The sequence below is a fragment of the Malania oleifera genome, chromosome 8, assembly GCF_029873635.1.
Source record: "Malania oleifera isolate guangnan ecotype guangnan chromosome 8, ASM2987363v1, whole genome shotgun sequence".
Lineage (NCBI taxonomy): Eukaryota > Viridiplantae > Streptophyta > Magnoliopsida > Santalales > Ximeniaceae > Malania > Malania oleifera.
The window spans coordinates 56,445,509-56,517,597 of NC_080424.1; positions in this window are offsets into that span (position 1 = coordinate 56,445,509).

Sequence of the window (72,089 nt, forward strand, 5' to 3'; positions counted from 1 at the left end):
AGTGAACCAGCCAATTTTTCTTCTATTATTCCTTAGCCAACCAATCCTACTAAGACTCAAAAATCACCTTTTAGCTCAGCTGACAGGCTATTTGCTCAACCAACCGAACCTAAGCAAGTTTGGAAATAGCCTTTAGCTCTGCCGACCGACCCTTTGCCCAGCCGACCAAGCCTCATAGAAAATTTGAAAAATACAGTCAAGTCAGTCGACTGGTGGCTTGCTTGGTCGATTGACCCTCTCGGGAAAGCCAATTTTCACTGGAGGTCAGCCGATCGAAACCTTTTCCAATCGATAGGCCCTCTCAGGTTGCCCGATATTTCTAGTGCTAAACACAATTATTTTTGTAATTAAACTTTTCTAAAATTTCCACCGTGTCCCTAACGGTCATAATTTTTGGGAATTCTATATATAGCCCATTAAAAAGCTTGATTAGTACTTTTGATTTAATTGATATACCTTGAATAGTGCCTCATAAACTTAGAAGACAACGTACAGTTGTTTGGGAGAAACCTTCGACGGCTTTTGTGAAGTTGAATGTTGATGGAAGCTGTAGAGGTAATCCGGGTTTGTGTGAGGGTGGAGACACCATTTGAGATTCCTCTGGAACACTTAAAGGTGCCTTTTCTTCTTATTTTGGACAAGGTATGGATAATGAAGCTAAGCTTCGTGCTTTGCACATGGGAGTGTTGTTATGTAAGGATCTAGGTTTTTATAATATTATTATTGAATGTGACTCTAAACTGATTATTGATTGGATCAATAATGATAAATGCATGATGTGGTATTTATAGGGTTTTTGAGAGGAAATTGTGTCAGTGCTTCAAGGTATTTAGTTCTCTATTCGACACATTTATAGAGAGGTTAATCAAATGGGAGATTATCTTGCTTGTCAAGGTGAAGAAGGTATGATATCTAGTTTTAAGAAAGGAGATGATCTTCCAAGGAAGCTTAGAGGCATATTGAGACTTGATAGTCTCGACTTCCCTAGCATTAGGTGTTAGGTGGGGTAGTTTTCTTGGCTATTTGATTTAGGTAGGTTTAGTTTGGGTTATGTGGTTAGGCTTGTTTAGATTTTGTTTTTTCTGTTTCTTTTTTTTTTTTTTTTTTTTTGGTTTGTGGTTAGTTTTTGGGAGGGCTTTATTGATTATTTGGAATCTCCCAACGGCTTTGTTTGTAACCACGGTATTCCTCCGCCATAAGTGAGGGTATTAATAAATTTGGGACGGGGCCACTGTGTGGGTGGCTACCGGCTCTTTCTAAAAAAAAAAAAACATTCATTTCACTCTTTTCTTATATTTGTTTGCAAAATCCTTTTTGAAAGAGAGCATTAAACTCATCTTCTTCATTTGCATATTGATTGCAACTTGAAGAGAGGTTGAGTACTCATTCTTGAGAGCATTATACATTCACTTCAAAAGCTTACACTCTCATTTGTTTACTCATATTTAAATATTATTTTTAGAAAGTAAGATTGAGCTCTTCCCATATTTGATCCATAAATTTTGGTTGGGAGAACTCTTCACAACTTGTGAATCTTTGCATCTTCATTGCAAGATTCAAAAGCTTATTTGGTGATTATTGCAAAAATATTTTATAAGCTAATCTTCAACATCTCCTATACTTCATATATGAAAAATATCATTTGGAAATATTATTTGAGTTCTTAAGATCTTTGAAAGTACACTCAGTGAAAATACTATATTTGAATCAAAGATCATTTTGAGTATCATCTCTCACATTATTCCATACATATATACATTTTAGAGAGATATCTCATAAACTCTATTGAATTTAATCTCCCATTATACAAGAGTACATATACGCTTAAATTTGTGCATCATCTGCTTATTGTAGAAGCACTACATATGTACATAAAACGTTCATATTGTTGTATTCCTGGTATGTGGTATCGTCGGAAGAGGAGGTCACCATATTGTAAGGTGTACCAGTTTGGGTCAACTTGGGTAATTGAGCTAGGTAGGCACCAACCTATAAGGTGTCAAGGTTTGACTTCGCCTGTAAGTGAGCTGAGGAGACTCCGCCTTATAAAAAGTATTGTAAACGGCATCGCTCCGCCCGATTAAGTGAGCATTTAGTGAATCCTTAAGTGGGTTGGCTTAAGGCAGGGACATAGGTACAGTTGCCAAGCCTCAATAAAAACCAAGTGTCACTATTTCCCTATACTCTTTATTTTTCCGTATTTTCCTGCTTATCTTTATCTGTTGAGATTACTGCATTTGTTTTAAATATTGGTTTGTGAGTATTTGGGAATTACTGGAAATTCTATAACTGTTTAAATTATCAGGATGTTCATATATCTGTTGAATCTATATTGATTAGAAAGACCCTAGTTTGTGAAATACTGATTGCTAGTGTAATTTGGCCTAGGAATTTTAAAATATCCAATTCACCCTTCTCCCCCCCCCCCCCCTTCTTGGGATTACACCAAAAATCACACTATGGTTGAAAGGAGTGAACCAAACAACAACGCTTAATTTGAAGTTCAAATGAAGGAGATATAATGATTTGAGATTTTAGGTTTCGAGCATCTTCACAAGTGATTAGCCGAAGAAGACGACTGAAAAAATCTCCGACTCCCCCTCCTACATGCATGAAACATGTCGACTAACCCATGTGGACCAGTTAAAAAGTATATTTTATTTTAATTTTTTTTTTAATTATTTTATTTATTTTTTTTTTTCTTTCAATTGGGTTGTTCCTAATTTAAAAAATATTTTCTTTTTGATTTTTCTTCAAATTTTTTTGTTGGAATATTTAGGAAATCCTTTTTCAATCTTTAGGGATTTTGTATTAATTTTCAGACCCTAAGTATTTTATATTAATTTTTATGTTGTTCTTAACCTTTAAAAATTAATAAAAGATAATAAGAATTTCAAAACAATTCCTAAAAAATACCAAACAATTTTAGAGAGGTACTCACTCTATTTCTAACATTTTAATATAAACCCCTTTGTATCCTAATTTGAGTTTGGAGATTGAAGAATGTGTTGTGCGTACCTTCAAGGTTCTTAAGGTGAGGAGAATCATTTTCATGTGTAGGTTTATCCAATATGTTAAAGGCTAGCAAATGCCAAAATAGAAAAGCAAAGTCTTGATAGGTCAACTTCAAATGTAATCATAAGTTAATTAGGTACCATTCATAAAATGGGTGTGTAGGGGTGTGAGTACCTTCCTTTCACATATCACACTCCTAGACTTAGCTTTGGTGCATAGACCATTACCTAGGGTGCACTGTCACAAGTTTTGCTAATGTGGTGAGGATTAGAGAAATAATTGAGTCAGGCATAAAAAGTGGAAGGATTCAAGATATTGAAATGAGAAGGCTTAAAGGTCAAAAGAAAGAGGGTGATGATCAATGTCGCGACGCCCCGAAAGCGAGAGTGCCCCATGAAGGCAAATAAAAAATGATAACATTTGATTTTCAAGAAAAATTGGAAGTTTGGAGTTGCCACTAACCTTTTTCTTGGTGTGGTTAGAACATCTGATTACTACTCAATTAAGAATAGTATCGATTTGCGTAAACTGGGATTGGGATCGGGAGTTTGGTTATGCGAGAGGAAGGTACTAGCACCCCCTACAATTCCATTCTATGAACGATACCTAATTAACTATGAATTATCCCAAATTGACTTTTAATAACCTTTCATTTTAGCCCTTTTTAAATTAACGACTACGTACCAACAAACAAATATACACATTAATAAAACATAAATAAAACAAGGTGTGATCTAGGAATTGTATAATAAGACCCCCGGAAGTGGGGATCCCATTAGAAAAAAAAAACCCTCAGAGCTAACACATGTGAGGCTTGAAAGTCCCATTGCCCTTTTTAAAATCATAGGTAGAGACCCCTTTAAAAATCGAGAAAATATTTTTAAGAAAAATACTCCGAGGCTTTTTTTATAATTTTCAAAACATTGTTAACATTTTTAAAAAAACTTTTTGGGAGGTTTTCACATTTTTCATGAGTCAAAATAAATTTAAATATTTTTCCTAACCTAAAAAATATTTTTCTAGAAATTTTCTGATTTTTTTTTTATTTTTCATAATTTTTCTACTATTTTTTTTCTTAATTTAAAAAATAAATAAATAATATATTGATGAAAATAAGTATGAAAATAAATGGACCGGCTCAAACTGGTTAGAACCGGGTTAACCGATTCAAGGGGAGGGAGTCTAGGTCAACGAATCGGGCCACGTGCTAATTCCAAATGAAGATGCATGGCTTGGTATAAGTATTTAATGGGGGCATGACGTGACATCATGACAACGTCAGCTAGGACACGTGTCGACAACCGAGTGGATAGGTTTGAGGGATGAAAATCATTAACGTGGCAAGATCTGGGCCGTCCTGAAAAAGCACAAATCAATCAGTCCCAGAAAGGCCACGTTGCGTCAAAATACGCGGAGGAGGGCTTGCCAAATGTCACCCATCGGTGGTGACATGTGGCCTCGAAAGCACTTCATATAAAAGCCAAAATTTTCACTTTTAATTCTTTTTTTATTTTTTTATTTTCCTTCTTTCTCTTCTCCAGAACCCTCTTCCCTTTCACTCTCTTTCTTTCTCTTTCTTGTGAGCAATCTATGAAACCCTAACTCTCTTCTCTTCTCTCTCACTCTCCTTCTCTCTCTATACCTGCGAGCACTCTATGAAACCTTAACTCTATTGTCTTCTCTCTCTCACTCTCATTCTCTTTCTATACATTTGAGCACTCTCTGAAACCCTCTCTCTTACTCTCTTTCTCTTTATATACCTGCGAGTACTCTCTAAAACCCTAACTCTCTTCTCTTCTCTCTCTCACTCTCTGAAACCCTAACTATCCTTGTCCTGGTTCAAAACCCTAAACCCAAATCTCTCTCTCTCTATTTCTTTGTGAATACCTATGAGATCTCCTGTCTTATCTCCTCGAGACTCGATTTGGGGATCTTGGAGGGGTTTGCGATGGTGGGTGTCTATGAACCCAAAGATGAGTATCCCCCTTCCAATCGTGTTTGGCTTTTAAGGTCTTGCAAATATATGTGCTCTGCATGATATTGTGTAATTTTGATGTTGTTTTTCGAGTGCTGGCTTGATGTTTCAGGTGTAGGTAATTTGTTATGGATATTAGGATTAGTGTGCTGGCCTGACTGTGTGTTCAAACGTGTGTTTTGGTCTGTGTTTAGGTGTGTGTTTAGGTTCGTGTTTAACTTTGTGGCATGTACGTGTGTTCAGTGTGTGCTCAGATATATGTGTGTTTGAAAGGGTTTCAGGTGAGTCAACCCACCTGAAACCTAATGAGTTTGGTTTAAGGTTGACTCAGTTGAGTCAACCCGTTGGGGCAGTTTAGTGAATAGGCTTTAAAAAAAATGGATTTAAGCCTCATTTATCTTAGAAGGGTGGTTTGGGCTTGGGTTTTAAAATGGGTTCAATGCTTAGGTTGTTTTAAAAAGGTTGTGGGCTTAGTCTATTTTAAAAAGGTTTAGGCCTAGTCTATTTTAAGAACAAAGGTTTGGGCCAGGGTTTAAAATGGGTTCAAGCTCAAGTCATTTTAAAAAGGTTGTGGACTTGGTCTATTTTAAAAAGGTTTGGGCCTAGTTTGTTTTTTTTTTTAAGGCATGGGCTTGGTTTTAAAATGGGTTCAAGCCCTGTTCATTTAAATATAGGTTATGGGCTTGGTTTGTTTTAAAAAGGTTGTGGGCTTGGTCTATTTTAAAAAAAGTTGTGGTCTATTAAAAAAAAAAAAGGTTTAGGCCTAGGTTTAAAATGTTTGTGAGCTTTTGGATATGTATGGGATGATCTGTCCTGCGAGTTTTCAACATGGGCTTATAGAGGTTTCTTTCTAGTTCGGGTTATAGGTCCAGATACAGGTTTTGGGTTAGGTTTAGGTACGAGTTCAGGTCTAGGTTTAGGTCTATCTTGGTTCAAGGCTCAAGGGGGTTCGAGTCAATTATGACTTAAGGTTCAGGTTGAGGTTCAAGTTCAAGTTTCTGATTTCTTTAAAAGAAGTAATCTAGTAACATATGCACCCACCCTTCAATATTGCAAATTAGAATAGGGAAGGAAAAGCCAATCTTACCTAAAGTCTTCAACTCCTCTAGTCTTCTTTTCCTCTCTTCCGAGTCTGTCCTGGGATAACCTTTTGGGTCTATCTAAGGTAGCCTTCTGGGCTAGGGGATCTATCTCTATGTGTTGAATGGAGGTACTGATGTGTGTGCTTTCTGAATGTTGATGGCAGGCACCAGTGGGTGTGCCTTCTGAGGAGAAGACTGCAACTTTTGGGGTCCTTTATGGTTCTACTACCCTAACACTTCTTTTTCTTCATAATTTCCTCATTTCTCTCTCTTAAATTTCACTCTAAATTCTCTAGGTATTCCTCTCTTCTTCTATGTGTGTTTGCCTGTGTGAGACTCCTCTATTTATTAGGCTTGTCTTAGGTTAGTTTAGGCGTTTGATCTTTCCTTTCTTTATTATTTCCTTCTAAGCAGAAACCCTAATGTGTGCTTCCCTCCCTATAGCAAAGTAATCTTCCCTTCTTGTGATATTTCCAATTCTCCCTTTAATGGAGATCCCTGCCAAGAATATGGGAGGATACACAACAATTTTCAGAAATCCTGAGAATTTAGGTATACTCCAAAGAAGGGGGGTGAATTGGGATTAAAAAAATTTCTTTGTTTACTCTGTTCTACAAATTCCTTAATTTAATTTCAATTTTAGCAATTTTTTCTTTCAATAATTAATCAACCTTATGCAATTGATAATCAATTCAAATTTAATTCTTTAATATTGAAACTCAGTTGGTAAATTCAAGAAACAAGTTAGAATAGTTTAGAAACAAATATCAGGTTTTAAACGCAAACTTAGAATTTATTCCTTCACTTCAATCAATGAAATGTAATTTTCAGCTGTTGATATTTAAAAATCAGACTTATATTTAATATATCAAACCAATCAACAATTTATAGTATGTTGATTTTAAATATAGATCAAAAACCAAGATTCTAGCAATCCCCAAAATTTATCAAGATGTAAAGATCATACATGCATATAATATTCTTGCAGAAAAATAAAGAGAGTGGGGAGAAGAGCTGAGAACCAGATTTTTATAAGGTTCGGATAGCAGCCTATGTCCTTGCCCCAAGCAACCGTTGTGAGGATTTTCCTTTCCAGCCTTTTTTATTAGGAAAAGTTACAACCTCTCTCCTTCTCAGGTGGAGATCCCTCTCTAACAAGAGTACCCCTTCTTGCTAGGTAATGATCCAATACCCTTGAATCGTCAAAAACAATAACAAAGAAACAAACTTTGTGTCGTACAAGAAAAACTCTCTATTAGAGCAGATTTGTACAAATAAAGAGTAATATAATTTAGCAAAATAACAATATAATGATTGAAGCTCAAGTAAATATCACCGTGGTTCTATCTTAAGTTGAAAAATCTCATTGAAAGAGCAAGAACCGTGAGCTTTTATTCAGCAAGAACTTAGCAAAAACTTTTTAGCAAAAGTATTCAGCAAGATACCTTTGAATGTATAAGAATTTGATTGATTGCTGATTGTTGGTGCATTTTATTTTTGGGTTTAACATGTATTTATAGATAGATGTTGGAATTGGTGTGATCCTAAGAAGGGGGATGAATTAGGTTTTAAATTTTTTTTGGCTAATTTAAACATTTCGTCGATTTACCACAAATCATATCTCATTCAATGTACACGTGTGTTTGTAAAATAATTAAACTATAAGTTTAGGCATACACGTGTGCAGTATATCTCATTTAAATTAAATGTGTGCATGCAAATAATTTTAAGAGTGAACAAGCAAGCATACACACATGGAAAATAAAGTGCAATAATTAAATGAGAGAGAGAGAGAGAGAGAGAGAGAGAGAGAGAGAGAGAGAGAGACACAATATTTGTTATCAAGGTTCGACCAAACCAACCTACGTCTCTGCCTTGGGCATACCCCCCAAGGATTACATTATCCTTGCTAACTTAAACGAGTTGAGCAGAAGCCGTTACAACCTCTCCTTACAGGGTGAGATAAACCCTAACTCAATTACAAGGCTAAACCCAACTTGTCTCGCTTATGGGACTAAGACTCTCAAGTTCAATTCCTAGGCTGAACCCAACCGGTCTCACTTACGGGATTGAGACTCACTAGTTCAATTTCAGGCTGAACCCAACTGATATATTAAAACATTTTTGTACATGATAAAATGCTTCTAAATACAAGCAGAGATGTACAACATTTAAGCTCTAAATACATGCACTCTAATATGATATAAAATATGTGCTCAGTAGAGTAAAGGTGTGTTTCTCAAAATATTTTTGCAATCTTTGAACATAATATGTATGATGAAGACTTCAAAAATTTAAACCCTAAACCAAATATTTCTTCAAAAATATCTTCAGTAAGACATAGGAGAACCTAGGGTTTTTGTTTCAAAAAATTGTGCACAAAAAAAAAAAAATTATATATATATATATATATATATATATGTATATATGCATTTGAAGATTTATGTGCAAATCAAAGAAAGAATGTATTTCTCCAATATATTTACCAAGGAAATATGTGGGGAAATCTCAAATCTTACTCTCAAAGAGATTTTAAAAGTGAAAAGAGAATGAGAGTAAACATGCTTTGAATGTAAACAAAATGCCTAAATAATACTCTCTTGTAGAAATGATTTTCAAGAGTAAATGAAAGAGAGTTTGGAGAGTATGAAAAATTTGACCCCAAAATGATTTTTCAAGTAAAAAAGTGTGTGGGGGAACTTTGATTAGGAAAAATATTTAAGATAAAATGTAGAGACCCGAAGAATTATGGAAATTAAATAATAAGGGAAAGAGAGAAAAAAGAATTTTCTTAAGGATTTCAATAGGGTCTCATCGACGAGTGAAGAAGTTCTCATTGACAAGCAAGGTTCTTGGGCTCGTTGACAGTGACATGCATCTCATTGATGAGAAATTACTGAAAGGACTATTTCCAAACCTTGAAACTCAACGACGAGGAGAAGGTGTTCGTGGACGAGCTCCCTTCATTGGCTCGTCAACGAGGAGATGTGACTCATCGATGAGGCCACGTGGACAAGATTTCTATATAAAGCTCAAAACCTCATTCTCCTGTGTTAAATTTATAGGAATTCTCTCTCTTCCTCTCTCATACGACCTCTCTTCCCTTCTCTCTTTGATTCCGGACCCGCCGTTCGCCAATTAGACGATTGGAAGCCGCCACGTCACTCCTGGGAAGATTCTCTACAAATTTTGGTGGAGTGATTCGTCGGTTAGGCTAACTTGGGAACCATCCCAAAATTTGGGTAAGTTGATTATTTTAACATTTATTAAGGTATTTGGTATATATGGGTTGAAGAAGGTTTTAGATGAGTTTATACTAAGGTTTTGCTAGGGGAAATGTAATTTCAAGGTGTTGAGCCGGGGAATGCACGAGTGTGATTTTGGAGTCAGGTAAGGGGATAAACTAAGTCAGTTTTTTTTTCATTTATGAAAATATATTTATTATATTACAGCATTTAAATTCAAGCAAATATGTATATTGTAGAATTATGTTGAAAATAATGTTGTTGATTAGAAAACATGATTTCCATGTATAATATCATAAATATGATTTTAGAACAGATTTTATGTTTTGAATATTATTTTGTGTGGCATGATATGAAATTATGTGATTTTATGTAACATGAAAATGATATGTTATCAGAATCAGCATGTTATTACGGTTTTTAGAAAAATATTAAAAATGATTTGAGAACTATGTTTAAGGCACAGAGATTTCAAACTACGTTGAATATATACCAACGTAAGGGCTGTGTTTTCACATGATATGATATGTCGGCGTAAGGGCCGCATATTTATATGATATGTTGGCATAAGGGCCAAGGATTTCATGTTTTACTATAGCATCATATGGGTCATGATTTATGAGATTCAAATTGCCGGCGTAAGGGTCGTGCCTTATATGTTATGATATGCAAAACTCATAAAAATATTATCTTGGCTGATATTATTATGAAACAACTACGTATTATTATTTGAGATTTACTATATATTATTAGAACGTGGTTGGCTTGGTTTAGGCTTTCACGAAGCACGGTATCGTTGCTATATGATCACAATCATGTATATGTAAGTGCTACCACTTGCCATAAGGGGCAATGGGAGAACGACAGTCGATGTGGTTTTATGGTAGTATAGGCGTCCCTCTGGTGTTCGGAACAAGAGGGGCAGACCCATCGTACTTATAGACTTATATTGATCTAGTGTGGTCGGCCAGCCATTGCTAGGTCCTACCTTCAGGCCGCATAACCCAGTCATGTGGGGGCAAGACATGACACTAGCCCGCTATCCATCTAGGGTGTATTTCATGTACAGTTACATATGATGGTTTAATGTAAAGAAACTCAATATATGATATCAAGTTATGATAAATTATGTTTTAAACAGATATGAAATAGATGGTATGACTAGATATGTTTTATGTACTGTTATATATGTATAACATGAAAATACTCATGTTGCCACACACAGATGTTAGTTTATTTCCTTTACTGAGAGGTATCTCACCCCAACTATATAAACATTTCTGGAGCCCCAGATAAAAGAGCGGATAAAGCTCCGCGAGCTAGAGTTCAATTGTTTTACCCTGTCTTAAGGGTAAGTCATTTTGCTAGGGTCAGACAGATTTTTGGGTAGCAACCCTAGGACACTTTTTGGATATTTTAAGATGTGTGTATGCATATTATAGTTGTAGTAAACTCTAGTATTGTGTTGGATGGATGATTTGATGCGTATATGATTTTATGTTTCCTACTGCTTAGGTGTCAAAGTTGTATTTCAGGTTTATCCCTAGTACCCATGGGTCTAGGTTGATTATGTTTTATCAGTTTATTATGTTTTGTTACTATGGAAAAAAAAATTATGGTAAAATAGGTAGGTCATTACAGTTTGGTATCGAGCCTAGGTTGCTAGGTTCTGTAGGCTCTAAAGTACAGGGAAAACAATACCAGAGTATAGGAAAAGGATTTAAGGTTTTTTTTTTTTCAGTTTAGAGGTAGGACTTCCGTGGCGATTTCTGTGTCTTTCCTGGGGTGACGATTTCAGGAAAGCCATAGTAAACTATTGTCGGGTTGTGTTTCTAAAGTGTAGGACTGAATCTTGAAATAAGATAAGGATGCCAAGATAAGGGATTTTGGTTAGATGTGTAAGTTAAAAGGATAGGGTCCCTAACTCATGTTTATTGTCTTTTCAGGATGGACCTTGGAGGAGGTAGTGCCCATGCGAGCGGTAGAGACAGTGTAGGGCCTTCGAGTGTAGGCAGGGCTGATTCAGATGTAGTACTACGTTGTGTGGCTAAGTAGGTTATGGTTGAGATCGTTAGGAGCTCCAGAGAGCAAAGAGGCCCCTCTACATGCCATGGTTGCATGAAAGAGAAGTTTACCAAGATGAATCCTCTAGCATTTTAGGTAGGAGTTGATCCTGCAACTGCCGAGAATTGGATGTAGGAGATCGAGAAAGTTTTGGTAGTATTACAGTGTACGGAGGAACAGAGGGTCCTTTTCACCACCTATAAACTGACAGGGGAGGTTGAGAGATGGTGGACTATTGTTAGAATTTTGGAGCAGCAAAGGATGATGCTAATAGCTATGACATGAGACAGATTTAAAGAACTATTCTTTGACAGATTCACAGCCACTATCAAGGAAGATAAAGTGGAAAAGTTCTCGAATTTGAAGCAGGGACAGCAGTCGGTCCAACAATATGCGACACGGTTTATAGAGCTATCTCACTTCATCTCGTATATTGTTCCTGATGAAGTAAAGAAGGCAAGACAGTTTGAAAGGGGGTTGAGGTGAGGAATATATAAGCAGGTGGTAGTACTAAAGAAACAGGATTTTTCTGAGTTAGTTGACAGAGCAGCTTTGGCTGAGACTAGTGAGCACATGGATGCAGAGGAGTAGGGACATAAGAAGAGATCTGCACCCTTAGGCTTCCAATAGGGAGTTAGGCAGGGTCAGTGGAGGAGAGGAAACTATGGTAGAGGACAGAGGCAGGAAACTGGTGGTTGTGAGTTTCAAGCGATGCAGAATTTTCCTGTCTGTCAAACTTGTGGAAAGAGACACTTGGGAGAGTGTCAAGTGGGGAGTGTCATCTGCTATCGCTGCGGTAGACAGGGACATCTAGTGTGAGATTTCCCTACACCACCTGATAGTACCGGGGAGGCTACCAAGCGCCCCGTGGGAGCCAGTAGAGGAATGTACCTCCAACGAGGGTCTATGCTTTAACACCTAGAGATGCTGAGATAGCTGGCGATGTGATGACATGTATGATTAACATGCATTCATTTAAAGTTATTGTATCATTTGATTCATGATCCACACACTCGTTCATGTCTGTGGGGCGTACTCGATTATGTGGGGTAGAAACACAGTTGTTAGACACTGAATTGTTAGTAACTACACCAATAGGTCAGTAGTGAGGTGTAGTAGAGTGCTTCGAGGTTGTCTCGTTGATATCTAAGGGAAAGTCTTGCTATCTTATTTGATAGTATTGGATATACATGAGTTCAATGTAATTTTTGGTATGGACTAGTTGGCAGCTAATTATGCCAATATAGACTATCGTTCGAAAGAAGTGATATTCAAACCTCAAGGAATACTATAATTCAGGTTTATAAGGTCACATGTACAATCCCCGCCTCAGTTACTATTAGCCATACAGGCGAGGAGACTACTTCTAGACGATTTTCAGGGGTTTGTGACCTTCATATAGGAAATGTCAGAGAATGAACTGAAGCCTTCTAATACGCCAGTGGTGAAGGAGTTTTTAGATTTCTTCCCATACGAGCTACCCGAGTTGCCTCCCAATCATGGGGTAGATTTTTCTATTTATCCACTTTCGGGGATGGCACCGATTTCTAAAGCTCCTTACAGAATGGCTCTAGTAAAGTTGGGTGAGTTAAAGGGTCAGTTGCAAGACTTACTGGATAAATGTTTTATTCGACGCAGTGTATCACCGTGGGGAGCTCTAGTGTTATTTGCAAAGAAGAAGGATGGGTCTTTGAGGATGTGTATAGATTACAGGAAAATCAATAGGGTGGCAATCAAGAACAAGTATCCTCTGCCCCGTACAAATGATTTATTTGACCAGCTTCAAGGTACGCAAGTGTATTCGAAGATTGATCTACGCTCTGAGTACCATCAGGTGAAAGTAAAAGCCGAAGATGTCTCGAAGACAACCTTCAGGACTAGATATAGGCATTATGAATTCCTTATTATGCCTTTTGGTCTGACGAATGCTCCTTTTGTGTTCATGGACTTGATGAATAGAGTTTTTCACCAGTATTTGGACCAGTTCGTTGTAGTCTTCATTGATAATATACTGGTCTATTCGAGGAATTTTGGGCAGCATGAAACGCATTTACAGCTGGTACTTCAGATGCTCAGAGAAAAGAAATTATATGCTAAGTTTAATAAATGTGAATTTTGGCTAGAGAAAGAGTCGTTTTTGGGGCATGTTATTTCAGGGAATGGTATTTTAGTGGATCCCAGCTAGATTGAGACAGTGTTGAATTGGGAAAGGCCGAAGAAGAGGAAATTAGGGGTTTCTTGGGACTGGCTTGTTATTACCGTATGTTTGTAGAGGGGTTTTTAGCATTGTTAGGACCTCTCATGCGTTTGACCAGGTAAAATGTTAAGTTTGAATGGGATGAGGATTGTGAGCAAAGCTTCCAGGAACTAAAGAAGAGGCTTGTCACAACATCAGTGTTGATCATTCCGTCAAAGGGTGATGGTTATGTAATTTATAGTTATGCGTCTTTGAAAGGGCTTGACTGTGCATTGATGCAGCATGGTAGGGTAGTAGATTATGCCTCTCAACAGTTGAAAGAGTATGAAAAGAACTACCCTACCCACGATCTAAAATTGGCTACAGTGGTGCACGCGTTAAAGATATGGAGGCATTACTTGTATGGTGAAAGATGCGAGATATTCTCCGATCACAAAAGTTTGAAGTATTCTTCACTCAAAACAAGCTAAACATGAGACAGAGAAAGTGGTTGGAACTTATTAAATATTATGACTGCACTATTAGTTACCACCCAAGCAAAGCAAACGTGGTAGCTGATGCTCTTAGCAGGAAATCAGTAGGACCAGCATTGGCAGCTGTAGAGGTTCAGCATCTGATCCAGATGGATTTAGAGAGACTCAATGTAGATTTGGTAGAGAGTGATCCCCAAGCATTTATTGTCAGCCTGGTCGTGTAGCCTACTCTATAGGAAAGGATTAAGACAACTCAGAGTGATGACACAGAATTAGAAAAGCTGATAGTTAAGGTGCAGGACAGACAAGGAGATGAATTCAGTATTTCTAATGACAGAGCTTTAAGGTTCTATTCCAGGTTATGCATACCTGCAAATACTAATATAAGAATGATGATTCTAGAGGAGGCTCACAGGTCTTTGTACATGGTTCACCCAGGTAGTACTAAGATGTATAGGGATCTACGAGAGTTTTACTGGTGGAGCAGCATGAAGAGGGAAATTGTTGAGTTTGTACAGCAGTATCTGACATGCCAGTAGGTAAAGGCTGAGCACCAGAGGCCGGTGGGCCCATTGCAGCTACTTTACATCCTAAAGTAGAAGTAGGATCATGTATCTATGGACTTTGTGACGGGTTTGCCACCGGCACCACATGGTCAGAATGATATTTGGATGATCGTTGATAGATTAACGAAGACCGCTTACTTTATTCCTATTTAAGTCAACTACTCCATGGATAAACTAGTAGAGATTTATGTTCAAGAGATAGTTCATTTTCATAGTGTGCCAGTGTCTATAGTGTCAGACCGAGACCCATGTTTCACGTCACGGTTTGGACGAGCTTTCAGAAGGCTCTAGGGTCTCAGTTATCCTTCAGCACGACATTTCATCCTCAAAAGTATGGTCAAACTGAGAGGGTGATTCAGATATTAGAAGATATGTTGCGAGCATGCATGCTAGATTTTGGGAGTAGGTGGACCTAGTATATGCCGCTAGTAGAATTTGCATATAATAACAGTTATCAGGCTAGCATCAGCATGACACCTTATGAGGCTCTTAATAATTTGAAATGTCATTCTCCTTTATACTGGGATGAGATAGGTGAGCAACGAATTGTGGGTCCAGAGCTAGTGCAGCAAGCACATGATAAAGTTCGACTCATCAGAAACAAAATCAGTGCAGCTCAGAGTCATCAGAAGAGCTATGCTGACACTCGCCATCGAAAGTTGGAATTTAAAGTTGGGGACCATGTATTTTTGAAGATAGTGCCTTTGAAGGGAATTATGAGGTTTGGGACGAGGGGTAAGTTAAGTCATAGGTTCATTGACCCTTTTGAGATACTTGAAAGAGTGGGGTCAATTGCCTACAGACTAGCTTTACCACCCATTTTTTCTAGAATACACGATGTATTTCAGGTCTCCATGTTGAGGAAATACGTTCCAGACCTCTTCCGTGTATTCAATTATGGTGAGATAGAGCTTGGAGACACTCTAGCATATGAGGAGGTACTAGTGCAGATTTTGGACTAGAAAGAACAAGAATTGCGCAATAAGAGGATTCCATTAGTGAAAATCTTGTGGAAAAATCATGCGATAGAGGAAGTCTCATGGGAACTCAAGGAGTATATACAACAGAAATACCCGCACTTCTTCGGTGGAGATCAGCACTAGGTATATGGGTAAGTAAATGTAGTATGATTTAATTTTATAAAAAACAAAATGAGACATGTATGAGTGGTATTACAGGTTATAGAATAAGCAGTAGATAATACTTTTGGGTTGGGAGAATTTTATTTTATGTATATGTAATCTCCTAATACCCTGAATGTAACCACAGTATTCCTTACCACAAGTGAGGGTAAGTAATAAAATAAGTAGCCCATTTTCTTTTAAAGGATGGCGTCAATATAGATAGTAAATTTCAAGGATGAAACTTTTATAAGGAAGGGAGAATGTAGAGACCCGAAGAATTATAGAAATTAAATAATAAGAGAAAGAGAGAGAGGAATTTTCTTAAGGATTTCAACAAGGTCTTGTCGACGAGTGAAGAAGTTGTCGTTGATGAGCAGGGTTCTTGGGCTCATCGACGAGAAATTACTGAATGGACTATTTCCAAACCCTTAAACTTGTCAACGAGGAGAAGGTGTTCATCGACGAGCTCCCTTCAATGACTCGTTGATAGGCATCTCCTCGTTGACGAGGCCACATGGACAAGCTTTCTATATAAGCTTAAAACCTCATTTTCTTGCATAAAATTTATAGGAATTCTCTCTCTCTCTCTCTCTCTCTCTCTCTCTCTCTCTCTCTCTCTCCTAGACCTCTCCCCCCTTCTCTCTTCAATTCCAGCCTCGTTCTTCGCCGGTTCAACGATCAGAAGTCGCCACATCACTCTTGAGAAGATTCTCTACAAATCAGTTGGAGCAATTCGTCATTTAGGCTAACTTGGTAACCATCCCAAAATTTGAGTAAGTTGATTATTTTAACATTTGTTAAGGTATTTGGTATTTCTGGGTTGAGGAAGGTATTAGATGAGTTTATACTAAAGTTTTTCTGGGCGGAAATGCAATTTCAAGTTGTTGAGTTGGGGAACGCACGAGTGTGATTTTAGAGTAGTTTGTGGATTTTTTTCATAAGACAAGTAAAGGAATAAACTAAGTCAGTTTTTTTTTTTTTTATGAAAATATATTTATTATTTTACAGCATTTAAATTCAAGCAAATATGTTTATTGTAGAATTATGTTGATAATAATGTTGTTGATAAGAAAATATGATTTCCATGTATAATATCATAAATATGATTTTAGAACAAATTTTACATTCTGAAAATTCTTTTGTGTGGCATGAGTATGAAATTATGTGATTTTATGTAATATCATAATGATATGTTATCAGAATCATCATGTTATTATGGTTTTTAGGAAAATATTAAAAATGATATGAAAACTATGTTCAAAGTACAGAGATTTCAAACTATGTTGAATATACGCCAGCGTAAGGGTTGTGTTTTCACGAGATATGATATGTCAGCGTAAGAGCCACGAATTTATATGATATGCCTGTGTAAGGGCTAACGATTTCATGTTTTGCTATGGCGGCATATGGGCCCTGATTTATAAGATACAAATTGTCGGCATAAGGGTCGTGTCTTATATGTTATGATATGCAAAATTCATGAGAATATTATCTTAACTGATATTATTATGAAACAGTTATGTATTATTATTTGAGATTTACCATATGTTATCAAAACCTAGTTGGCTTGGTTTAGGCTTTCATGAAGCACAATACCATTACTATATGATCCCGATCGTGTATATGTTAGTGCTATCGCTTGTCGTAAAGGGCAGTGGGAGATTGACAGTTGATGTGGTTTTATGGTAGTGCAGGCGTCCCTCTAGTTTCTGGGCCACGAGGGGCAGACTCATCATACTTATAGACTTATATTGATCTAGCGTGGTCGGCCAGCCATTGCTAGGTCCCGCCTTCGGGCTACACAAACCAGTCATGTGGGGGTAAGACATAACAGCAATCAGCTATCCATTTAGGATGTATTCCATGTACAGTTACGTATGATGGTTTAATGTTTAGAAACTCAGTATATGATATCATGTTATGATAAATTATGTTTTAAATAGATATGAAGCAAATGGTTTGACTAGATATGTTTTGCGCATTGTTATATATGTATAACACAAAAATACTTATGTTACCACACACTGATGTTAGTTTATTTCTCTTACTGATAAGTGTCTTATCCTAACTATATAAACATTTTAGGAGCCCCATATAGAAGAGCGAATAAAAGTGGTCGACTAAACCTTGTCCTTGGTCAAACGAACCTCTCGAGTTGGTCAATTTTTTACCGCAAGTAAATGAGGTTATTTTTAACTATACATGATTAATCTTTTTCCAAAAGGTCCTCTATATCCCCAAAGGTTAATTTTTTATGGATGTCTATATATACCCCCTCATTTGTCTTAATTAGCAAGAGATTAGCAAAAATCACTAGCAAGAATCCTCTTAAATCTTTTATACTTATACTCCTCTTATTGCTCAAATTCTTTAAATCTTTCAAATCATACTACTCATTCTCCTTACATCTTTGATTTGAAAAACTATTTTTGAGGACAATCAGTTGTTATACTCCTTGCTTGCAAACTAGTTGCATCTTGAGAAGGAGTTTGATTTCTTATTGATTGCACACATTTTCATACATCTTCTTGAAGCTTACATCTCTCTCATACTTGCATTAATAGATATTTATTTTTTAGTGTAAGCTAAATTTTTCCCATTGTATTTTCATTTACAAATATTGTTTGGGAAAACTCTATATTTGCTTGAGAACTTGCATCCTTATTGCAAGTTTTAAAAACTTGCTTTGTGCTTTTGACAAAAATATTTTTGCAAGCTTGATCCTAATCTCTATTGTGCTTAATACTGAAGAAATATTTTGTTACGATATCTAATTAAGGTTTTAACATTCCTTTGATTGCTCATATATCATAATATTATATTGAATCAAAGAACTCACTCTCTCGCACATACATATATACACATAGTATTGAGAGTTGATATATAACTTGACCAATCTCACTTTGAGCATAAATACTTATCATCTATGAGTGCACTGGTTATGTTGTGCGAATTTGTACATATTTGCTTAATTGAGAAGCACATACATTGTACACAAAATTCATATTGATTATCTGTTGTATTCCCAACGAGTGGTCAGAAGAGGGAGACTAACCCTATGAATAGTGTCGAATTGCTCAGACTAAGTTAGGTAAGCACTAGATTGGTTTAGATCTAGTTAGGAGAACTAGGTGCACCATCCTGGTAAAGTTGTAATCGGTGTCGCTCCACCCACAAGTGAGCTTTAGTGGAATCCTCAGGCTTGCGAGCTAAAGTCGAGGATGTAGGCAATATTAGCCGAACCTCGATATCAAATCTTTTGTCTCTCTCTTTCCCTACTGTATTTATTTTTCGCTCTTGTATGCTTATAGTTAAACTATTGTGAATGTTGTTCTTAATTTAAAATATCTACATACACTATTATTAGTGGGATTTGAGATTAACTGTGAATTACTGTGACTGCTATATTTAGCTTTTATATATGCTTAGTTAAATAATATTGGGTAATTGTATTTGCATAGACAGACCCTAGGTTGTGAAATACAGCTTGTGATTGGGATTTAACTTAGGAAAAATTTTAAATTTTCAATTCACCCCCCTCTTGGGATTACACCAATTCCAACAAAAGGTATAAGAGTCTCATCACATGACTTAAACATTTTTGTAAAAGATCATGATGGTTCGAGTTGGTGTATCCCCATTTTATGAGGGAAGGTTATCTACAAACCCTCCAATGTTTTATGATGAAAATTTCACCGAATGGAAATTCAAAATGACTATATTTATTAAAGCATTAAATTGGAGGATTTGGAAATTTATTGCTCATGGGAATGTTGTGCCTATGAAAACTGTTAATTATGTCGAAATTCCCAAACTAGAAAATGAGTTGAGTGAGAATGACATTAATTTAATGCAAATAAATTTTGATGCCATGAACACTTTATTATATGCCTTAGATACTAACATCCTTCATGAAGTTATGGCATGTCAAAGTGCTAAAGAAATATGGGAGGCACTCGAAAAGAGGTATGGTGAAATTAAGCAAGAAAAGGCTATCACTCCAAGAAAGTCAAGCTCAAAGGATAATAGAGGAAATAATCAATTCTTTATAGCCTTAACCGACAAGGAGTTAAATTCGTCTCCTTCTACTTCTTTAAATGATTCATGCAATGATTCTTGCAATAAATCCTATGATAATTACTATAGTGAATCTGATGGTGATTGCATGCCCACTTACGAGGAACTCAAACTAATACATTAAAAATCATAAGTCTCTTGTTAAAGCACTTAAACACTATACTAATTTGAAAAACAAGAATGAGGCATCATTGAAAGAACTTGAATCGAAAATTCTTGATGAAGAGGAAAATGAGTTGAAAATAAAAAAATTAGTAAACAAGAATGAAAAATTGGAAAAAGAGTTGAATGTCATAAAATCCTAAACCTCTAGTGCTAACAAAAAGGATCTTCTCATTTGAAAACTTGAGTGCAAAGAAAACACAATGTCCAAAGAATTCATAAAACCACAAAGTGTTTGCAAGAGCTTAAAAGATTTAAGAACTGAAGGCCTAGAAAGAAAAATTGAGGACCAAGCCAAAATAATTCATACATTTACTAGGGGCAAAGAAAACTTAGACAAGCTTCTAAGTTCACAAAAGATAACCTTCAAAGAAGGTATAGGTTATTATGGGATTGAAAGTAGGAAAAGAAAGAACCTACACATGGGGTACTTTGTAAGAGCATCAAAACACTATGCTAGTACCTCCTCCAGTCCATATACTCACACCACCTACATCTTGTGTAGGAAGGGGCACATAAAGTTTGATTGCCTATTTAAAAGGAAAGGTGTAAAACTCAAGCAGGTCTAAAGAGCCAAAGTACCACCTGGTCCTAACTTATCGAGACTCAAAGATAGAAAAAATGACTTAAGTTGTCAAGGAAGCAAACTACTTAGGATTACAAGGGGAATGGATTCCAACAGGAGTTACATAATCACATAATTCTTCCTTAGTTCTAGGATTAGTTTTAAGGGTAATGATGGTTGCAGACTCAAGAAGTGATGTGTGCTTAAAAATTTTAAAATCTTAGTTCGCGCCTTACTATATACTATAATGCTACTAAGAGCCATTTGGAAAGCAAGTCAATACAAAATTTTAGTTAAAATATCCAATCTTTTCGTTGAACTATATATATCATTATGATTAGATAATTTATATTGGCTATAGCATGATTGACTTCATAAATCCACTTCCAAATGGAGAGGGCATTGATGCCTAGTAAATAGCTCTTCATGCTTGACTCATACTTATATATGAAAATCTAACGTTAAGCATACTCTGTCCATTGTGTAAGACTGAGCTTTAGGAAATGAAACATTGTCTAATCCTAAACTCATCTTGGAGCCTGAAAAGCCTAACAAAATTTTAGTCATCTCTCTAGGATTAAGTACTGTTGATCATAACTCCTTATTCATCTGGTGCTTATTGATAAACATCCCTATTGTAATCAAAATTAGAGGCATTCACTAAAGAATTCAAGTTTTATTGTCAAATCAAAATATTTCCTTTGAACCTTAAATGTAAATTTCTCTATTTTTGGTTCATACAAAGTTCTTCTTCCTCCACATGAAATCTTTACCACTCCATGATCATATCTAGTAAAGAATTATCCATCCATGGGCTTGTATCCTTACCTTAAATTGTAATTATATTTCAATGGATACCCTCCAGCCATGGTTGATCTGAAATTACCAAAGAGCATCATTCTTTAAATACTCATACACTCCATATTGCTCTTTGCTAAAATTAGTTAGGATGTTTTAATTGGTGTGCTCATCATGCATAATGTCCTACTTCCTCAAATACTCTTTTCAAATTAATAGAAATTTTATCCTTACGAGCATTCAATTTTCCAACAAGATTTCAAACTTCAAACAAATCTTTTAGAGCTTCAAATGATGTTTAGTGGCTAAAGTGGTTGCACTAGGTTTCAAATCTAGATGATGAAATGAAATTTAAAAGAGACCTATGCACATGTAGTTAAAATTCAAAGTCATTCAATCTTGTGCCTTTCACAGGCAGACATAGGGCTATCGTCTTAATGAATATTCATTGTGACTTTTTGGTCCGATAAGCTTAAAACATACATCACCAAGCATAAACCTTCAAAAATCTTAAAAATCTTGGCTAATGAAATTAGAAAATTAAGAAAAGGCATAAAATGGAGTAGTGCATAACTCAGGGGGAGCATTACACTTTCATGTCCATACAAACTAAATACTCTCATTATCTTATAACATTCGTGCTCATATGCCTTAATGAATAACTATACTGCACTTAAATCAAAACTATCCTTTGTTCTCTACTATTTATATTCTTTGATGGATAGATTATATATTATGATTTGTTGATTGCTACCTGATTGCATGAGTACTTTAGACTGCCTCCTGCATGGCGGATGCAGTGATGTGAACTGCATGCTAGTAGTGGATGTAGGTTGTTGCATTCTCAATATGAACTATCTACTGAAAACAACCAAATTTCAGATGCAGGTTTTATAGGAAAATGTCACACTGACAAATGGCATGTTACCGAAATTTCAAAAAAAAAAATTCCCAAAATAAAACCTTGTACAAATATAATTAGGATGAAATGCATGCCAAAATATTTTTGAAAGGATGAGTGAAAGTTAATTGAACATTTAATCATCATCTTTATATGAAAATGCATGCATAAGAACATATAGGGGAGTTGAGCTCCATCCCTTAGGAAAAGAGCATAAAAGACTCATGTGCATCATGTTGTACCTTTTGAATATTGAGGCTCTTCTTATAACCTTGAACATCATATCAGGATCTTAAAGATTTATATATAGATATGGATTATTCTCTGATTTATGAGCATTTTTTATGTCTTAATAATTCTTTTCTGATGCATATGTGAAATATTGGGATAATTTTACTGGTTAAAATCAATCCTTACCAGTATATTTATTTTAAAAGATTTTAAATGATTTCTTATACAACTTGAAACTCTTAGTGAAACTATATTTTGATAAGTATAAGCACTTCAATGCATCTAGGCATTTACTTAATTACATAGGGGGAGCATCTAAAATTAAAATTTTCATCTTGTTGTGCTCACCAACTTTTAAGACTTAGATCTTTGTTGTAATTCACTGTGGTATGTTCTAAAATGTATTGGCTATACTAAAAATTTTAAGTTGAAATAGATTGTGTTGCCACAATCATTGGTTTTACCATGTGATATTGTTTTTTATTTTTTGACATATGTTTAAAATTTCATATAGTTGTATTTCTCTAGTCATGAGTTGTTTTGTACTTAAATGTTCACCAGAAAAATTCTGCTTACCTAAGCTTTATATTAAAGTTTCTTTTTCAACAAGCATATCCCAAGTACTTTTTGAAAACATCAAAAAGGGAGAATTATTTTCGTGTTTTATGGCAAGAAATACTTTAAAAGTTTAAATTCTTTATATCTTGCCTTATTATTATTATTATTATTATTATTATTATTATTATTATTATTATTATTATTATTATTATTATTATTATTATTACTTCTATTATTATTATTATTATTATTATTATTATTATTATTATTATTACTAGATTAACTGGTTTTCTAATCATATATGAACATGCATATGAAGCAATTAGGCTACATTTATACTCAAACCTACACTACACACTTTAAAATTTTAATCTTTAAGGGTCTTATGTCTTGAGAAAATTGAAATGGTTTGTGTATATTTCTGGTCTAACCTAGTTTATCATATTATTTTAATCTTTTATGACCAGTTATATTGTTTGCTTCGTGTGTGCTAAATTTCTATAAATTTTAAACACTTGCAAATTTTTATGCCCAAAATGATACATCAAAAAGGGGAGAATTTATTTTTGAGCTTATATGTCTACCAGGGGTAAGTATTTCAAAATGGGGGAGAATTTTTCTTTTTAATGAAAAAATACTTTTTAATTAGCCTAACCATTTTGCTGATGACAAAAGGGGGAGATCTTCTATGAGCAAAATGTTAAATCTTGTTAAAGACCAAAAGGGGGAGAGGTTTGCTGAGCTGCATGCATGTGTGCCTGTGCTTTATTGCCAAAACTAAGTGCATATTATTTGAGATGTCTTCTTTTGTGAATATGCTTGATCTATATCGTTTATTTTCAAGTTATGCATATTCTTAGGGGGGAGCCTTTTTAGGCATAACCCATTTTGCTCCTCGGTGTTTGTCATCATAAAAAAAGGGTGAGATTGTTGACTTTTGAGTCTGATCTCTATTTGATCCAAACAAAGCATCAGTATCTTATGCGTGTTTAAGTATGTGAATAAGTCTAAATTTCGGCATACATAAGATTAAGGGACTTGGAAGTCAAAAGAAACTCTAAGATAATATGCATCTGGTGCATTCCAGGAAGACACACGAGAAAGAAGATTGAAGACATTTGTTCTTATTGTAAAATGAATTTCGTTTTATATTTTTGGGTCTGTAATAATGGTCTGTAATAATCTACATATCATGCATAATAGGTATTTACGCTCAAGAGATCTTAGAATGACCATAGGATCAATACTCTTGAACTTAAAAGACATATGCTTGTTCACATAGGTTTATTAAAGCACATGGGATCAAAGAGGACCAAAATTCTAAGTTTTTAGTCAGTTCAGTCAACCAACCCCATTATGCACAAACTGGCTTGGTCGACCGATTAGGTTAGAAGTCAAAATTTTGACTTTGATCAGTCGACCATACTAAATTGAACGCACCGTCCTCGATCGACCAAACCATTAACCATTGATACCCCAACTACTCGGTCGACCAAACATTGTAGTTCAAATTGGCCTTGGTCGACCAAATCTATATGAATGGTCAACCAACCTTGTCCTTGGTCGATCGAACCTGTGAATGGTTCAGAAACACCTTGATATGGTCGACTAAACCTGTAGTTCAAATTTGCATCGGTTGACCGAACTTATAAAAGTGGTCGACCGAACCTTATCCTTGGTCGAACGAATCTCTCGGGTTGGTCAATTTTTTACCGCAAGTAAATAAGGTTATTTTTAACTAAACATGATTAATATTTTTCCAAAAGGTCCTCCATGTCCCCAAAGGTTAATTTTTTATGGATGTCCATATATACCCCACCCCTCATTTGTCTTAATTAGTAAGAGATTAGAAAAAATCCCTAGCAAGAATCCTCTTAAATATTTTATACTTATACTCCTCTTATTGCTCAAATTCTTTAAATCTTTCAAATCATACTACTCATTCTCCTTGCATCTTTGATTTGAAAAACTATTTTTTGAGGAGAATCATTTGTTATACTCTTTGCTTGCAAACTAATTGCATCTTGAGAAGGAGTTTTATTTCTTATTGATTGTGCACATTTTTATACATCTTCTTGAAGCTTACATCTCTCTCATACTTGCATTAATAGATATTAATTTTTTGAGTGTAAGCTAAAGTTTTCCCATTGTATTTTCATTTGTATATATTTTTTGGGAAAACTCTATATTTGCTTGAGAGCTTGCATCCTTATTGCATGTTTCAAAAGCTTGCTTTGTGCTTTTGACAAAAATATTTTTGCAAGCTTGATCCTAACATCTATTGTGCTTAATACTAAAAATATGGTTTGTTAAGATATCTAATTAGGGTTTCAAAGTTCCTTTGATTGTTCATATATCATAATATTATATTGAGTCAAAGAACTTACTCTCTCACATATACATATATACACATAGTATTGAGAGCTGATATATAACTTGAGCATTCTCACTTTGAGCATAAATACTTATCATCTGTGATTGCATTGGTTGTGTTGTGTGTATTGGTACATATTTGCTTATTGGAGAAGCACGTATATTGTACACAAAATTCATATTGATTATCTATTGTATTCTCGACGGGTGATCAGAATAGGGAGACTACCCTTGTGAATAGTCTCGAATTGATCAGACTCGGTTCGGTGAGCACCGGACTGGTTCAAACCTTGTTAGGAGAACTAAGTGCACCATCCTAGCAAGGTGTTGTAATCGGTGTGGCTCCACCCACAAGTGAGCTTTAGTGGAATCCTTAGACTTGCAAACTAGAAGCAGGGATGTAGGCAGTATTGGCCGAACCCTGAAATCATATCTTGTGTCTCTCTCTTTCCCTACTCTATTTATTTTTCACTCTTGTATGCTTATAGTTAAACTGTTGTGAATGTTGTTCTTAATTTAAAATATCTGCGTACGCTATTACTAGTGGGATTTGAGATTGACTATGAATTACTGAGACTGCTATATTTAACTTTTATATATGCTCAGTTAAATATTAGTGGGTAATTGGTATTTGCGTAGACAGACCCTAAGTTGTGAAATACTACTTGTGATTAGGATTTAACCTAAGAAGAATTTTAAATTTCCAATTTACCCCCTCCCCCCTCTTGGGATTACACCAATTCCAACAATTGACAATCTTGAAGCTTCAGTAAAAGTCTACAATTTTTTTTAGTTTTATTTAAAAATAAGGGAACTAGTAGTGATAGATTGGAATCATCATTACAAGTCTCATAGTAGTGACCAATAATAATTCGTTACTAAGGAGTATTAATATTCATATGCTTTAATTTAACTATTAGTGACATTTCCAAATTCGTCACAATAGGTATGCCAGTAGTGACCAACCTAAAGTTTGTTACTAAAAAAGTCTCAATATATGTTTTCTATTCATTTGCCAATATGAGAAAATAGCAATGATAGCTCTAAAACCGTCACTAAAAGTCTACCAGTAGTTATATATACTTAAATTTGTTAAAGTAAAAGGGCAGCAATAGTGACGGTTTGAACTGTCACAAATAATTTTCATTGAACTAAGTAATTAATTATTGTTGGTAAAACTAGTAGTGATGAATGCGCATTTCGTCACTAGAGACTAGCAGTGGCGGTTTGTAACCATCATTGCAAGTATTTGCTAAATATTTATTAATATGAAATATATAAAAAAATATTAATAATGGAAGCAAACCGTCACTAAAAGCGTTAATAGTGACGCATGAAGTATTTGTCACTAAAACCTTACTACTAACGAAGTGACTTCGTCACTATTAGCAGAAAAAGTGTTACTAATATATTGGCGTCATGATTAGTCTGAGAAAAATTCTTTTAGTGATGAACGTCTAGCAAAGAAGGCGTTACTAATATATTGGTGTCATGATTAGTCTGTGAAAAATTCTTTTACGGATGAATGTAGTAGTTACAAACGTTTATTCTTCACTATTGGGTCTTCATTACTGACGAATCTATTTTTCATCACTACTACTCAAACTATTAATGAAGAATTGTTTTTTGGTCACTATAAATGCATTAGTGACAGTTTTTGGTTGGTCACTGGTCACTAATACTTTTGTTGCTAAAAAGGACATTTTTGTAGTGAGAAAACTTGAACACCTTTGAAAAACATGAGTGAACTTGTTTAAATCACATGAAAACTTGGGTTTTTTTTTCTGGAAGAAACAACTAAAACCCATATAAAATCAGTAATAGACTTTAACAACTACACTTTGATGAGTGTAAACACTCAAAATAAGACAAAACTTTGGAGAAAATGCAAAAAAAAAAAAAAAAAAAAAGTGAAAAAAAAAAAAAAAAAAAAACCCTCTCAGCATTTGCCAGTAAATCGTCTTCAAAGGGTCAATTAACCATCTAGTAGCCAACAACTACCTTTTCAAAATGACATAGGTCAACTACCTGTATGGACTAGTCGACCACTTGCACTATAAATTCCTCTATTCATGTCATTTTTTTTTACACTTTTTACATACTTCTTTTCACACTTTCAAGAAATAAATACCCAAACAATAACATGGCACAAATTACAATATGAAAACATATGAAAAACATGATAGATCACATAAAAAACCAAGTATATGTCTCTGGGTATCATGCATGCAAAATTCATGCGAATGAATGAAACTTGAAAGATGGAAGGGTTAAGCACTAACCTTGTAATGAAAAATCACTCTATAGATCAAATGAGGGTCCTACTCTCTCAAAAGCGCACCCCAAAAGACTAAAAACTTTTCCAATATGAATAAATGAGAATTTCTTTCTTATTTTCTTTCAAAACAAATTCTCTTTTTTCGCTTTTCCCTCACTTGGATGTGCCTTGAAGTGTCTCACAATAGGTCTTTTTTATATACCTTCGATGAAATGGAGGGAAACCTTTTTGAATTCACTACAAAAAAGAAGGCCTTTAGTAACGGTTTCAAACCATCACTAATACTAGCAAACTGTCACTAATACTCATTAGTGATGGCTTAGTGGTGGTTTCTAATTGATAGCTAAAACGGTGGTGACAACTAATTATCAGTGACGATTTTAAAAATCTTCACTAATAATGGAGTATTAGTGACAGTTTCATTCTATCACTAAAAACTTAAGATCATCACTATAACTGGCACACTTTCTTGGTTGAAAATCGTCACTAAAAGTTTAAAATAATTAATTTTTTTTAATCACCCTTTAATCCCTATTAAAATCTATAATTAAATTTCTAGACTGATAATATTGAACCAAAATTAATTAATGAAAAATTCACAAATTATTTAGAAACATCATATATTGATCTGTTTAGATTAAAAAAAAAAAAACTTCTTTTGACTATAGTGCTTGGCACTGTTCTTATCTTCTTGTGATAGCCCACAAACCCTATAAAGTAACAATCATACAAAAAAATTGTATACAATTTTTGAATAGTTCGTACTGTAAGTGAAAATGATTTGATAGCAAAAATGATAAGACATAGTTAAAAAAAATGATACAATTTTAAATAGCTAAATTTGATCAATCGAAATTAACTCCGCTTGGTGGCTACCTCGTGTGCCCGACTTGGACACCTGAGTGTTTAAATCAACTTAGTTTGCTAGGTTAGCTTCTAAGTGCATAATTTTCAATCGGGAAGGAATTTTTGGGTACCGTCAGCTCCAGCACGTTGAGCTCAATTTTATGGACATGTCAGGACTAACCCCACTCAGTTTAGACCTCATATGCCCAAATTGGACATTTATGTGGTTAAATCCACTAAGTTTGCTAAGTTTGATTGTATTCTAACTTTGTTTCTAAGTGTGTAAAAAGCTCCCCGAGAGGATTTTTTGGGCACTGTCAGCTCTAGCACATCTAGCTTAATGTCACGGACATGTCGAGATTAACCCCACTTGTTTTGAGCCTTATATACTTGACTTGGACACCTGAGTGCTTAAACCTACTAAGTTTGCTAGGTTTTTTTTGTATTCTAACTTTACTTCTAAAATTTTTGGGCACCGTCAGCTCAGACACATCCAGCTCAACATCACGAATGTGTTGGGACTGATCCCACTCAGTTTGAACCTTGTATGCCCGAGTTTGACACCTAAGTGCTTAAATCCACTAAGTTTGCTAAGTTTTTTTTGTATTTTAGCGTTGCTTCTAGGTGCGTTAAAAGCTCTTAGGGAGGAGTTTTTGGGCACCGTCAACTCCAGCACATCCAAATCAATGTCAAAGACGTGTCGGGATTGACCTCACTCAGTTTGGACCTCATATACCCGAGTTGGACACCTGAATGCTTAAAATCAATTAAGTTTACTAAGTTCGCCCCTAAGCACATAATTTTCAACCAAGAGAAGGTTTTGGGTACCATCAGCTTTGACATGTCCAGGTCAATGTCACGAATGTGTCGGGATTGACCCAACTCGGTTTGGATTTCGTAGGCCTAACTTTGTACATCTAAGTGCTTAAATCCACTAATTTTACAAAGTTTAATTGTATTCTAACTTTGCTTCTAAATGCGTAAAAGGCTCCCAAGGAGGAGTTTTTGGGCATCATTAACTTCGACACATCCAAATCAATGTCACGAACGTGTTGGGACTAACCCAATTGATTTAGACCTTGTATGCCCAACTTGGACACCTGAATGCTTAAATCCACTAAGTTTGCCAAATTTTTTTATATTCTAACTTTGCTTCTAAGTGCGTAAAAAGCTCCTGAGAATCAGTTTTTAGGCACCGTCAGCGCCGACACGTTCAGCTCAATGTCACTAATGTGTCAGGACTAACCCCATTTGGTTTAGGCCTCATATGCCTAACTTGGATTCCTGAGTTCTTAATTCCACTAAATTTTCTAAGTTCATTTATAAGCGCATAATTTTATACACATATATTTACAAAAAAAATTTCTTAAATCATGCTTAAATCAAAGGAAAGTGATTGAAATTGTAAGAGAGTAGGGTGTGAGTACAATTACCGAAATCACACTTTGCCTTGTTTTTTCTCTCTATTTTTACATTTCTACATGTTTTTCTTATCTGGTAGTGGGAGTGGACTCGAGGGATCCAGTGGGGAGAGCTTTAGGGGAATGGGTTTGAGAATAGGGGTGTGAGAAGTTGGTTGAGTTGGAGTATGTGCTGCGTGTGATGTTGGTAGCGAGGAATAGGAGGTTATGGAGATTAATGAGTGCGAGTGTGATAGAGAAGGTGTTGGTTTTGTGGATTATGCTGGGTGAAAGAGTTTGAGATTGAAGAGTGCATCAAAATCGAGGTATTCTTCGATCCCAAACTCTTCGACCTTGTAGAATCCATAGGACCAACACCTTCTCTATCACACTCGCTCTCATTAATCTCCATAACCTCCTTTTCCCCACTACCAAAATCACACACAGCCACAAACTCCAAGTCAACCAACTTCTCACACCCCCATTTCTTAGACCCACTTCACCTAAAGCTCTCCCTACTCGATCCCCTGAGTCCACTCCCACTACCAGAGGAACCCCCATTGCCCTCCTCTTCTTCTTCCTCCTTCTCCTCCTCTCTCTATTGACAAGCTATAATCCATCCCCAAGACCCAACCTTCCCCTACAAGAGCCACAGAAGTTCAAATAAAAGAAACCCAGATAATCCATCCCCAAGTACATGCATACATATAAGTCCCCATGCATACTAGCAAGGTATGCATACCCATAATAGACAAACAATGCACTCACTCACACAATTATATATATTCATACACAACCTCCATGATTAATTTTAGAAGTAAACATTTCTTTTCTATTCCTTAGTACAAACTCATAAAAAATTCATTATGTGTATTCTCAAACATATCCAAGGCCCTGTGTTGGCTCAAAAGTAAAATTAATAAACAAAAAAAAAAAGGAAGTACGTAATTTATCAGAATATTCATTCAAAATGTGTTGTTTAATAATATATAACATAGAAGCACAAATTTAACCACAACATAGTAAGAAAAACGAAGAATACATGCATTATGCACAACAGTTGATTAGGAAAGTATCATGTACTTATTTGATTTGGCTACAACCTTCATTCAGGTTTTCCATTAAAGCTTCTTTTAGAAAGAGTCCTCCAAGGATGTCCAGGTGGTAGAAAATGACGATGATACAAAAAGTATAACTTCTATTCATGTTTCAAGGATAAGGACCCAACATCCTTATTACACACCGGGCATGCTAAGTATCCTTTTTTCCTCCACCCCTATAGATTGCCTTAAGTGGGGAAATCATTAGTTGTCCACAATAGTGCAGCATGTACCAAAAATTTTTCCCAGTTTCCACATCAAATGTCTCCACTCCTTTTTCTTATAGTTCTTTCAACTCACCAATTATCAGGTGCCCTCGATCTTGGAAAAAGCAAAGACATGTATATCAACAGTTCTTTCATATAACGTCATAACAGTAAATTGTATGACATCATCATAATTGGCCACAAGCTATACGAATTGTTCACGTTACTAAAAGGATTGAAACCATCTAAAGTAAGGCCAAGTCTGATGTTGCGAGGATCACTAGCAAACCACGAATGCATTTTATCAAATTTGGCTCAAGCTTGCCGAGTCCGCTAGATGGCTAAGTGTGTTTTCCTCTTGAAGGTGTTTCTCTTTATGCCATCTCATATCTGCAACAGCCTTTCTAGACATGTATAATCTTTGAAACTTTGGTATTAATGGACAATATTGAAAAATGTTTTGGGGGATCATTTTACCCTTCTTTTGATTAGTTTTATACCTCGGTTCACCACATTTTAGACACTTGTTTGCATTTTCAAATTAACCATAAAAAAGTGCACAATCATACCTATATGCATGTATTGGAGTATAACTGAGACCCAAATCACGCATTTATGTCTTCACCTCATAAAAAGACTATGAAAAAGTTTCACCATCAGACAATGCCGCCTTAATTAGCCTTAAAGCATGTTGAATGCACTCTGAGATAACCCATGCATTGTCCTTGCACGAAACAACTTTATCAAGAACTCTAATTTTGAGAACTTCTTACAGCTTGGATATAAGAGCACTTTTGCATCCCTCACAAGATTAGCAAATGGTTACTGAGTTGATTTAACTTACTAGGATCACAAAGTATGCTACCTACTGAAGTAAATTCAAGACCAGTACGCGATAGATTGTCATCCTCCATGTCCACTACATTTCCCCTTTTCAAGTCACCTAACATTTCAATTAACCCATCCAAATGCCTATCACCACCTCCTATATTGGCCTCTTTATCTTCATCTTCATCATCATTGCTTAAAATTCTATAATCTTCACCATAAAACACCCATCTTGTGTAGCTATTATCCATTCCATTGTCTAATAAATGTTTTTCAACCAGATCAATGTGTCAAAATGTTATGTTTAGGCATTTCTCGCAAGGACACCTTATTTTACTAGATTTGTAAACATGAGGACACATGAACTCTATAAAATCATGTACCATTTTCACATATTCTAGTATAAACCTACCTCGAGCCTTTATCCGACTTTTATCCATGTTCATTTATATGTTCAAGTAAATGATGTTGATTATATTCTCATAATGTTTATGAGGCATGCATCATGAATCCTAGAATCAACAACCTTTTGTCTAAAAGGTATGGATCTTATCCCATTCAGGAATAGTGCATTTACATTGTAGTCAATCGCTCAAATTCCTTGATCATAGTCATTCTACATTTCAGTAGCATCTTCCCATGGTTCTCCAAGTACACGAGATGAGGAAAGTACATTTTGCTAGTTTTTCAACACTAACAAATTGTCACAACACACCACTATACAACCAAAGAACATAAGTAGAGACGCTCTCATAATATGTAATGACAATGGACAAAGCATGAACGATGGCAATAATGTAAATACAACTTCCTAAACTTTCCACACATTGGACAATTCAAGAATGGTTAAAATACAAACATCACTAATCATAAATGAAACAAATAATTAATATGTTCCATTAATTATTAATCTACATAGTATGACTAATAATCAATTGAATATTAATTTATTTGTCTCACATTTACAATAATACATGAATGTATAGTAATGATTTTTTGAATGAGTCTAAGCTTCAATGAACACATGCATATAATGAATGAAAGCATAACCAAAATATGATTTTTTTTTTTTTTTAGCTCTATCCAACAGCAGATACAATCTCATAACTACCCCATTTTTACAAATTCCATCACAAACTAAAAGCAAAAATTTTTGTTTACACAATGTTATGATTTAAGCCTATTGTGGGTCAACTGCTATTAGTGTAACTCAATTTCGATAATTTAGTGATTTGAGACCCACAATGGGCCTTCTTTTGAAAAAACAAACTATTGTGACTAATTTTGAGTGATTAAAGGATTGCTCAAAATGATTTTAAAATTTTGAAATTTAATACCCATTTTGTTATATAAGATCTTGATAAAATTATGTATCCACAACAACAACTATTGACCTTATGGGTCATATCCCGTTTTTATTATGACAAATACTTTGGCGTTTAATGTTTGCCAAGTTTGTGTGCAGGTTCATATTGGCGAAATCAGTTGATGGCATATGAAGACTTGAAGAAAACAAAGACCTAGAATAGTTATTCATTGTAATTTAAATTATGCTTAATTCGAGTCTGTAATAGTAATATAGGAGTGGTCTGTAATAATCTCCATATCATGCATGATAGGAACTGATAAGCTTAAGGCCATAGAGTGACCTTAGGGTTCGATTGACTGACACCATGTTTTTGGGCGTAGTCTCAAAGACCTTAGAATGACCTTAGGTCCTTGCACATACACATAAGATGTCCCCAAAATCACTTATAATATCAGGGGAATAAATTGAAGTAAAAATGGACTTATAGGGAAAAATTAGTGAGGCTTCGGGCAACCGAATCCCTGGTGTTCAAAACACCTTGGGCGACCGAACCTTTGACTAGGCAGAAGGTTGACTTGATTTCGGGCGACCGAACCAAAAATGAACGTAGTGTCCTCAAGCGACCGAACCACCATTCTGACTTTTCCCAACAACTCGGCAGCCCGAACTCCCAAGTTCTAATGTGCCTCGGGTTACCAGACACATGAGTTCAGTAGACCGAACTAAGGACCGGGCGACCGAACCGCTGTCTTTTGGAAATCACCTTTGGTTCTGCAAACCAAGCCCATATTCAGGCACCCGAACTTCAAAATTAACTTTTCTTTTTGTGTCTATTCGAGCGACCAAATCGTGGATCAGGCACCTGAAACTCTCGGGTTGTTTTTATTTTTACCTCGGTAATTTGGGCTTAAATAGGGTTAAAATCCTTAAACTCATTTAAAACATTTTTAATAATTCTCTATAAGTCCCCAACAGTCATAAAATTGGTCAAGTCTATATATAGGGCTTCATTTGTAAAGATTAAGTGTGATTAGCAAATAGGATTAACCAAAAATCCTCTCAAACTTCTTATACTCCCATTTTCCCATACTACACATTTTGAAGCCAAATTTCTTATATTCTCTTATACAAATCATTCCTTTGATAAACCAATCTTTGTGAGAGTTATTTGAGTGGTTATTCATTTTTTTTTATTGCTAGGATACTCTTATTATATTCATTGTATTTGTTTTTCAGATTGAGACTTGAGCATAAGATTTATCCCTTGATTTTATTTGATAAGTCAGTGTGGGGGAAAATAAAGTGGCTAGTGAGTCTTTGCATTATCATTGCAAGACTCATTGAGCTTGTGATTTTTGAGTGTGCAAATTTTTTTTTTCACAAGCTCAGTTTTCAAATATCACTTGTGCTTGAATAATGAGAAAATAATTTTAGAGATATTTTGATTTTATTGGTGAAAATCTTTAAAACCCTAAATCATTATTGAGATTTGCATCCATTTATTGGCTCAAAGATTATCTTGTTGATACACTCTTTGTGCTTGATTGAATATAGATGTTGATTTAGGTGTAATCCCAAGAGGGGGGTGAAATAGGTATTTTTAAATTCTTTCACATTAATTACAACTTAATCATAATTTCTATGTTTAACAAATTGAATGCAAGACTTTGAGGCTAATTTAAATTTAGTTTATCAATGAATTCTTTTTACCCAATTAAGTGTGAGTGAGGTTATTCAAACATACACACATGAAATGCAAGTAATGAAATGCAGTGCGGAAAATAAAAAGATAAGGGAAGAGAGAAGGCAAACGCGATTTTATGAGGTTCAGCCAACTCGGCCTACGTCCTCGCTCTGAGCCACTCACTCAAGGATTCCACTAAAATATCTGATCCTTAAATTGGGACATAACTTCCCTTACATCCGCTGCTTACAAGAAGCACAACTTCCTCCTCACCCGATTCACAACTCGAACAGTGATTACAATATAATTTCCAAACTACAAAACACTCAATGTTGCTTCGAACAAAGCTAGTGAGTACAACTAAAATTCCTAGCACATAATCATATCATCAAACTTGAAGCTCAGTATGTATGTATGTAATGATACAATCATTAATGAATGAATATACTTCACCAAATTTCTCTTTTATCAAATCTCCCAAAATATTTGTATGAGTAATAACTTTGAAGACAAGATGCACAAATATAAAACATGATATTGTTAAAAAGTTTGTCTTGAATATTATAAAGATATAAATCAATAAGCTTTCTCCCAAATTTTCAACCACAATATGATCTTTGTAATATGCAAATTAATATTTATATGATGTGATTACCAAAGATCAAAACCTAATATAAGATTTTTCAGAAAATATTCCTCAATAATATATATATAGTTATGAACTTCTAAGACTATTTAATCAAATGGTTTTGAAGCCTCAAAAATATCAAATCTTTAACTAAATTCAAACTTGAATCAGAACTACTCAACCAATGGTAAAACCTTTCTTAAGTAATGATCTTGTCAAAAACAATCTCTATATGTATATGAAAACTCAAGATCAATCTCTCTAATAATATTCAATAATAAATGATGAGATAAGAAACTCTTGAAAATAACAAATGGATTTACCAAACCTTAATACCAAATAGAAATCAAGATGTGTATATGAAATCCCTTTATTTTTCTGAGTTGATTTGCCCAAACTTGATGAGTATAAGTTGGAGTGCAGACAATCGTATAGCAATATGTTCAAGTCTCTCAATTCTCTTCAAAAAGTATGTTCTTTTCTCTTCTCTTTCAAAAAGGATAGGACACTAGGGTTTAGATGTTGAATGTATAGGTACCTTACCCTTAGAATCAATTTTAACCATTGGATCAAAAATTAGCTCACGTGTTTTCTCATTAAAAATTAAATTTTTAAACTTTCCCGCTGGTTCAGATGACTAAGGGTTAAGACCCAGATGACTAAAGTTCCTTAGAGCTTCTAAAAATTAAACTGGACACAGGGTCAGATGACTAAAGTTGGGGTTCAGTCTTCTGAAGTGTCGGGTTCAGACAACTGAAGTTTGAGTTCAGTCTTCTGAGGTACTTCTGCCAAGTTTTGTGTTTCACCATAAATTCTTTAGACAATTGAATTTAATCTTTGGTCTTCTGAAGAAATTCTTCAAATGACTGAAGTTAACTTCGGTCTTCTGAAATTCAATCTTCAGACGACTGACGTGGAGTTCAGTCTTCTGAACTGACCAATTCTTGGATTTTTCTTTTTAATTTGAAAAAATCTATTTTGCTCTCTTTCTTGGTTCTTTTATAAAACATTTTTCGGGGTTTTAAAAATATGTCTAAGTTCATGAATGTCCCCTAATAATGTTCATGAGATGCATGAGTCCTAAGGTCATTTTAGAGTATGTTGAGACTCATATTAAATCATATGAAATGTAAATACATTCAGTTCTAAATACCCATTCCCATGAGGATCTTGAACTTGTCACTTGCACCTTCATTCTTCCACTCTTTTAGTTCCATGAATTTTGCCAAGATGTGTATGTTTTAGTCTTCATGGCTTCCATAACTTGCTATCTTTCCATGCACGCTAAATATTAATCACGTTCACAATCTCAACACACAAATCAAATACTAAGTGATTTGTCATTATCAAAACCAGATTGGACTCATAAAGTCAACAATCTCCCCCTTTTTTATGATGAAAAATACACGAGAAAAAATATATAATGGATTACGCCTAATAAGGCTCCCCCTCAAATAATGCATTAAATATTCAGCAAGTGAAATATGCTCATGCCAAATGAAATATGCTCATGTCAAATAAAATATGCTCATGCTCATACACAATTCATTTTGTGAAACCATTTTTGCCCATTTTTGCTTGCTATAGCTAGCCTGATTCTTCTTATATAGCTTGATTTTTCTCCCCCTTTACACAACTAGTGTTGCCAACAAATTTTTTTTTTTTTCTATTATTCTTCTCCTCCTTTGCACAATTAGTTTTGCTAACAATATTTTCTCCTGATTTTTCTCCCCCTTTTGACATCAACAAAAAAGTGTATAATAATACATGAGTGGACATAACCTTATGTTCTTCTCCCCTTTTAAATCTTAAAGATTTAAACTTGTTGAATGTAAATTGCATTGTGAACATACATAGTGTGGCAAATTTCAAAGTTTATGTGAGGATTAACATGTGAAAGTTCATATTCTCTTATCATGATACCAAAAGTTGACTAATGTGATATCGAATGAGAACAAGTGAGCTGAATATGAAATTTTTTCCAATTGTGAATATTAAGTGACATTGCTCCCCCTGAATTATGTCATCTAATATAATTCTAGGAAACCTCTCAACTATGCATCAGACCTAATTCATGCCTAATTTGGATAAACCTATCCTCCGCAAGTGAATTCGTGAATATGCCTGCCCGTTGTTCGTCCGTGCATACAAACTCAAGTGTCACATCTCCTTTTTGCACATGATCACGAAGAAAGTGATGTTGTATTTTTATATGCTTAGTTTGTGAATGTAATATGGGATTCTTTGAAATGTTTATTACACTCGTATTGTCATATCTTATAGGGATTGTTTCATAGCTTAATCCAAAATCCGTCAGTTGTTGCTTCATGTATAGCATTTGAGCACAACAACTACCTACCGCTATGTATTATGCCTCAGTTGTGGAAAGAGCAACTGAATTCTGCTTCTTGGAAAACTAAGAGACTAACGAATGTTCTAAGAAATGACAAGTACCACTCGTGCTCTTCCTACCCACTTTGCTACCAGCAAAATCAGCATTTGAATAACTAATAATCTCAAAAGATGTATACTTAGGATACCATAACCCAAGTTCCACGGTTCCTATTAGGTTTCTAAGTATTCGTTTGACAACTAACAAATGTGACTCTTTTGGTGCAGCCTGAAATCTTGCGCACAAACATACGCTAAACATTATGTTAGGTCTACTGGCAGTCAGATAAAGTAAGCTACCGATTATTCCACCATAGAGCTTGACATCTATTGGTATACCTTGTTCATCTATGTCTAATTTCAAAGAAGCGCTCATAGGTGTTCCTAGTATTTTTCCATCTTCCATATTAAACCTTTTGAGTAGATCTCTAATATACTTCGATTGATTTATAAATATTCCATGTTTCCTTGTTTGATTAGAAGTCTTAGGAAGAACTTTAGTTCACCCATCATGCTCATCTCAAATTCATTTTGCATAGTGCTAGCAAACTCATTGCACAAGTCTTTATTTGTGGCTCCAAATATGATATCATCTACATATACTTGAACTAGGAGAATGTCATCTTTCTTAGACTTTATGAACAATGTTGTATCTATCCTTCCTCTGATAAATCCATTTTCTAATAGAAAACCGCTTACCCTTTCATACAAAGCTCTAGGAGCTTGTTTTAAACCATACAAGGCTTTTGTTAATCTATAAACATGATATCGATTCTTATGGTTTTCAAAGCCTTGGGGTTGTTTTACATATACCTCTTCACTTATGTAACCATTTAAAAATGCGTTTTTGACATCCCTTTGATATAGCTTGAAATCCTTAAAAGCAGCATAGGCTAAAAGCATTCGAATGATTTTCATTCTAACTATAGGTGCAAAGGTTTCTTCAAAATCTATTCCTTCTTCCTGGTTATATCCCTAAGCTACTAGTCCAGCCTTATTTCAAACAACTATCCCATGTTCATCTTTCTTGTTCTTATATATCCATTTTGTTCCAATGATTGTCTTATCCTCAGGTCTAGGAACTAATGTACATACTTTATTTCTCTTAAACTGGTTTAACTCTTCTTGCATGGACAACACCCATGATTCATCCTCAATTGCTTCACTTACATTCCTAGGTTCATCTTGAGATAGAAAGGCAAAATGACTAATCATATTCCTAAGTGAGGATCGTGTGGCTACTCCATGTAATGGTTCACCTATTATTTGATCAATGGGGTGATTCTTTATGTACTTCCATCCTCTAGGTGGTTCATTAACCTTATTTTCAATTTGATTAGTTTCAGCAGATGGTTCCTTAATTTCATTTTTTTTCCTGAATCATTCTCAGAGGATAGTTGTTCAAATCCCTTATTTATCTCAATTTCATCTTCATCAATTATTTTTTAGAAGGGATTTGACTCATTGAACACTACATGAATGGATTCTATAACGGTTAATGTTCATTTTTTGTATACTCTATAGGCTTTACTATCTAAGGCATACCCTAGGAAGATACCTTCATCTGATTTCACATCAAACTTTCCTAGATGTTCATTGTCTCTAAGCACAAAACATTTACAACCAAAGACATGAAAATATGATATGTTTGGTCTATGACCATTCCATAATTCATACGGAGTCTTATTTAGAGATGTTCTAATCAAAACTCTATTTAGAACATAGCAAACGATATTCACTTCCTCAACCTAGAAGTACTTAGGTAGTTTATATTCGTTAAGCATAGTTTTGGCCATTTCTTGTATAGACCTATTCTTCCTTTCAACTACACCATTCTTCTGTGGTGTTCTAGGAGCCAAAAAATTATGAGTTATTCCTAATGAATTGCAGTAATCTTCCATGCTTCAATTTTTAAATTCTCTACCCTTATCACTTCGAATTTAAGTGATAGTATATCCCTTTTCATTTTGGATTTTCCTGCACAGGTTTATGAATTGTTCACACACTTCATCTTTGTGATCTAAGAATAGTACCCATGTATATCTTGAAAACCATCAACTATGACTGTTGAATTAGGTGTAATCCCAAGAGGGGGGGTGAATTGGGTATTTAAAAAATTTTAAGGCACTTAGTTACCTCTTAAACTCTTCTTATAAATTTACCAACAACTTCTTGTTACTCAGTTATGTATGTGTATGGCTATTCAATCTATGCATGCAATATACATAATTTAAATGCAATGCTTAAAATAAATAGTGAAGGGAAGAGAGAGGACGAACGCAGTTTTATGAGGTTCAACTGACTTGGCCTACGTCCTCGCCTTGAGCAACAACTCAAGGATTCACTAAAACCCTGCTCCTTAAAGTGAGACGGAGCTTCCCTTACAATCCACTGCTTACAAGAGGCACAACTTTCTCCTACTTCGCTACTTACAAAAGATACAACTCTCTCCTCACACACCGGTTCACACACCGAACTGTGTATACAATAGAATCTGGAAAACAACACTCAAAACAATGCTTTTAACAAAAGCTTGCAAGTACAATTCAATTTCCTAGAACATTAACATATAATATAACTTGAAGCTCATGAATGTATGAAAAACGATACAATCGTTTTATGTATGATATGCTTCAACACACAAATCCCTATTTAACCACAACTTCCAAGTAAAGAGATATTTGAAATGCCTTAGAGTCAACTAGAGTTCTTGATTCACTTTGTAAAGATGCATAAGTATGTTGGATGTGAGCTAGTTAAAAAAAAACTTTGTCTTGAATACAAACTCAATCAAAATCACAAAGTTTTAGTTGATGTATTCAATCACAATTTGAGTATATTAATTTTCTAGAAAATATCCTTCAATTAATTGTATGGTTATAAGTATCAAGGATATTTAATCAAGCTTTAATATATCTAAAATATAAATCTTTTAGAAAACACAGACTTAAATCAAATAATGATCTTGTTTAAAGTAGCTATGTTTATGTATGGATACTTTCAAGATCACCTTTTTTTAATCAAACTAGGTTTTTCAATAATAAGCTCTTTGAAAAATATATGTATATTTATATGCTCTTGAATCAAAATTCAATCAACCAAGTTAAATAACCTTTCTCAAGTAATGATCTCTTCAAAAATTAATTTTTATACGAATAAGCACACTCAAGATCAAAACTTTTCCAATGCTAGTCAAAAACAAGCAATGAGATAAGATGAAAAGTTCGTAAGACTAATAACTTGAAAAATCAAACCTCAATACTAGATTGAAGTATAGTAGAGTAAACAAGTTCCCTTTGAGAATCTAAGTTGATTTGCCTAAGCTTGAAGAATAGAGATTGAAGTGTAGGCAATCATATAGCACTAGGAGTAGATTTTCAACGTTCTCGCAACAAGGTGTGTTCTTCTCTTTCTTGTGTGTCTAACCTCTTCTCTAGGATTTAGATATTCAGAATATATAGTATATTACCCTTAGGATTGATCTTAGCCATTGGATCAATAAAATAACTCGCGAATCTTTTTAATAAAAATCTGAATTTTAAGTTTTCCGTAGGTTTAGGCAACCGAAGTGGAGTTTAGGCTCCTGAAGTGACAACTTCAGGCGCCTGAGGTTCTAGGGTCAGGCGACCGAAGTACCTCTGCCAAGTTCTGTCTTCCCCATTAAATTCTTCAGGCTAGCGAACTTAATCTTTAGGCTACCAAAGAAATTCTTCAGGCGCCTTAGGTTGAGTTCAAGCTACCGAAGTCCCCTTTTTCTCAAATTTTTTTTTCTAATTTAAAATTATGTTTTGCTCCTTTTCTTGGGTCTTTTATAAAACATATTTTTCATGATTTTAAGAACATTTCTAAGTCCATGAGAGTTTCCTAATGATGTACATGAAATGCATGAATCCTAAAATCATTTTAAATTATATTGAGCCTCAAATTAAATCATACGAAAATGTAAGTACATGAGTTCTAAATACCCATTCCCAAAATATTCTTGAACTTTGCCGCTTGCATCTTGATTCTTGTACTCTTTGAGTTCCATGGTGCTTTCTAAAATATACCAGTTTTACTTTATGGCTTCCATGACTCGTTATCTTTCCGTGCATGCTTAGTGTAAGTCCTGTTCAAAAACTCAATGCATAGATCAAATATCAAGTGATTTGTCATTATCAAAATAGGATTGGACTCATAGAGTCAACAATGACAAATGCGTTTGATTTTCCTCCTAAACTTTGAATTGGGTTTGGACCAAATAAATCTAAGTGTAGCATTTGAAGTGGCCTAGTAGTGGAGATTTCTTTCTTCTTCTTAAAGCTTGTTCTTGCTTGTTTTCCTAGTTAACAAGCCTCACAGATTTTATCTTTGATGAATTTTTTCTTAGACAATCCCTTAACTAAGTCTCCCTTAACTAGTTTAGATATTAAGTCCATGTTTGCGTGTCCTAGTCTCCTATGCCAAATCCAACTAATTTCATTCATAGCAGAGAAGCATGTCACACTCTGTGAGGTTAAGTTATCAAAACTGGTGGTATAAACGTTTTCATGACGCTTAGCAGTGAATAGTATCTTATTATCAGTTTTGTGTTCAACAATGCACTTGTCATGTTCAAAAGACACTCTGTAACCTTTATCATAAGGTTGGCTTATACTCAATAAGTTGTGCATTAAACCATCAACCAGTAAAACATCATCTATAATTAGTGATGAATCATTACCAACTTTACCTACACCTGTGATCATTCCCTTAGCATTATCCCCAAAAGTGACAAATCCTCCATCCTTGGGTGTGATGATGTGAACTTCGCTTTATCCCCGGTCATGTGACGTGAACATCCGCTATCCATATACCATCTTTCTTTTGAGGAGGATGATCTTAAGCATATCTGCAAGACACAATTAGATAACTACTTTTGGTACCCAGATTTTCTTGGGTCCATTGGGGTTAGTACTAGATTCTCCTTTGACCTTCTAAACTTTCTTAATTTTGATATCTTTATTTTTGAAAAGACAATCAAATTTTATGTGACCCGGCCTCTTACATTTAAAACATGTAATATTTTTATGATAGTCTTTAGATGGAACATATGATTTTGACTCTCTTACAAAATATCTCATGTAAAGATGTCTCTGTTTTAGATTCTCCTTCCCATTAAAACCAATTCCTTCCTTCTCTAGGGAATTTCTTTGAGCTCCTAGTAGTTTTTCAAAATTATTTTGTCCTTCAGTAAATTTACAAATAATCTCATATTTATCTTTGAAATTCTTTTCTAACTTCTCAATTTTCAAATCATTGTCTTTCATGAAAGATGCATGAGATTCATTTTGACGTTCAACTAAACTTGAAAGTTCTTTGACTTTATTTTTCAAAACAGAAATTTTCTTAGTTTTCTTCTCAAGCATTTTAATAGAGTACAAATATTCTTGTTTCAGTTCATCATATGAAAGCGTGTCATTCTCTTTTTCAGAATCACTAGAATAATAAGAAGACGATGAGAATGATGATTGTACCTCAAGGTCATCATGTGTCATTAGACACAAATTTGTAATCTCGTCATCACTGGATTCAAATACTGAACAACTTGTGTTGTGCATATCCCAACCGACTTTTAGTACCTTCTTCTTTTTCTTGTAGGCTTTCATTAGTTTGGGACACTCAGGCTTGATGTGTCCAACCTCTATGCAGTTGTAGCAATTTGGTGGATCTTCCTTCTTTTTCTTCATGCTTAACTCTCCTCTTTCTGATTTTGAGTTCCGAAATTTTCTGTTGAACTTCTTATTCTTCTTCAAGAACTTTCCGAACTTCTTTGTTAGCAAGGTAATGTCATCTTCTATATCGGAATCACTTCCTTCACTAGAGTTGTTTGATGATGCCTTAAGTGTTGTGGCTTTCTTTGCTTTAATTTGCTTTTTCTTCCTCTCATTTATTGCAAGCTCATAGGTGATGAGCGATCCAATTAATTCATCAACAAACATCTCCTTGAGATTTCTCCCTTCTGCTATTGCCACAGCTTTCGCTTCCCAAATAGGAGGGTAGTCCCCTGAGTATTTTCCTGATCAACTCATAAGTAGGGTACGTTTTTCAAAGTGCATTTAAAGAATTTGTGATGTGTGTGAATCTAGTGTATATGGATTGAATAGATTAATCAGCAGTCATTTTAAATGTTTCATATTCACTAGTGAGCATGTCTATCCTACTATATTTTACTTCCTTAGTGCCTTCATATGTAACTTCTAATTTTTCCCAAATTTCTTTAGCAGAGTTACATGTCATTATCCTATTAAATTCATTTACATCTAATGCACAGAAAAGCAAGTTCATCGCAATAGCATTTATTTGCACTGATTTCCAGTCCTCTTCAATATACTCATCTTAAGTTTTAGGTACATTTACCTTATCGATTAGTTTCATGGGAAGATGATTTCCCATAGTAACTATTTTCCATACCTTCCAATCTATATCTAACAGGTATATGTCCATCCTACATTTCCAATAGGTGTAATTTACACTACAAAAAATTGGTGGTCTGGTGGATGAGTGCCCCTCACCGAATGGAGTTACACCAATGTGTGTCAAGTGATCTTTTTACAAATGAACTATTAAGTCTATGTAAACCCACTCTGATACCAAATGTTGATTTAGGTGTAATCCCAAGAGGGGGGTAAATTGGGTATTTTTAAATTCTTCCAGTTTAATTACCACTTAATCCCAATTTCTATATTTAACAAATTAAATGCAGGAGTTTGAGGTTGATTTAAATTTAGTTTATCAATGAATTCTTTTTACCCAATTAAGTGTGAGTGAGGTTATTCAAACATATACAAATGAAATGCAAGTAATGAAATGCAGTGCAGAAAATAAAAAGATAAGGGAAGAGAGAAGACAAACACGATTTTATGAGGTTCAGCCAACTCGGCCTATGTCCTCGCCTTGAGCAACCCACTCAAGGATTCTACTAAAATTCCTGCTCCTTAAATTGGAACGGAACTTCCCTTACATCCGCTGCTTACAAGAGGAACAACTTCCTCCTCACCTGGTTCACAACCCGAACCATGATTACAATATAATTTCCAATCTGCAAAACACTCAATGTTACTTCTAACAAAACTAGTGAGTACAATTGAAATTCCTAACACATAATCATATGATCAAACTTGAAGCTCAATATGTATGTATGTAACAATACAATCGTTAATGAATGAATATGCTTCACCAAATTTCTCTTTTATCAAATCTCCCAAAATATTTGTATGAGTAATAGCTTTGAAGACAAGATGCACAAATATCAAATATGATCTTGTTAAAAAGTTTGTCTTGAATATTATAAAATATAAATCAATAAGCTTTCTCCCAAATTTTCAACCACAATATGATCTTTGTAATATGCAAATTAATATATATATATATATATATATAATGTGATTACCAAATATCAAAACCTAATATAAGATTTTTCAAAAAATATCCCTCAATAATATATATAGTTATGAACTTCTAAGGATATTTAATCAAATAGTTTTGAAGTCTCAAAAATATCAAATCTTTAACTAAATTCACACTTGAATCGGAACTATTTAACCAATGGAAAAACCTTTCTCAAGTAATGATCTTGTCAAAAACAATCTCTATATGTATATGAAAACTCAAGATCAATCTCTTTAATAATATGCAATAATAAATGATGAGATAAGAAAATCTTGAAAATAACAAATGGATTTACAAAACCTTAATGCCAAATAGAAATCAAGATGTGTATATGAAATCCCTTTGTTTTTTTTAGTTGATTTGCCCAAGCTTGATGAGTATAAGTTGGAGTGCAGGCAATCGCATAGCAATATGTTCAAGTCTCTCAATTCTCTTCCAAAAGTATGTTCTCTTCTCTTTTCTTTCAAAAAGGATAGGGCACTAGGGTTTAGATGTTGAATATATAGGTAACTTACCCTTAGAATCAATCTTAACCATTGGATCAAAAATTAGCTCGCGTGTTTTCTCATTAAAAATTAAATTTTTAAACTTTCCCGTAGGTTCAGATGATTGAGGGTTAAGACCCAGACAACTGAAGTTCCTTAGAGCTTCAAAAAATTAACCTGGACACACGATCAAATGACTGAAGTTGGGGTTCAGTCTTCTAAAGTGTCGAGTTCAGACGACTGAAGTCTGAGTTCAGTCTTCTAAGGTGCTTCTGCCAGGTTCTGTGTTTCACCATAAATTCTTCAGACAATTGAACTTAATCTTCAGTCTTCTGAAGAAATTCTTCAGATGACTGAAGTTAACTTCGGTCTTCTGAAGTTCAATCTTCTGACGACTGAATGTGGAGTTCAATCTTCTAAACTTACAAATTCCTAGATTTTTCTTTTTAATTTGAAAAATCTATTTTTCCTTCTTTCTTGGTTTTTTAATAAAATATTTTTTGGGGTTTTAAAAGTATCTCTAAGTCCATAAATGTCCCCTAATGATGTTCATGAGATGCATGAGTCCTAAGGTCATTCTAGAGTATGTTGAGCCTCAAATTAAATCATATGAAATGTAAATACAGTCAGTTCTAAATACTCATTCTCATGATGATCTTAAACTTGTCACTTGTACCTTCATTCTTCCACTCTTTTAGTTCCATGGATTTTGCCAAGATGTGTATGTTTTAATCTTCATGGCGTCCATAACTTGTTATCTTTCTGTGCATGCTAAATATTGTTCATTTTCACAATCTCAATGTACAGATCAAATACCAAGTGATTTGTCATTATCAAAATCGGATTGAACTCATAGAGTCAACAATAGACATTACTTTAAGTGTTAGCACACAAATTGCACTAAACTTATAGTTCATATCTGTTTGAGGTGCATTGATTAGTACTTGTGTTGAATCGGTACATAGTCTACTTAGTTAAGAAGCATTTATTTGTGTGTCAAATTATATTGATTGTTGTATTCCAAGCATAGGTCTGAAGATGAAGACTAGCCTTGTTGAATAGTCCCGAATTGGTTTAGACCCGGTTAGGAAAGGTAGGTGCACCATCCTGGTAAGCTGCAGTTGTAGGTTGAGGTCAGCCCCGTGAATTGACATGGTTGTATTAGGTGCCGCTCCACCTATTAAGTGAACCATAGTGGAATCCTTGTGCTGGTGAACCAAGGCGGGAACATAGGCAGTATTGGTCGAACCTCGATAACATATTGTGTGTGCACTTTACATTTCTGCACTTTATTTACTGCACGTATATGTTATATTATGAATGTTGCACATGATTTAATTTTCGCATCTTACATTTATCTGCGCATTTGGATTTATAAGCATATAGAAAAACCCTAGGTTGAGTATTACTGCTTGTGAAATTGAAATCAACTTAGGAAGTTTTAAATACCCAATTCACCCAGCCTCTTGGGATTGCACCAAAGTTAACAATTGTTATCAGAGCCTCGTTGCACTAAGCTTAACAGCTTTAGTAAAATATCACAATGGACCACATTGGTGTATCCCCATTCGGAGAGGGACAATCACCTTCCAGTCCTCCTGTATTTTGTGGTGTCAACTACACCCATTGGAAAATTTGAATGAGCGTATTTTTAAAATCTATGAATTGGAGGGTCTAGCAGGTGATTGATAAAAGAATTTGTATGCTAGTAGAAAATGATATTAATTTGATGCATGAAAATTCATATGTCATGGACATGTTATATCTTGCATTAGATTCTAATATTTTTGTTGAGTTTGTAGCATATCATACTGCATAGGAAATCTAGGATGAACTTGAAAAAAAATATGGAGAGTCCCAGGAAAAGGAGATTGCCACTCCAAATGATCCAAGTCTTAATGATCAGGTAGCGGCAGATCATGAGCATACTACAATAACCAATGAGGAGGTATATGTTTCTCCTTCTGGTTTAATTAATATTGCATGTGATGATTCATCCGTTGATTCCTGCAACACATTACTTGATGAATCATCTATTGAGTGTTGTGATATTACTGCTGACATAGCATGCAATGATTCATGTAATAACTGTGATATATCTTATGATGAATCATGTACTGAATTGATAAATGAACGCATGCCCTTGTGTGAAAAACTAGAAAATGCTTTATCGAAAATGCATAAGCTTCTAGTTCAGATGTCTAAATAGAAAAAATTTTGAAAAATGAAAATAAGAAAGTGGCAAATCACCTAAAAGAATTGAAAGCATATAATACCACTTTTGAAAAGGAAAATATTAAGAAAATCCTAAAAATTGTCTTCTTGGAAGGAAGTGAAAAGAAGATTCATAATAAACCCTTAGGAATCAAAAATAAAAAACACTTTAAAAAGGGTTTAGGCTTGATTCATAATGCCCATAGTCATTCAACTACCTCATCAAATGAAAATAGGAGATGAAAGCAAAATTCTCCAAATGCAAATAATACTTGCTTATCTAGAAGTGTTAGAGGCTTACAAAAAAAAAAAAAATGAAATGGATTATCAGCAAAGCCCCATAGGATCTAAGAAAAAATGAATTTAAATTAATATTACCAAATTATTTAATTCTTCCTTAGACCCTAGGACTAGATTTAAGGATTAGTAATGACATTAGACTTGGGAAGTGGCTTAAGTTTAAAATGTAGAAGTTTTATATACACATCCAATTCCAAATGGACAAGGCTCCTGCGGCTATATAATTCAAAATGCTTAACCCACACTTAAATATAATCATCTAAAGTTAAGCATATTTTTCCATTGCACAAGTCTGGTTTTAGGGAATTCATCATATATTGTTTTGCCATCTAACCCTAAGCCTATCCTTAAACATGAAAGCCTAATCAAATATTGGTCATCACTCTAGGCTTAAGCACTATTGATCATAAATGACAAATATATATTGAGTGTTTTTCACAAGGCATCCTTGTAATCAAAATTAGAGGCAACCACTAAGGGATTCAAGTTTTACTAATTAAATCAAAATATTCCCTTTGAATTTAAAATACAAAAATCCTTTATTTTGGTTCACCATCCCATCCATAGGTCTCTTTACCAAATCACGATCATATCTAGTAAAGATTATACCTATCCATTGGTTTGTATCCTTACTACAAATCATGATCATATCTATAGGATACTTTCCATTCTTCGAATAGCATTGTTCAAGAAAATTCATATACTCATAAATGCTCTTTGCATAAGCGGTTGGACATATTTGATTCCACACGAATATCCTGAATCATGTCCACTCATAATAAATACTCTCCTGAACTAAATAATAATTTTATTTGTTGAGAATGTTTAAATCATCTTCACAAGCTCTCAAACTTTAAATCAAATAATTTAGAGCTTCATCTTTGTGAACTAAGTTAAATGGCTAATATGATAGCCATAAGTTTCAACATATATGAAAATGCAATAACTGAGAAACCTATGCATGAATGTTAAGAAAGAAAAACCATTTAAACTTGTGCCTCTCACACATATTGAGATTCATAAGAAAAGAGGCAAAATAGGCTTAACACACAGTAAAGATATTCATTGTGACTTTTTGGTCCGTTAAGCCTATAATCAAAAAGCCAAGCTAAAATCATTGAAAATATTATAACTCTTGGTTTTTGAACTTGAAAATGAAAGAAAAGCATAAAATGAGTCGAGTGCATAACTCGGGGGGAGAATTTATCTTTCATGGTTATAAATTGAAATGCTTTCTTGATATCATATCTTTTATGCTCATATATCTTTCTGAACAGCATTGCAAATTGCTATCTATAATGCATTAAATGATTGAATCTCTTTTATGGATGATTTATATATTACATGATTGGTTTTTGAGCTACCTGATTGCATGCTTGTGTTGAATGCCTCCTGCATGGCGGATGTAGTGGATGTGAATTGCATGCTGGTAGTAGATATAGGTTCTCATGTGCCTTAAACTAAAGTATAAATTGCTTGTTTGAACCTATCAAGTACAGGTCTTATGGGAAAATGTCCAATTTATAGACGGCATGCTACTGAAATGTTGAGTACAAAAATCATGTTAAAATTAATGTTAAAATCTTTTTGAAATGATGAGTGAAAATCAATTGAATAATCAAATTTTATCCTGACATAATCATCAAACATTTAGAGGAGCTTAGCTCTATCCCGAGAGAAAGAGCATAAAGAACTCATATGCATCATTTTCATCTACTGAAATATTGAGGCTCTTCTGATATTCTTGAACATTATATCCTGCACTTGAAAGTTCTATTATTTGATATGGAATGTTCTTGGGTCATGAACTATATAGCATGACTTAATATATATTCTCTAATGCATCTATGGTCTATAGGGACAACTATATTGATAAGAATAAATATAGTTGATTAATAATCAATATGGTTGGTTTAAAAGTTTCAAAATGATGGCTTATACTACTAGGCATAATGAAATAATTCTCTATCTGGTATAAGTAGTTTGTTGCACCTAAGCTAGAAATCAAATTGATAGGAGAAGCATCTAAAATTAAAATGTCTATCATATTGTGCTCACAAACTTTTTAGCTTAGATCTGTTGTTGAATCAAGGGTGGCATATGTTTAAATGAAATGATTTTCTTAAAAAAAATTAAATTAACATATGATTTTTTTGTCGTTGTCATCGATTTGCCATATGATCCCTGTTTTTAAATTCTTCAGATCCTTAGGATTTATATGGTTGCTTTTTGTCTGGTTATATTGAGGATTTGCTTAAATGCTTAACCAGATGAATGTTGCTTGCTTCAGCTTAAAAATTAAAGTTTCTTTTTCAACAAGCACACCCCCAGTGCCTTTTTGCAAACATCATAAGAGGGATATATATTTACTTATATATTTTTTTTATTTATGGCAAGATCTAATTTCAAAACTAAAACTCTTTATCTCTTGCCTTATTCTTATTGTATGCTATATGGTTTTAAATGTTAGCTTTACCGTGATCCCAAGAGGAGGGGTGAATTGGTATTTTTAAAATTTAACCCCTAGGTATTCCTCCTAACAGCAGTATGTTCACAACCCTATGGTCAATCTAGTGCGAGTAATATAAATATATCAGAAATTAAATGAAACAATTTAATTAACAACACATACACCAGAAAAACAATAAAATAAGAGTGACACACAGAAATGTTATCGAGGTTCAGCCAATTGTCTATGTCCTCGCCTTAGCTAACAAGCACAAGGATTACCACTATCACCTGCTCACTAAACTGGGTGGAGCGGCACCTATACAAACCAGGTCAATTAGTACAGGGTTGACCTCAACTTTTACAACAATCCTTACAGGGTTGGATTACCGACCCCTCAGGCCACGCTTGGAATCACTCAGATTTTACAATCAAATGGTACAGATAGAAGTGCTTTCAAGTAAAGCAGATATGTACCCAAATGCGTTTAATCACATACACCACAAATGATTTAATATGTAAGCTTAGTGTGGTCCAATAGTTTAACTCTCAAATGTATTTTCTATCAGTGTAGTGATTACGTGAGAGTGTCAACAACAATCTGTATATTTCAAAATATTCAATTAAACGTGTTCACACAAAATATCAAATGAGTTTCAAGTATGTCAATTAGTAGGATGTCTCAATCACGAATATAGTGTATATGTTTGGTTTGCAAAAGCTATGCAATCTTTGTATTCAGCAAATGATATATACTTGAATAAATATTGCCACAAAGATTAATATAACAAACACATATATCTTTTCGCAAAAATATCAGTATAGATTCCACAAGATACTTAAGTAAGTTTGAAATATTTTTGCAAACCAAAAACAAATGCAAGCTTCCTAAGATATTGCAATACAAATACAATACTCAGAAGCTTAGCAAAGTCTTCTTAGGATAGGCTTATGAGAAAAGCCCCCTAAGAACACTTAGGTAATGCTCTTGAAAAAATCGATTCAAACAATCAGACAAGGAAAGCAAACCTATCAATACAATCACTCTATCAACTTACAAAGACTTTTGGCAATAAAAAAGGGTAAGTATGAGTGGTTTAAGTGAAAGTAGGAATAGTAGTGAGAGTTTTGCTTGAGAGAAAATATTTGGATTTTTTATGCTAATCAAGTTGCTAATTTTCCCAAATAAAGGGGTATATATAGACACCCCATAAATTATGACCATTGGGGACATAACCGGCATTATTAGAAAAGATTAATGGCATTTTAGTTAATTTAACCCTATTTAAAACATTTTAACCACGGTAAAAAATCAAGGCAACCCAAGAGGTCTGGTCGACCAAAGTTCATATGGTTTGAACTAGAGACTCAGTCGACCGAAAGTGCATGTCCGAAGGGCGATTTTCCATTTTACCGAGGTTCGGTTGACCAAACAATTGGGATTTCTCCTGAGGACCCTTGGTCGACCAGATAGCTGCAATACAAATTTGGCTCGGTCGACCAGGTGGTCAAAATGTTGACCCCTAAGGGGTTCGATTGACCGGGCTGTGGTCAACTAGTTAACCCAGACCTGTTCGGTCGACCGAAGCAGAATGAATTGCCAAGGTCGGTAGACCAAAAGGGCACAATGTGTGCATTTCGGTCCTATTATGATTCACTTAAACCCTAATCAAGTGCCTAACATTCATAGGTGCAATTGTGAGTGTCCTAGGGTCATTTTTGAGTCCTTTTGAAGACACCAAAAAAATCCGGTGTCGATCGACCAAAGGGTAAACCCTAAGGTCATTTTCATTTTGAGCATTGTGAGCTTACGTATTAAAACATGCATGTGAGGTGTGTGATTATTACAAGTAAACACCCTAATTTACTATTACAGACCCTTTACAAAAATGAATTATATATTACAACATGAAATTATTGGGTCTTGACTCTTCACTATCTTCCATGTGCATTAAGATCTTTCAATCTGAGTTCCTACACATAACCTCAAACACGCATTAGATAAAATGAGTATTTGTCATAATCAAAATCGGGCATGACCTATAAGGTCAACAAATTGCATAATTGGTTCGGTAATTTCACATAAAAATGCATGTGAACTAGTTAGACTGTGTTTGTGCTCAAACCAACTGTTTGTTATCATATGTTGTGTGCTTCAAACTCAAATCTTTCACGATTCTTATTATATGTTTCAATTGCAATGGTTTGTGCATATTTATGGTCCAATTCTATTTTCATGACATTTAAATCTTTTAATGACCAGTTATAATTATTTATGTGCTTAATTGCTATATTTCATACTTTATGAGGCTAGTTTTGTCATTCATTTTGCATTGTATAATTATATTATCTTTTTGAATATTGAAAGTAATACTTATTAATATACTAGAATGTTTGAGTTGAGTAAATTATTGTAAATCATTTGTTGAACTCAATCAGGTCATTTCTATGCAGATTTCTTTTTCTTTTTTTTTTTGGGAAATGGTCTATTTTCAAACGGCATGCTGCTGAAATTTCTAAAGATTTTCCCAAAACCATATTTGTATTTAAATCACAATTATCCTTTGCTTGCCTATATGTTTCAATTGTTGTTCTTGTATGGCCCTTTTTGTTGTTGCCAAAAGGGGGAGAAGTGGACAAAAGTGGGTAATCATTATGTTTGAAATTTTCTTATGCATACTTTCAGGGGGAGCCTTTCTTGGTTGTACCCACTTTTGCATAAGGTATTTGTCATCATAAAAAATGGGGAGATTGTTGACCTTTTGGATCATATCCCATTTTTATTATGACAAATACTTTGGCGTTAAATGTTTGCCAAGTTTGTGTGCAGGTTCTTATTGGCGAAATCAGTTGATGGCACATAAAGACTTGAAGAGAACATATGCCTAGAATAGTTATTCATTGTAATTTATATTATACTTAATTTGGGTCTGTAATAGTAATATAATAAATGGTCTATAATAAATTGCATATCATGCATGATAGGAACTGATAAGCTCAAGACCATAGAGTGATCTTAGGGACCGGTCGACCGACGCTAGGTTTTTGGGTGTACTCTCAAAGACCTCATTACCTTAGGTCCTTGCACATACACATAAGATGCCCCCAAAATCACTTATAATATCAGGGGAATAAATTGAAGTAAAAATGGACTTATAGGGCAAAATTAGTGAGGCTTTGGGCAACTGAACCCCTGGTGTTCAAAACACCTCGAGCAACCAAACCTTTGACCAATCAAAAGGTTGACTTGTTTTCGGGTGATCGAACCAAAAATGACCATAGCGTCCTCTGGCGACTAAACTACCATTCTGACTTTTCCCAACAACTCGGCAACCGCAACTCTCAAGTTCAAGTATTGCTCGGGCTAACAAACACATGAGTTCGCTAGATCAAACTTAAGACCAGGTGACCGAACCACAGTCTTTTGGAAATCGCCTTTAGTTCAACAAATTGAGTTTATATTCGGACACCCGAACTTCAAAAATAACTTTTTTGATTGTGTCTATTCGGGCCACCGAATCATGGATTGGGCACCCGAAACTCTCGGGTTGTTTTTATTTTTACCTCGGTAATTTGGGATTAAATAAGGTTAAAATCCTTAAACTCATTTAAAACATTTTTAATAATTCCCTATAAGTCCCCAACGGTCACAAAATTGGCCAAGTCCATATATAGGGCTTCATTTGCAAATATTAAGTGTGATTAGCAAATAGGATTAACCAAAAATCGTCTCAAACTTCTTATACCCCCATTTGCCCATACTACACATTTTGAAGCCAAATTTCTTACTCCCTCATACAAATCATTCATTTGATAAACCAATCTTTGTGAGAGCTATTTGAGTGGTTATTCATTTTTCTATATTGCTAGAATACTCTCATTATATTCATTGGTAAGGTGCGGTTGTAGGGTCAGGTCAGCCTCGTGAATTGACATGATTGTATTAGGTGTCGCTCCACCCGTTAAATGAGTCGTAGTGGAATCCTTGTGCTGATGAGCCAAGGCGGGGACATAGGCAATATTGGCCGAACTCCGATAACATATTGTGTGTGCACTTTACATTTTTGCAATTTATTTACTGCACCTGTATGTTATATTATGATTGTTGCGCATGATTTAATTTCCGCATCTTACATTTATCTGTGCATTTGGGTTTATGAGTATATAGACAAACCCTAGGTTGAGTATTACTGCTTGTGAAATTGAAATCAACTTAGGAAGTTTTAAATACCCAATTCACCCTCCCCTCATGTGATTGCACCAAAGTTAATAACAACCACCATAGAAAATGTTACCTTATATTTTCTCAATTAACTTGAAGAAGCTAAACAATTTTGACAAGCAAAACCCTACAAGCCTCCTCCCTTCCCTCCCCCCCCCCCCCCTCTTATCCAGTATTCCTTAAAACATCTGCCAACCTTAATATTTCAAAAGGAAAAATAAATGTTTCATTATTTTGACTCAAAATGCCCCTAAAATTGATATATACTGCTACCAAACAGGGAAAAATAATTTTTACATTAGAACTTACTCAAAACACACTTAAAAATATACCAACCACTAAATAAGAATACAATAATTTGTATAATAAAATCGAATAAATTCACAATTCATCCCAACATTCACATTTTCAATATATAGAAAGCAGATAAGAAGAGAGAAGTGATGTTATACAATGACATCACATGTGTCTTCACCTTAACGTAGGTTATCATGACCCTAGCAAAATCCTCATTCAAGTAGCCAATACATGAACAAGATTTTCATGTAAGTATGAAATAATGAGGAAACATAGGCATGTTGTCTTCAAATTTTTGCAGGAAAAATGGACTAAGCCAACTCCCCTAACACAAACAAATCTCAATTCGACCATCCCCAAGTGCAGTTGTTGTATACCAGAGGAAAACATGGCCAGAAGTCTCAAAATAATGCACTAGCAACCCCCTAAATGACATCCTAGCAGTCCCTTCTGCTGCTATCTAATTACCCTAACACAGCCCAAAAAGAAACACGCCCAACAGACCTTTTTCTGATGTTGTTTGTCTAAAACAACACACCTTGAAAGATCTAACAACAGTCAAAAAAGTATATCAACAACCATACCCTTTCTTGCTATTCATCGAACCCTAACACAGCTTCTAAAAAACACAAATGCAATCATGTCTTTGGAAATTTCATTCATATAAATAAATAAATAAATAGATATAATATAATATACAAAAATTCAAAATCTACTATTAGTGAAGAGTTGTCACTAAAAGTTATTAGTGACGATTTTTAAAAATCGTCACTGAAACACATTGAATAGTGATGATTTTCAAAAATTGTTGCTAATATTTTCCTATAATAATTTGAGCAAGAAATCTACTTTTAGTGGCGAAAGTATTAGTGATAATTTCATTTTTGTCACTAAAAATGTATTATTAGTGACAATTTTAAAAACCGTCACTAATACATTGATTACTAGTAACAAATTTTATTTTCATATTTAATGGCTTATTATTAGTGACGATTTTAGTTTCGTCACTAAAAAACCCCTTTTTTGTAGTGTTGAATTTGAACATTCAAATTCAAAAATTAACTACTAAAAACTACCAACTGTCATTGTCGACAATTGATAATTGGCATCAAAAGGACACATGGCAAGCCAAAAATTCCTAACTAATTAGAGAACAATAACTCAAAATTTCTTATATTGATAGGGTCAATTGACCGCCTATCGCCAACCAACAAAAATGGAGGGAAACACAGTTGACTGCCTTAAGTGAATTTTCTTCCTCTTTTATTTTTACCTTGACCGTTTTATATACTCAAGTCGGTCTTTGTTTTGGAATGTGAAAAATGATTAATGATAGCCAACACATACATAAAAAATAAAAGGGAAAAATATACTTACATCATATAAACTATACCATCCACTACAAATAACCCCCTAAACTTCAAAAGATGACACTTACACCCCTCAAACAATATTTATAGTTGCAAAAAACTCCTTCCATTAACAAACAATGTTAAATCTAATGGGATTATTATAATTTATATTCACATACATGGTCAGTAATTTTTTTTTTTTTTTAAAACCCTTATTAGTCTAGGAATATTACCATTGATAAATTTTACTATATGAGTGTGCCCATGTGGCAAAGATTAACATAAGGAGAAAAAAAAAAAGACAATTATTTTCTGCTAAACTGAACAAAAAATAGCTTGTTAAAACATAGAAAAAAATAATTGAATTGTAGGGAAAATTTTTTAAGAAATTAAATAATTAATTATGTAAAATAAAAATATACTATAGAGGAATTGCATAGGTAGCATATATTATATATTGCAAGCTTTAATATATATATATATATATATATATATATATATATATATATATCTTACTAAATTACATTTTACTAATCAAAAAAATTAATAAAGAAATACTTTAAACTTAATAAAAAGAAACAATTTTATTATTACTTATAAACTTTTAATGCATTTACACATAGTGTATATAAATGACATTAGAAACTTCACAATAGATTTTTTTAATAGTATTATAAATTAAAAACATTTGGTCATGATTTTTAAAATCATTAATTTTATTTTAATACCTTAGAGGTGGTTTCCAACCATAAGAATTCTTTTTCTAGAACTTTTACTCAAGAAAAAGGAGAGCATCCTTAATGTTAAGATTCGAAAAAAGTAAAGATGAAAACCAAAAAATAAAAAATGAGACCCTTTTCTAGAGTGTATAGTCAATATTGGGGAGAGCATTCGATTGGTAAATTAATCCAAAAATTCCTATCAAAGAATCCTGTTAACCAATCAGAACTAAATTTCATTTAACCAAACCCCAAAATTAACTAGACCAAATTTTAGTTAAATTAGCTAACCACTTTTAACCGATTTAATATTTTAATATATAATATATAATATAATTTTAATATTCATAACGCAAAGTTTCTATGTATATAATATATATGAAACATATATAATTTTAATATATATATATAATGTATATAATTATTAATTATTAATATATATACTAATTGGTTAATTTAGTTAATCGAACATATGAAACCTTAAAATCAAACCCAAAATCAAAAATTAAAATTGAGTGAAAATGAAAATCGAACTAAACCAAATAAAATTTTTAACTAAACCAAATTGACTAAATTTACTCGGTTAATTTAGTTTTGATTGAATTATGCTCGTCCCGGTGAAGTGGCATTGAAGAGAGAAATGTATTTGTTGGCATAGAATAAAAGGGTATTAAGGTATTTATAATATTTTAGTTAATAGATGTAACTTCATGTCCCCTTTAATAATTTAGGGGCGTGAATGTTGTTTTTAAAAGTTTAAGGGTACGTTCCTAATAAATGAAATAGTTTAAGGGATGTAAATATATTTTTTGCAAAATAAAAATCAATAATAGCTGTTTAGTCTTCTCCCCCTAATCCTGAATTTCACAGCAAGCATAGCATAAGCATACTTGATGGATTTGTCTTCCTAGGTGGCAATCTAATCAACATATCAAAATCATTCAAATGGTGTGAATTAATGGGGAGAGAGAAGGTGGAAGATCCCTATCAAAAGTTGTCTCAAGAGTCAATTAAGAGGATGGTAGGGGTCTACTAGTTGCCTAACCAGTTTGAAGTTCTTAATTAATTGTATATGAAAATGGATATGGGAGTCCTCACCACACTCCCCCCACCTCTCTCATATCCATCTAGTTTGTTGAGGGGCACCATTATTTCGCCCTTGAAGATAACTCAATACCACATATTGATTTTTTTTGTTTCCCCCTTTATTTCTTCTTCTTCTTCTTCTTCTTCTTCTTCTTCTTTTGTTTTTTTTTTTATGAAAGCTCCTGCAGACAATCTTCCTGCCACTGACTCAGGAAACGTGTCCTCTTCTCTGCGCTCAGCAGGGCTTCATCACTTCCAACCCACCCAATGTGAAATGCCCATTATCAAAACCAATGCCTCCAATGGATCAACCGAACATTTTTCTTGCTATAAAGAATTAAAAGAAGAAGAAAAGTGTCGCATGTAGATGTGGATGATGAGGTGACAGCTAAATGCAGGACGCACATGTGGAAACAACCATATATGGTCTAATTAATATCCACCATCCACCACTACTCTTTGTTGAAAAGCTGGTCAATGAAGGGAGAACAAAATTCCTGCCCAGCTCTTTTAGATATTTTTTAATTCCAATGATGGAATATTGGGCATTAGTCACGGGAAAGAAAATGTTTGGGTATAAAATAACCCCTAAATCATTTTAGGGGTTAACATTAGGCAACTTTCTTCTCCAAGTTAGGTTCAAACTCTTATAAAATAATTGTTAAAGTACTTGGGTTTTGAAAAATAGTTTTGTTTTTTATTTTTAATTGTCTAAAAAATTATAAAAATATCGTCTCTTTTTTATTTTTAAAAATTTATATAAAATGTTAAAAAGACCAACTTTATTGTATTTCGTTTTTTTCTTATACAAAAATTAAGAAACTCAAAAACATGCTAACTTGTTTTGTAATTTTTTAGAAACTTAGAAATAAAAAATAAAAAAGTAATTTTCTCTTCAAAGAGAATATCTACTTTCTACTTTAAAATTGTTGAATATGTGACTCATATTGAGTGGAATGCATGCACCGGAAAAGCATAGTAAAGCAAAGAATAAGGAAGGAGACTGCAGGAAGAAACTGTCGACTATTTGGGCGACGGTATGATCGATGATTTGGCCTCAGTAGATAACCGGACGGCTTCAGTCCATACCGTCGACGATTTGCTAAAACACTTGACGATTTTGTTTAGCGCAAATCACAGATTTTGAATTGAAAGATCAGTAGATTGAAAGATTTAGAGGATTTTCCTCAGGGATTTTCTACAAAAGTTTTTTAAATGCATTATAAATCTTCTGTACACATAGGTGGGTTAGAATATATAAACAATATTTTGTAACCCTTGATGTAAGCTTGATCAATTGATAGTGAAAATTAGTCACTTGCTCCTGTGGACGTAGGCACATTGTTGAACCACGTAAATTCTCGTGTTTTTTATTTTTGCTTTCCTTTTATTCACTTTGGGATTGCTTGTTTCCGTTGCTTGCATTACTTGTTATGATTCTATTTGTTGGTTTTTGCTGCACATTGACATTCAACTCTTTACACAATAAATTGGTATCAAAGCATTAGGTTATAATGGCTTTGAAATTTCTTCTACAAAATTCAATATTGGTAAGTTTGATGAAACGGGAAATTTCAGGCTTTGGCAGAGGAGGGTTAAGGACGTGTTGGTACAACAAGGTATGGTGAAGGCACTATACAGAAGGAAGTCGGAAGACATGGATGGTACAAGTTGGAAGGAGTTAGAAGCGAAGGAAGTTCGCTCTCTCTTGTCATCCCTTCTCCCTTCTCTCTAAGATTCTGGGTCCATTCTTCGTCGGATCAATGATCCGAAGCCGCCACGACACTCCTAAGGAAGTTCTCTTCAAGTCTGCTAGAGTAGATCGTTGGTAGGACTAACTTGGACTCCATCTCAAGTTCATGGTAAGGCTTTTTATTTAGTATTTGGCTTCTCTACAATTATAGAATAGGTAGTACTCAAAGAAATACTAAAATTTTGTTCAGGGAGATGTTGTTTTCAGGGTGTTAAACGAGAAACTCTGCGGGTGTAAGACTAGACATTATAGGGGCTTTTCAAGAAATTAGGTAAGGGGATAAACTAAGTGAGGATTTCATGAAAATGTAATTATTATTTTACAACATTTAATTTCAGATAAATATGTATGTTGTAGAATTATTGGAAATAATGTTGTTGATTAGAAATATGATTAATACCTCTTTTGTATGGCATGAGTAAAATTTACCATGAAAAATTATGATGATGGAATATTATATTTACAAAATAAGTATGTTTTTACTGCTTCTGAGAAAATGTTAAATGATACAGGGATTTTTTAAACCAAGGATTTTATATGATATATCAGCGTACGAGCCGAGGTTTTTATATATATGATATGTTGGCGTATGGGCCGAAATTTATATATGATATATTGGCGTACGGGTCGAGGAATTTATATGATATGTTGGCGTACGAGCCGAGGAGTTTATATGAAATACCGGCATAAGGGCTGAAGGTTTTTATGATATGTTATGCAAAATTATATAAAGATATTAACTTGACAGTTATTATTATGAAATAGTCATGTATCATTATTTGGAAATATATTATATGTTATCAGAACCTGGTTGGCTTGGTTTAGGTTTTCATGAAGCTCGGTACCATAGCTATATGATCACGATTATGATTACGTTAGTGCTACCGCTTGCCGTACGAGGTAGTGGTAGATCGATAGTCGATGTGGTTTATTGTAGCGCAGGCGTCCCTCTGGTGTCTGGACCAGGAGGGGCAGACCTATCGTACTTACATACTTTTGTTTGATCTAGCGTGGTAGGCCAGCCATTGCTAGGTCTTGCCTTCGGGCCGCACAACCTAGTCATGTGGGGGTAAGACATGACACTAGCCAACTATCCACCCAGGGTGTTTTCTATGTACAGTTATATGAGATAATTTATATGTATAGAAATTCAGTATATTATATACCATGATATGATAAAATATGTTTTCCACAGATATGATACGGGTAGATTTACTAAGTATGATTTTTATATTGTTATATGTATATCATGGAATTACTCATGTTGTCACACACTGATATTAGTTTATTTCCCTTACTGAGAGGTGTCTCACCCCAGTTATCTAAACATTTCAGAAGCCCCATATAAAAGAGCAGATAAAGCTCCACAACGTTAGAGTTCAGCTGTTTTACCCTATCTGAAGGGTAAGTCTTGTTGTTAGAGTCTGACAGATTTTTGGGTGGTGACCCTAGGCCACTTTTGGATGTTTTGGGATATGTGTATGTATATGATAGTTGTAGTAAGACTCTGGTATTGTATTGGTTGGACAATTTGATATGTATATAATTTTACATTTTCTGCTGCATAGGAATCTGTGTTGTATTTTAAGTATTTCCCTGGTACTCATGGGTGCAGGTTGATTATGATTTGCCAAGATTATTATATTGGATATTATTATTATGAAAAAAGAATATATGGCAAAACAAGTAGGCCATTACACGATATATGTCCAAGTCTTTCATGAACAAGTTGTATCTTAAGCAGAAACTTTATAGGCTTAAGACGATAGAGGGTTCGCATCTGAATCAACACATCAACGTATTCAATCAGATCATCAGCAATCTGAAGCAGGTTGATGTGAAGTTCGAGGATGAAGACAAAGTGTTAATGCTGCTAAATTCCCTACCAACGTCTCCTATGTACGAGAATCTGGTTACGACTCTGACATAGGGGAAAGAAACCCTGGAGTTGGAAGATATCACGAGTGCATTGCTAAGTTTCCATCTGAGGAAGAAGGCCAGCGATGAGAGTTCACAAGGTGAAGGGCTTGTCTTGAAGGGGAACGAGGATTGTGGGAGGAGCAAGTTCCTTGGTTGATTGAGTAATAATAAGGCTCGGTCCAATTCCAGGAAAAGGAAGGACGTGTGGTGTTTTAAGTGTGGGAAAAAAGGACACATAAAATTCGATTATCCTAAGAGGAAGAAAGGAAATGCAGAAAATAAAGAAGGTATATCAAACATGGAGAAGGTAGCGGAAGAAGGAAACTCTAGGAGCAATGATGGTGATATGCTCTCGATTTCATCCAATTCATACAGTCTCACAGATTCTTAGATCTTAGACTTAGCGTGCTCGTATCATATGACGCCAAAAAATACTGGTTCACCACTTACAGATTGGTGAATTTTGATTCTGTTCTGATGAGAAACGATGTTGAATACAAAGTTGTCAGAATGGGGAACATCAGAATCAAGATATATGATGGTGTAGTGAGGTCGTTATGTGAGGCAAAGCACATACTGGAACTGAGAAAGAATTTGATTTCATTAGGCACTTTAGACTATAATATGTTTAGTTACAAGTCAGAAAGTGGGGTAATAAAGGTGAGTAAGGGTGTTCGACTGTGATGAAGGGGCAAAGAGTACTAGGGAATATATACACATTATTAGGTACCACAGTTGTACGTGGAGGTGCAACTGCAGAGCCTGAGTCAAATGATACGGTCTTGTGGCATATGCGATTAGAGCATATGGGTGAGCGTGGAATAAAGGAGCTTCACAAAATAAATCTGTTGAAGGGGGTCAAATTACACAAGCTAGATTTCTATAGGTACTATGTGCTTATGAAACATGTTGTGAAAAACGAATTGCACAGCAGAATATATTTGTATATAGGATCAAACACACAACGCAGTAACTAATGATGAATATACAGAACAATCCACAACCACACAAGTATATAAAAGCAATAATAACACAAGGAATTATGTGGTTCGGCAATGCTTACATCCATGGGAGCAAAAGGAAAAATTCACTATCTTCTTGTCCAAAAGGACATGAATAATGTACAACACTCTTCTTTTTACAACCATCCTCTACAAATACATCTTATGTGACATAAAAATAGAGTTCCCAGAGGTTTTCCCTCCAAACCCCAACCATATTAACGTCCCCCTTTCAAAATTTGAAATTTGTGCTAGGTATCTAGAGCCAAACCGTCGATGGTTTCAGATAGAAGGTAATTATCTAAGACGCTGCTCCAAATCATCGACGGTTAAAGCCTTTTCGTTGATAGTTTCCTCTGCTGCTGCTTGATCTCCTTCATTCTTTCTCTATGTGCATGTTTTTCACTCAGTATGTGAGCCACATTTCACAACAATCTCCACCTTGGTGAACATACACCTCTTAAGATAAACTAAAAATATGAGTCCGCTGCTCCACCTTGACCTTGGGATGTTAGGTTGGGACCGCCTCCCGTCTAGCAATTGGAGACAAATACCAAGTCCAAGCAAGGCTTGAACTTGCCTGTGGAAGCTTCGGCTTCTACCAACAACCCCGATTCAATTGTAGATGTAAAAACCTGAGACTATGCCCTATGCTTCCAACAAGGCTTTCCCACAACAGTCTTCTATCACCAAAGCCCCTTGCATAGTTTTCAACAAATCTCACAACTGATGGACCACTCTATTACCTACCGAAACACCCCATTGCACCAGCATAAGGGACCTTTGACATATCTCAGACATCACCATCTATCCTTAAGTACCGAGTAGTAGACATTTTGTATTGATTCTCCACAAAACCCCCTTGAGACGACAAACAAAGTCTCCCTACAGTTCTATTCACAAAGCCACCCTAAGATAATACTAATCTCCTTGCAGCTCAATCCATGCAAATCTTCAAACCCAGACCCTTCTTGGTTGTACCCAAAATGTTCATATCAAAACCTTTCAATAGAGTTCCCAACTAATTAGCCTCAGTCAAGGTCTTCCCAACCAATAACATGTCATTCACAAACAACAAATACTTTACTTCATTGCATCTTATCACCCTCTTCCCCACTAGAAGCCTCACTAACTCCCACACCTGGTTCTTATGCAATACATCCATTTCCTCCACCATAACATTTATCCATCTATTTTTCCCTTTGTTGTGTACTGCACTTGAAAAATAGTAGGAATCTTGTTGTTGGTAGTAATGAATACATAGAACACCAGAATGTCAAATTTATACCTGAGTGGTTGTCTGATAGTGCACCTAAACACACCGTGATTCTACTAGTCTCCTAAGTTGAAACTCCCTGCAATACGAACAGTGTGATCTCTACCCTGAGTCTGTAGCTCCACCTGCATCACATGTCCATTTATACTGTGATACTGTTGACCCGATATAGAACTCCCTACATTTCTGCCTTGAGTATCTAACTCCACCTAAACTACATGTTTGTTGCTGCTGCAGTTTTCTAGAATTTGTTTCTTTTCCTTTACCTGAGTACACTGCCCCATGACTTTCCTATCAAAATTCATGTCTCCACAAATCACCCCTTCCTTTACCACAGGATCACCCATCTTGAACCCACATTTCTTATACCCCAAAAAGATGTACTATTCGGACATAACACCAAGCCTAGATCCAACATCACTAGAAATGTGCATCTGTGGACATCCACTCACACCCGAGTAGTCTACCACAAAGGCTACCTACAATTCACCTGCAACTCTCCCATATAGTGATACCTTTAGGGATTGGTCAAACAAGAAATGCGCCATATTCACTGACTTCACCAATAAGCTGCCTGCAAAGCCCTACATATAACCTACCCTGCTCACAAAACTCCTTGAATTGAACCAGCATACTCAGTCCCAATGTCTGACCTGAGGATCTCTCTCCCGGTCTGGTTCTCCACCTCAACCACAAGTTAAACCTAGAAAACACCTCAAACTTATGCCAAATAAGATACACCAAGACCTTTCGTGATAATTCTACGAAATACATATGTCTACCCTGTGATACCATCCTCACCAGTCCCTAAACATCTGAATACATATAGTCACCCATATGCCCTAATCGCATATGCCATAAAACATCTGACTAAGATTCTACAGTTGCAGCTCCACCTACAACTATGATACCGTGCAGTGCATAGATATTTTTCGCTACCTTTTATCCTTTCATCACCATCAAGTCGCCTTCACACACTTTAATTTTCCTTATATTCGGTACATGCCTTACATCACATAAGGTTCTCACAATACCATCATACATTTTGATTTTGACATTTCCAATGCCAATTATTTTGCATGAAATATCATTTCCCATCAAAACACAACCCGTATTAACTGATCTATAGCTGTTGAACCATTTCTATTTGCTTTCATGTGATAAAAGCATCTGGTATCTAGGATCGAAGAATAATCTCGAACCCTATGAAACACATAGCATATCACCATCACTGCTTCATGAGTCTCCTTCCACTGCATTTACAGATTTTGACGAACCTTGTTGATTTTTGGCATTAATTTTCTTCCACTTCGAACATTACGATCTTATGCACCCAATTTTATCGCACTTAAAACACTTTATGTCCTTCCTCTTCCTAGACTGCAACCGAGATTCACTCCAGAACTTACGTCTTCCACGTTCTTAGTTACTCTTCACCCAAACCCTTCACCATGTGAAACTTCATCACTGGCCATTTTTCTTTGATGAAAGCATAGTAATGTAATTGTCACCTCTTCCAAATTCAGGCATTCTTTGCCCCATGTAAAAGTTGTAAGCAAGTTCTCATATGTATAAGACGCTGGCAGGAAATTCAGTAGCATTAGCACCTTGTCTTCCTCCTCAAACTAAACATCAACACGCATCAAATCACTCACAATATGATTGAATGAGTTTATATGTTGGTTCAAATCCGAACCCTCCACCAACTTAAGCCAATACAACCTTTGCTTAAAAAATAGTTTGTTCAATAAATACTTAGACATATACCGGCTTTCTAGTTTATTCCAAACTACCATCGGAGAATCCTCATCCATAATGTGATACAACACGTCATCAGCCAAACACAGTCAAATGGTTGATACTTCCTTTGCCTCCAATTCATTCCAATTTTCTTCATCTATGTTTTCCAGTTGAATTCCGTATAAGTTCTTCACCATGCCTTGCTACATTAAGAGATCCTTCACCCTTCTCTGCCAAAAACTGAAATTTCTAATTCCATCAAACTTAACAACATCAAATTTCATAGATGAAGATCCAGAGGCCATTACAACAATGCTCTGATACCAATTTGTTGTGAAAAACGAATTGCACAGTGGAATATATTTGTATGTAGGATCAAATACACAATGTAGTAATCAATGATGAAAATACAGAACAATCCAAAACCACAGCAAGTATATAAAAGCAATAATAACACAAGGAATTGCGTGGTTCGGCAATGCCTACATACACGTGAGCAAACGGCAAAATTCACTATCTTCTATTCCAAAAGGACATGAACAATGTATAAAACTTTTCTTTTTACAATCGTTCTGTACAAATACATCTCATATGACATATAAATAAAGTTCCTAGAGGTTTTCCCTCCAAACCCCAAGCATATTAATGACCTCCTTTCAAATTTTGAAATTTGCGTTGGGTATCCTAAGTCAAACTTTTTACAGCTTTAGATAGAATGTAAATTGTCTGAGACACTACTCTAAATCGTCGATGGTTTCCCTTGCTGCTGCTTGATTTCCTTCATACTTTCTCTATGTGCATGCTTTTCACTCAGTATGTGAGCCATATTTCACAACAAAATAGGGTCCAGTTCATAGAAGCCACACACAAGATGGAGGGAATCCTCGATTATGTTCATTCGAATGTGTAAGGGTCGGTAAGAGTAGCATCATGAGAGGGACATATGTACTACGTGAGTTTCATTGATGATTACTCATGAAAGGTCTAGGTGTACTTCATGTAGCATAAGTCAGAAATGTTTGCCAAGTTTAAATTATGGAAAGTTGAAGTGTTAAAATCAGACCGAGAAAAAGATTAAGTGCCTCAGGATAGACAATGGAACTGAGTACACAAGTACAAGCTTCAGAGAATTTTACGAGCAATATGGCATAAGGAGACATTTTACAGTATGCCGAACACCACAACAAAATGGTGTGGCAAAAATGATGAATCGAACCCTAGCTAAAAGGGCTCGATGTCTTTAGGTTGAATGTTAGGCTCGCTAAGAATTTTTAGGCTGAGGCAGTGAATATGGCTTGTTTCTTGGTTAATATATCACTAAGGGCATCACAAGATGGGAAAGTTCCTGAGGAGGTATGGGCAGGTAATGAGGTAGACTACTCCGGCTTGAGAGTATTTGGATGTCCAACCTATGCGTACATTCTTGGTGAGGATAGATCAAAACTTGAGGTCAAGTCTAGATGGAGCATCTTTCTAGGATATCATAAAGGTGTGAAAGGGTTCAATCTGTTGGATCCCGTGGAAAATAAGGTGGTGATCAGTGGAGACGTGGTTTTCAATGAGAAGGTCATGTTGCAGCGTACTACAGAAGAAGAAGACAAACATGTGCCATAAAACTGCAGCAACAATGAGCATATTGTGTAGGTGGAGTTAAAGAATCAGGGCAGAAATACAAGGAGTTCTAGCTCGAGAGATCAGCAGGCAGTGCAGGTGGAGTTGGAGACTCGGGACAAAGATAACAATGTAGGTAGGGAGACTAGCAGAATCGCAGTATAGCTTTAGACAAACCCATACGCATCGCCAGGCCACCCCCAGGTACGGATTTGACAATCTAGTGTCTTATGCACTTATCACTAGCAACAAGGATTCTACTACATTTTCAAGAGGCAGTGCATAGCCAGGAGAAAGGTAGTTGGATGGGCGCTATGGTGGAGGAAATGGTATCATTGCAGAAGAACCAAACGTGGGATTTGGTGGAGCATATAGCTGGGAGGGGGGCGATTGGATGCAAATGGGTGTATATGAAGGAAAAAGCAGTTTCAGAAAAAGAAAGAAAGAAGTTCAAGACTCAGTTGATAGCAAAGGGATACTCACAAAGGAAGGGCGTTTATTATGATGAGATCTTCTCTCCTGTGGTCAGGCATACTTTCATCGGGGTAGTGTTGAGATTGGTGGCACAATACGACATGCATCTGGAGCATATGGAAGTAAAGACGACATTCCTCCATGGTGATTTAGAGGAGCTTATTTGCATGACACGGCCAAAATGATTTTTCCAACCTGGACAGGAGCACTTGGTTTGTAAACTGAAGAAGTCACTTTACAGGCTGAAGCAGTCTCCGAGGCAGTGGTACAAACGGTTTGATGCCTACATGATCTGTATAGGCTACAAGAAGTGTGAGTACGATTGTTGCATCTATGTGAGGAGTCTTGAGGATGGTTCTCTCATATTTATGTTGTTTTATCTTGATGACATGTTGATTGCTGCGAAAGACATGACTGGGGTGAATCAATTGAAGAATTTTTTCAATAGAGTTCGACATGAAATACTTGGGTGCGGCCAAAAGGATACTTGGGATGGAGATTCGCAAGGACAGAGCTGCAAGGAGATTGTAGTTATCTCAAGTTGGCTATGTGGAGAAGGTGTTGGAGAGATTTAGCATGACTAATGCTAAACTAGTGAGTACATCTTTAGTGAGTCATTTTAGGTTATCTACCACCCAGTGCCCAAAGATGGACGATGAGGTTCGTGACATGTTAAAGGTCCCCTATTCTAGTGTAGTGGGGTGTCTGATGTATGCCATGGTATGTATAAAGGTCAGGCCTAACACAAGCTGTCAGCGTGGAGAGCAAATTCTTTTTGAATCCGAGTCGATGACATTGAGATGCAATCAAGTGGATTCTCAAGTACTTGAGGGGTACAATCGAATATGGCATTATATTCAATAGATAACAGAGTGATCCATCAGTGGTAGGATATGTGGATGTCACTACGCAAGAGACTTGGATGACAGCAGGTCTACCATAGGGTACGTATTCACCCTTTTGGGAGGACCTATTTGTTGGAGTTCTATGGTGCAGTCACTCGTTGCCTTATCTACTACTGAGTTGGAGTACATGGCAATGGCTAAGGCTGTTAAGGAAGCATTGTGGCTTATAGGATTGGTCAAGGAGATAGGTATCCAGCAAGGTGGAGTTCGGTTGTAGTGTGGTAGTCAGAGTGTCGTCTATTTTGCGAAGAACCAAGTGTATCATGCGAGGACAAAGCACATTGATATGCAATTTCACAAGATCAAGGAATTAGTTGCCTCAGGTGAAATTTTACTTGAGAAGGTTCACACGTCTGATAATGCAGTTGATATGTTGACAAAACCTATTACAACGGATAAATTCAAGCATTCCTTGGACTTAATCAACGTCTCCAGGTGCTAGACGAGAGGTGGTCCCAATCTACTATCCCAAGTAGAGCAGCGGGTTATGCTTTCATATTTCCCTTAAGTGGTGAATATTTTTCGAGGTGAAGATTGTTGGATTTGTGGCTCATATTGAGTGGAATGCATGCACCTGGAAAGCATAGTGAAGTAAAAAACAAGGAAGGATGTTGTAGGAAGAAACCGTCGACTGTTTGATTGACAGTATGATCAACGATTTGGCCTCGATAGATAACCGTCAACGATTTTAGGGAAATCAGTGTCGATCACGGATTTTGAATCGAGAGATCGGTAAATTGGGAGATTTGGAGGATTTTCCTTTAGGATTTTCTACATAAGTATTTTAGATGCATTCTAAGTCTGCTGTACACATAGTGTTAGAATATATATAATATTTTGTAACCTTTGATGTAAGCTTAACAAATTGATAGTGAAAATCAGCCACTTACTCCCGTGGACGTAGGCACATTGTCAAACCACATAAATTCTTGTGTCTTTGATTTTTGCTTTCCTTTTATTCACTTTGTGATTGCTTGTTTCCGTATATTCATCATTGGTTGCTTGCATTACTTGTTCTGATTTGATTTGTTGCTTTCCGCTGCACATTAGCATTCAGCTCTTTACACACAAAAAATCTTTAATCTTACACAAACCATGTCATGATTTAAGCATTAGAACAAATTTTGAAGATGATTTTTAGTATTTTAAGCCTTTTCTACTTGATAATATTTGTGCATCCCCTTGAAATATGATAATAGGGGTCCACCTATTGACCACTAGTCAAAAACTTAGGAGAAGGAATTATTTGACCCTTACCTCAAAGGTGTAATGTTGATTAATTAAGTCAAGACGAACATCGTCCAAGGCACAAGGCAAACACTCAAGCGAGGCAAACGACTAATCCCCTAGTCACTCAAGTGGCTGGGGCAAAAATAAAAGTCACCTATGCGAGGCAATCCACTTATCGCTTAGCCACTATACAAACTAAAAAGAAACGTCTGGTTTTGGCTAATTGACAAGCGATCACATTTTTATCCAAGAAACCTTGCCTTAGTCATAACCTGTATATAAAAAAAATTGTTTTACTTGCCTAAACTTAAAATCATATGGGGCCAAAGATACTTAGCGCAAATCACATCCACTTCAAGATCCATGTTATCCAAAATCACTCGAAGAAGCATAAAATCATTTGCATAATCTAGAAAGATATGTTGACTTCATATCCACCCCAAAAGAAGAACTAGTACTAGAAAGGAAGGTAAATGAAGTCAACAACGAAGGATCCTGCAATCAAGTCAATTAGGCAAGGAGTAGTTAAAGAGTAAATTTAATTAGGGTAAAGAATTAGGAATTATTTGTACCTCCAAGGCTGACTTGGAGGATGAGTATAAATATCTAATTTTTCTAATTTTGTAAAGACCTTCAACCAAGCATATTAATACAATTAGCCTAATATTAAATGACTCTCTCTCTCTCTCTCTCTCTCTCTCTCTCTCTCTCTCTCCCCTTTTCCAATGTATATATGTTCATCTATGTTTTATGGTCACTTAGTGTAGTTGTCTTTAACTTTAGTTTATTTTGATTACTTACTTCTAGTGTCCCTTGACAAAGTAGGGTAATTAATATATTGGGATGCCAGTTTCAATAATATTGCGTTTGAGAGTTTAAATTTCAGACCTTAAATTTGGATTTGAATGAATTTAGACAAATTTCAATATAATTTTATATTACATCTTATTCAAATTCAATACAAATCTAAATCCAAGATCTCTCCAAATATGGGGTAAGAGTAAATTGATTACCGAAAAAAAAAATCGTTAGAGCACTAATTGTAAAAATTGCAATGCGGGAGAACAAAATATAAACAAATAGAAACATTACAATAATAATTGCCAAAAAATAAGTGAGAATAAAACAAAAATATCTTAAAAGGCAAAAGACTCTTATCACTTTAAACGTTTCACCGAAAAAAAAAAAATACAAATCGCTCTTAAGATTTGAGAAAAAGATAATGTTCCTCCCCTAAAGAAAGGGCAACTTGGTGCACAAAGCTCCTTTGTATGCGAGTTCCGAGAAAGGGGCGGACCATAATAGGTTTATAGTATTCAACCTTACCTTACATTTTTGTAAAAGGCTATTTTCACACCTTAATAATAAAAAAGATAGAGATATTTGTGAGGTTTTAAAAACCATGCAATCTTAAATATTTGATTTTGGGACACGTATACCATCTTATAATAATATATACCAAGTCCATGAAGAATGTATAAGTGTCCTGAAAATTAAATATGAAGCAAGTCTCTTAGATTTTTTTAAAATTTGACAGAAAATTTCTTTTCTTTTTTTTTTTTTTTGCTTG